The following is a 63,059-nucleotide window of genomic DNA, read 5'->3' on the forward strand; positions in this document are numbered from 1 at the left end:
CACAAGCGCGTTTTTTTGTAGACAGCGATTCTCGCGCCACTTTTCAAATTGACTCATTTACATTGATCGAGTCTCTTCATCGACTGTTTAATTCGTAACTAACTCGGCAACAAAAATGTTAACTGTCGTCTTTGTCGTATTAGATGCTAGATTGTTGCTTATTCCATCGATCGGTTTGTCGATAATATCCTTACACGGCACAAGCGATCCAAAGAGAAAGTCTATGAAGAAAATCGATCAATGTAGATAGGACGTATTCAAAAGTGACGCGAGAATTTTGATGTTGAACGAACGACTGTGAGAAAAAAGGAAGGCTGCGAAAAGTTTTCCCCGTCTTAAATTTTCATTTATTTTGGAAAGATTTTCTCGAGAGTTTGAACGGTTTCTCTGGCAGTAAGATAAAGATTGCGTATTCGGTAAATCCGTCGAAGATAAATTTTCGGTGTCGAAAAGTTCGAAAATCGACTTTCGGAGTGAGAAAAATCATCAGTGAGACTAAAGAGGAAAGAAAAAGAAGGCCAAATTTTCGCTGCGCTGCTGCAGCACAGCGAGCAGTCTTCTTTGACGTTGTTTTTTTTTTCCCCTGTGCTGCTGCTTAGTGACGAACTCAAGTAAGCCAATGAGTATTGGATTGTGAAAGACGACAAACAAAGTGAAAACCTTTCTACGTTTTGTCTGAAATTTTGTGATTGAAAAAATAGAAGCATTAGAAAAATAAGCTGATTATTCCGTGACGGTAGTGTATAAAGGCCAAGGCAACAAAAGAATTAAAGATGGATTCCGACGATGAAAGTTTCGATGAGCACGATTCCGGAAATGTTTCCAGTGGGGACGATGATTTTGCAATGGACGTGGATATCAACAATCCACGGGACCGCGGCCAGCAAGAAGACGACTATCCGTTTGAGGTTTTGACGACAGAGGAAATTGTCCAGCATATGGTCGATTGTATCAAGGACGTCAACACCGTAGTCGAGGTGATTCATGAAATTTGTGTTCTGTTTTTCTACTAATAAGCTTTGCCTGAGTCGATTTTCTCTATAGTGTGTAGAAATTATTGCCCGATACTTTTTATTTTGTTTTTGTTACCTTGTCTATCTCAGCAGGGCGATTGCACAGTGTATGTTGACACGTTCATTGGGCTTTTCCCGTGAGTGCTGTTGTACTGCGAACTGCTCTTCATGATAACTGATCCAATATTTACAAAATACATTGAATGTTAGATGATAGCAGGTCAATAATATTCGATACAATGTTTGGTCTGCAAAGCTATGGTACATCTACAATGAAAATTACATTTAATGAGCTTGCTAAAATTGTTAAAATTATCCTAGTTTGTTGATCCATCAATATTATGACGTCATAGTTATTTATTAGTGCGAAATAACTTGCACGCACGACGCCACTTTTGTGACGACGTAATAATCATGTAGGCATATCATCCGTAATGGACCAATGGCTGTGGCTACAAATTCTGGTGGTCATATGATAGAGAAAGACTTTCACACGTTAGAATCCTTGTGCGAAGTTTATTTTTAACAAAAATTCCAAAATAGATTTCATAAAATACATTGTAAGATTTCGTTTTATGATTCTGAAGGGCTCTCTTCATATTTGATTGATTGGTTAATTTAGTTTTTCAACTAGTTTACTTTATTCCTCTTTTGCGGCATATTTCGATTGAATTTAATAATTTGATAAACTAATTGCGAATTCGTTTATTATCGGGGTTGGAACTAGTGCGAAACCGAACTTTTTGTCAGTGCAAACCTCAACCTGAGCTGGGTTTAACGTTTGTCAGAAAACAAGCAGACCCAATCTTGATACCCGATCCAGGTTGGAACTGAATAATAAACGGATTCGCTATAAATGTAGGCAATCTCCTTCAAAATCGTAAGAAGTTAAGAAGACCGATATCCTCTAATTTCTTGGCAATGGAAACTATTTTTTTCGCAATATTTTGTATACTTCGGCTTCAGCGACACAGAAAAACATTCTCTTGCATCAGTCGTTGCAGCCTTATAATCGTTTGTGTGAATGATGGTATTGTAAGCTATGGAACGCCAGTAAAATAATATTGAATTTTTTGCAATTAAATATACTTTGTTGAGAAAAGCTAATCAAAACAAACATTAGAGTCCCTTGATGAAATTCTATCTTGATAATTCATAAGTCAAAACAATTAAATTCCTAAGTAAGCTTATCAAACTTCAAAAAGTATTATACAATGGAGCAACAATTAGCCCCCATATTATGCTATCTTCACCACAAGCTCAAATCTTATCCCGAACAGATTACGAATGACCTAAAAATGGATAAAAAGACAGGACTGTTACAGCTAGCGGAGATTTTGTGTTTTGCGTGGAATTTGCCTTTGACGTGGATTGTGGTGTGTTTTTTAGTTCTATATGACACGAATTTTATGGAAAACTTATCAACGAATTTGAAACCATATTTATAATAGTGTATTTCAATTATCAATTGATTTTTCGTTCAGCTTTTTCTTCTTCCACTGTTCGGGTCATCATCACTGCGACCAATACATATTGATCTTTTAGCTGTGTATTAGTACCTCATTACTATGGCATTTATTAAGTTATCGTTAAATTAGTTGTTTATACGTTAATGTTTTTTTTTTTTTTTTTTTTTTTTTTTTTTTTTTTTTTTTTTTTTTTTTTTTTTACAAAACCCCACTCTCCTGACCTACTTGAGGGATGTCTGACATAAATTTAAAAAATTATTTGCATCAGCCTAATTGGCAAATCAAAGTTGGCACTCGTGGAGAATAGAAGAACTATGAAAGTGATGATGGTTTCAAAATTTTACACGGTGAGGTATACGGGTGCAATCTTAAAATGCTTGTATTTGGCAAATGGAGCATTTTATTTAAATCTGGTAAGTGGTACGTTAGTAGAAAACTTAAGGACTACTCAATAGACATATAATATAGAAAAAAATAATTTCTTTTCCGATTTGTATGTGTATACATAGATTTCAGCTTTTCTACAACTGTAGCAGCAACCAGATTTAAATAAAACGCTCCATTTGCGAAATAAAAGCATTTTAAGATTGCACTCGTATACCTCCCCGTGGAAAATATTGAAACCATCATCATTCTCATAGTTCTTCTATTCTCCACGAGTGCCAACTTTGATTTGCCAATTTGTTGTGTAATTTTGGAATATTACATAAACACATGCTATTTCAAGCATAACTTTTCAAAAGGACGTATGTAACATTGAATAGGAAATTAGAAACATTGGATAGCAATGTCTATATGAGATTATTAAATGCTATTAAAAAGTTAATGCTATTTTTTTAAATCTGTTTGTGCTATTAGTTGGATAAAGGGATAGCGTTTAAGAGAATTGTGAAAAATGTCGAGTTTTGCAAACACGGACAAGACTTTTGATAAAACAAAATCATGCACCATTTACTTGTGTACTACTCACATACACCCTGATTGATTCGTCGTTATCACACCTTGATTGTTACATACACCCTGCATGATTCGTCTATTTGACAGAAGGGTTTTCACATACGTCAAGTCAGATACACCGGTTTTTGTTTTGCAGTGAAGATACGTCGGCAGCTCGAAAAGCATTGAATAGTTGTCAGTTGGTTGGTTTATGTACATAACTACCCAGAGTTGTGAAATAATCGATGTTGAAAGCGGAGATGAGAGGGTCACCGCATTATCTGCTGTCAGATGTTATACGTTTAGTGTTTTTCGTATTAAGAAAGCGCTGGTTAGATTGGTATGTGAAGTTCAATATTAAAGTCAAGATTCAAGTGCAATTTTATTAGAATACTTATGAAATAATAAACATGTTGCTCCCGGAAATACAAAAACAAACATACAAACTTGACGCATTTGCTGATTGATAGTGATTGCTTTGTTTTTTCACATACGACTCTTCACTGTGAGCGTATCTGCAGTTTTTGTGTTATCATCAAATTTAAACAGTTAAGTCATGTTGACAATAAAAGGGTGTATATACAACATTTTAAAAACAATGATAGAAGGTCACATAGGGCGTTCACTAAATATATTTTCCATAATGCATTACAATTTCAAACCTTGTTTTTCATTAACTCGTAGGAAAAGCATGTATTCTAACTATTCGATTAGATGCAAAATATCGATTTGTTTATTTTTGCGACTTACGTCCTTTTGAAAAGTTATGCTTGATTTATTCTAGAAAATTCGAAAATTGTCAACTTGACCCACTTGAATAATAAACGCATACTTGTCCCACTGCACTGAAAACCGTCACTTTTACTCTTTCATATGGAGAAATTTCTGAAAGCGTAGGTCACTCAGCGCATTAGTAACCTACGCTTTTAGAACTCACTTTCTGAGTAGATTAGTTTCCAGTGTGGAACAATTTAAATAAGAAACTCGATGAAGAGAAACCGATCATCGCAGAGAGGCTGAAAACTTAATTTATAAAACGTATTTTTTTTTCATGTTTTTATATTAAATTTGTCTTGGAATTTGTAGAATATATTTGGCCGTATTCAGCAAACAAACAGTGAATATTTATCAAAAATTGTAAAATCTCACTTTTATTTTGAATTAAGTACTACAATGTGGCAACAATCATATAGGACGTTTTGACTAGTCAAGTTGTACTTCGGACATGTTACATTGGACGATTTATCTCAATGTCATAATTAATTGGACGTTGGACGTTTAATTATACATGATACTAGATTCCCTTTCACAGATTTCAGAATAGAGTACCTAACACCATAAAAATGACTGGTACTCTTACTTATAACCTTAGATTGGTTTTCGATGCCCCGCCTTTAGAAAATGAGCGGCAATCATGCTAGGCAGACAAAATATACGAAGTAACAATCTAGCACCTACATTCTAAACTGTACATTGACATTTTTTTACCTATGATTATGTTAAATAAAATAATTTAAATGTAAATGGGTGTTTTTGTAGAACATACTTACTTAGGACATTTTGAAAAAGTACTCGAGAATAAGCGAGCAATGTTAGATGTGTAAGGAAAATAAGTCATTGTAGTAACAATTTTAGATGGGGCTACATTAATCCTTGGGAGGCTGTTTGCCCCCTAGTCTCACCGTATTTACGCCAATGATTGATTATCCGTAAATAATACCGCAGGTTCGGTAAAATAAAAATAAATTTTACAAACACAATTACAAATCGATTTGTAAAAATTTACCCAACGGGTAATTGGGATAACATGTCTTAGATAATTAAATATTTTTCCGGTAATTTCCAAAGCACGACCGCATTGTTGTCGTACACACTTAGTTTTTTTCTATCGAGATCGGCTGTGCAAATCTCGGCAACAAAAGTTTTACTGAGATCTCAGCAAACATTTCATTTGTTTGCTGAGATTCAGCTAAGCATTATCCGAGACTCAGTAATTAAATGTCACTTTTGCTGAGATCTCAGTGAAACTTATTTTTATCGAGATTTGCACAGCCGAGCTCGGTAGAAAAAACTAAGTGTGTAGGACAACGAGATTAGGTTTGCTTGCCCATTCATGAATATAGTAATAACAAATTCATAATTCATAATGAAATTGAGCGGTTATTGAATTAATCCTAAAATTAAGGGGCAACCGGCGTAGTGGTTAAAATTCAAACCTCTCACGCCAAAATCACGAGTTCAAATCTCACCCCGGACAAGTCACGAATTTGCCGCCCAAGAATAAAGTGACTATAATACAAGGAAAAAATCCAAAAATTAAGTTTCTATTTCTATTAAATCAGTTCCTTTTTATTCATAAATAGGTTCCAAACATGTTCACCCAATTTTCGGAAACTTACTAATGTTAGTCATGGCAAAACAACTTAAAAAATCAAAGTGCACCTGACAACACAAATCTTTATGTTTCAGAACTATGACAAACAAGAGACTTTCAACTGAAAGTTATTTAAGCTAACTTTATTCAATGTGGTCAATTAAAAATCTATAAAATAGCAAACGTTGTAATTGAATAAATGAAATGTCAATTTGATTGTTTCATTGTAGTATATTAATCTCCCAATATAATGGATCAAACCCCATTTATACAACAAATAGTTCTTGTTATATTTATAGTTTTCAAGTTGTCATAACTTTCATTTTTCCTTTTGTCTTCGAGAAATATTGCCACGTAAATTGCATATATCGTGAGATATTGACAACAAAAAATATTTGTGTTTGTGTGGTCACCATTTCTCAAGTAAGGGAAATTAAATGAAAGTTAAAGACATAATTCCAGTTGTTACGTAACAATAAAATTCGGAACTTGTTTTATTCATCTGAACAATTTTTTTTCCAAAGACAGCAACCTTCTATGTAGCATAGCAGTCAAGTTAAAGCAAGCAACCAGAAGTAAAATGGCACATAAGCGTCAACAGATATGAGAATTCTGATCTGAGCATACAATAGGTCTTATCCATCCAAATAACTTTACTAAAGACTGCAACCCCAAGTCAAAATGTAGGCTGCTTAAGCAAGCCTTTATAATCAAAAAATGACACTTTTGCTGCATACAAAGTGAATTCTGCACTGAGAGGCCAATCATGTGATAAGTCTTGTTCATCCGAATAACTTCACTGATAACAGAAACCAATTCAGTAATTATTCACTCAATAATTATATTCATTTGAACAACTTTTCCAATGACACCATCAATTTAATCAAGAAGTCAATCTAAACAAGTAATTTAATCTCAAATTTCACACTAGTGCCACCTAGTGTGGAATCATCGAAAATTCCACTTTGTTTTTGATTAATTCCAAATTCTGTGCCTGAGGCCAATTCCATATAAGCAAGTGTTATATTAATACATTCCTACCCTTTCCTTTCTTGACCTGTTTTCGGACATGGCCGGCACTGAGATTACCAGTTTTACGCATTGAGTATGAATGCTAGTCCCAAGCAGTGTCTATTGGTCCTATGTGTAATTACAGGCAATAACGGAATAGCATGCTCATGCTAATTAATTGTAGATTTTGTACCTGTATTCCAATGTTTCGACAATCCACCATTAGAGGAATGTACACACTTAGTTTATATTGCAGTCTCAGCAAAAAAAACATGTCGAGATTCAGCTGATAAACGATAGTATTGCTGAGATCTAAGTAAACCTAAGTTTCGGTGTCAATCACGGCAATACAATCTAACAGTGGCGTTCCGTAACCTCACTTTTTACCTGTGCACCAACTTTCGTGAAATTCGTGACTAGCGCTAGCAAATCCGCACAGATGTAAACACCCCATAAGGAAACGCCACTGCAATCTAAGGGTGTACGGCGTTTAAATTTTGTGTACTTTTAACGGACAAAACGGAAGAATGGTATATTATGAGTTGTGACAATATTGCATGAAACCGAAGAATTATCCATCGGGGTCAATTTGCAAAAGACCACAATCTTCTATCTACTAGGAGATTAAAAGTTGGTGCTAGTAGAGAAAGCGAGAAATTTTGACATGATGATAGTTTCAAAATTCCTTCACGGGAGGTACCTATGGGAGAGTATTTCTTAAAATGCATGTGTAAGAGCTACTCGATGGACTCATAAAACTAATATTTTTATTCTTATTTCTCAATGTTTGCATAGATTGATTGATTTTAACGTTTTTAATCCCGTAGTGCAAACCTCATTTAATTAAAATATCCCAATAATCTATTTTGATTTGAGTTTGATTTTGATTTTGCGAGACAGAAGGGGTCTTATGAAGGTCAAGTCTCAAGTTTTAGACACAGGCCACATTCCAGAACGTGAGTGGATCATGGCGATCACGTCAAACTAGAATGTCTAAAATGAACCGCATGCCCCACACAACCCCTAGAACGGATACAATATACTCTCCATGCTGAATCGTGAGTCCCCCGTTTTCCCATATCATTGCATGCAAAATAATAACCCAATGCAGGTCAATTGAATATGCTTAAATGAATTAGTTGCAATGATAGTATAAACAGTGATGACAGTATAATATACTAATTGAATAAAATGAATATTTACCTGTTAATAATGATCGAGACTGGTGAAAAGTAAAGGAAGTTGCTAGTTGATTTGACCATCGCAGAGGTTTGACAGTAGCGCGATAGTATATTATTATGATGCTGATTAGACGAATCCTAGGAAAGCATCATCCTCGTCGTTAGAGAGACCTTTGAAATTCTGGATGTTCAGTTGAACATCGCTACTTGAATCAATGAGATTCCGAGTCTTCGTATTCTGATTCCACCATTTCAGTGAACAATTTTGTCGTGGCTGTTTTAAACTCGCTTCAATTATAAGCCATCTCTTGCCAATAATCCGCCGATCGACCGCTTCCTGCTACATCGTGCCTTGCGCTGGTTTTTCAATTTTCTTCTTCGGGATCCCATAATAAAGGGCTTTTTCTGATAATCAGTTATGATGGTTCTGCTTTTATGAAAATAAAATGATGTTCTCTCCCTCTATCATGGCTATATGTTGATCCAGAGGCAGGAATTAATATCGTTGTCTTCTTCAAAACTTCATCGTCTTGATCTAAAGAAAAGAAAATCGCCACTCGATCAAGCCAAATTCAAAGGTAGTACCTGTGTGATGTCGCATTCCAAAAGTTTTGAAACAAATGAAAAAAATGCAGCCATTAAACTTAAGTATTCAGAAAAACCATTCATAATTAAAATCATAATTCTAAACTACGCAAGCAGTTAAACAGACTTTTGGTCGACTACATCACAACTGACATCACTAGTGTGCATCAAGGCCCTGGGACCTGGTTGCAGTTAAGTAATCCCGTCAAGGTTATGCAAGCATTTAAAAACTTCTCTCCCATACCTCACGGTCAAGAAATTTTGAAACCATCTATCATCATGTTTTTAGTTCTTATATTCGCCGTGGGGGTCAACTTTGGATCGCAAATGGAGATGTTCATTGAAATCTTAAATCCAATCTTAATAAAACGGCGTATTTAAAATTAAAATTCATTCGACAATTACCATGTTATAAACGTTTAAAACCTGACGCTATTTCGTCACACAATTTTTTGATTTGCACCCCCAATATAATCCACAAAGACGTGCTACGTTAAAAATCATCGATCTAATTATCGAGCGTAAAAAAATCTAGGTATTGTGATTGTGATTATGATATGTTTTTAAATTCATATATTGCCATACACTAGTGAATAATACCACTAATACCTTATCTACATACTCAATTCATAATATGGGCCCATGCATTAATTATGTCACGCTAAATCGAGCTAAAAATTACCCCCTCCATCCTATCGTGACGTTTTTCATATACCTAATGCATTGTTTGTCACAAAATCTTAGACCACCCCCCCCCTCCCCCTTAGAGCGTGACATAATATATGCATCAACCCTATCAACCTTACACATTATTTTTGGATTTTTTTCAAAAATGCGCGACATTAGAACTTAGTTTACGGTACTAGTTACTAGTTCACCTAATTTAGGTTTTAGATCAACTAATTTTCTTGACGTTCATTCAAAAAGTGGTAGCTAAGAACATGTCACTTAAGTACAGATATGTAGGTAGCAAGTTTACCTGTAAGCAGTGGCGTTTCCTTAACCTCAATCTACCTGTGCACCAACTCTCAAAACATGAACAATTTATCAAAATATTGCTTGCAATGGATAGATATCGAGTAAACTAGAAGCATAGACAAACAGACATAACACATTGAATATATCTCATTGTAAAACATCGTCGCTAAAACATTACCGCCATCTGTTGAGTACACTGTGGTGAGTAGTAAGCTGAACAGATGGCGGTAGTGTGTGAACGGCAAACGCAAGGGAATTGACTATGTGCGCCACAGGTGGCAGTACTACCAACTGAGATACTTTCAAATTGATCGTTAAATGCTTGGTCGATGAACAACTTGTGAGAGTTATGTCTGTTTGTCTGTGCTAGAAGATTAAGTGTATTTTTGAATCGGTTCGGTAGCATTAAACCTGGTTTTTAAAGTTGGTGCACAGGTAAAAAGTGAGGTTACGGGACACCACTGCCTGTAGGCATTATGACAAAATAAAGGGTGTCCACGATGGAATTGCCACACACAATATTGATTCGCAAAATTCGAGTTTTCATTGGATTGCCATCAAATTTCAGGGATTGAGAAATAACTATTAAACTTCATTTTACCATGTTACTCGTATTTTATTTACAGTCCATACGCAAATGCCCGCACCTTGGCCTTAACCCCGGCCATAAGATTCTGCACAACCTGTGAATCAACCGTTTTTTGCATGTAAACCCATACTTTCTTCAGTTCCTTGACTGTCTTCACTACCTTAGGTCGTTTAAGAAGGTGCTGCTTCATAATCGCCCAGTACTTCTCGATGGGGCGGAGCTCCGGAGTGTTGGGAGGGTTGAACATTTTCGGCACGAAATTGACCTTATTGTCCGCATACCACTTCAGCACGTCCTTGGAGTAGTGGCATGAGGCCAAATCCGGCCAGAAGATTGTTGGGACGTTGTGGGCCTTCAGGAGAGGAAGCAGCCGCTTCTGGAGGCACTCTTTTATGTACACCTGTCCGTTCATCGTGTCCTGGGTCACGAAAGGTGCACTCCGCTTCCCGCACGTGCAGATGGCTTGCCAAACCAGGAATTTCTTCGCAAATTTGGACATCTTCTGAGTGCGGACATGCTCCGGAACGCTGAACTTATCCTTGGCCGTGAAAAACAGGTTTCCGGGGATCTGTTTGAAGTCGGCCTTCACATATGTTTCGTCGTCCATGATGCAGCATTCAACTTTCGTCAGCATGTTGAGGTACAACTTCCTGGCACGGGTTATGGCGGACTTGTTCTGCTTCTCGTCGCGATTAGGGGCATTTTGTACCTTGAACGTTCGAAACCCAGCCTTAGTTTTGGCCTTCTGGACAAAACTTCGGCTTAGGTGCAGCTTCTTAGCCACATCCCTAACGGAGGCGTTCGGATTTCGGTTGAAGGCCCCAACTACGCGGTTGTGATTTTTGGTGTTGTACGGAATACTTTTTCCATCACTTCTGGGCTTCCGATCGGTGGTCAACCGTTCCTCGAACCGCTTAATCACTCGCGACACCGTGGAATTCGCGATTCCCAACGTTTTAGCGATGGAACGATGCGAGAGATCCTTGTTCTCGTGATGAATGCGCAAGATTTTATCACGCACGAGCTGTTCTTTCGACTCCATTTCCGCGAGTTTTGATCACAGGACTTCAAAACTTGCAGGATGTAAATAATGACTAAATCCACCCAAATTTTCATTAAATTCTACCCAACGGTTAAAAAGTTAGAGCAATTTCATAGTGTGGCAATTTCATCGTGGACACTCTTTACTAAAACGATGAGAACAAAAAAATCACAAAGTGGTACAAGATCGCAACAAAATGATTTAGATGTTCATAGAATGATTTATTTGGACCGGATTTGAAATCGATTGAACTGGGTTGAGCAAAATCGACATTTTGAAGAACCATTCTGTGTGCTACGAAAACCAACAAACCATAGGCCTTTTTAATAGAAACTAAACGATCGCTTCAACTTCTGGTGGTGAATAGGAGAACGTCAAAAAGAGTGTTGTGAGCATAAATTTTTGTCTTGAGACATAGGAAGCGGAACACTTTTTTACTTTTCCTGATAAATTGATTCATCTGAGATGTTGCAAAACTTATTTTACAGTTGAAAAATTTAATTCTGTATTTTGTTGAGAAAAATGGAAAATTAGAAAAGTGCCTTAGTGGTTATGATCTTCCGGATTTCTTGTGTGTGAATAGTTAAGGTGCAAATCAGTTCAGATTTGTAGAAAATCGTACAATAAGACAATTACCGATGGAAATTGGCAAGATTTTGAATGAAAAATGCTGTTATTTGCGTTGGGGAAAATACTTATTCTGATGTAAACAAACGGTTTGGTTGACGTTTCTTCTCGAACTCGCGTGGCGCATTCTACATTGGTGGTGCATTAAAAAGGCGTATCGGGAGAGGGAGAATTTTCTTTATCCGATGGTTTTGTTGGTTTACATAGGCGATCTTCGGTTCGCGCGAAAAGGGCATTACAAGTTGATAGGCCCTTTTATATGTTTGGTCGAGAGTTTTCGATCGTTGGATGTTGTCAGTGCACGGCGAATGAGAACGACCCAAATTTGAGTTTAGTTCACTCATAATCGCCAAAAGTGCAGGTGGGGGAGAGGTAGCTCATCGATTCTTAGCTCATCGATTCTTCCGGTTCACCTCCTAGCATCGTGCTATAAGGTACCAGGCGATAACCAGGGTAGTTGATCGATAGCTCGATGACGTCGTTTCTTTGGCGTCTGCAATTGGAAATTCTCATAGCAGGTGTTGACGATGGGACGTTATCGAGTTGTTGAATAGCAACTATCGTGGTAACTCACCGATTACCTGTCGATCTGCCAAATTTGGAAAGACGTCTGCATTGAATTGTCTCATATAATAATATTCCGCCCACTATATTACAAGAAATTACGAGTAGCTGAGTGAAATGGAGATAAGTTAAGCATTGGGTACAGGACCAAGTCTCCCCTGGATGGTGCCAGAAGATGAGCGCAATAGAATCATCAAGTTGCCATAAGGCACGAAATGAGACTATTGCATGGCTGGGTAGTCAAAGTCTTCCATTCGTTAGTCATTTCAGGTGGATTAGAACAGGTTTAGGTTTAGGGTGGGCGTTGGCCAGATTTGGATTTTTCAGATGTCATCCTGGATAGGACCCTGTCATTGAACGTCGCGTGAAAGTGGAACTTAATGAAGGCCTAAGTACTTTTTCGCAGTTTTTAGTTTTCGGATTTGAAAGATCGTCGGTAACCGTGGCCTGTGGCCTGCTTACTTAGCAGAAAAACGCGGTCCCAGGTCCTTACATATCAAAGAGATTTATGGTAAAATCGCTTGTGTATCGTGTATCGAAACTCGTTGTTGTCGTTGGTTCCGGGTTTGAATGGATACAAAAATTTGAGCAACGGTATTATGTGATATGAGGGGCTCGGTGGCCTTAGAGCAACCGTTTTTGCTTCATGAGTCTAAACTCAGGCCCATTCACATTAAAGATTCGTCAATCGTTTTATTTGTTAATATGACTACATGGTAATAACAGCAATTCGGTGATCAAAAAGGTGCTCGTCTGCCTAGTTGCAAACGTTTTTGCTCACTGAGCAGAAGACCGTGAGTTTAGTCCCAAGCTCCTTCGCGTTATATGATCGTTAGGACATCAATTCAGTTTACCAAAACGAACCCTGCTGCAAACCCAACCCTCTTATCCAGCATCCCAGTGATTCCTCGTGGAAGTGCAGAGGTGTTCTCGGCTTCCATCAAAGCGAGTGTCATGACCAGGCATGGAAAATCATTTGCATTCATTGCGTGCATTCATTTACATTCATTTGCCTCTAACTTTTTTCATCAACAGCATTCCGCAAAATGGTGTGTAGAGCTTTTGTAGGTTTTGTTATTACCTACAACTTTTGATAAAAAGTCAAATCCGTATCTCTTATGCATGGCGAACCAGAGCGAACAGAAGCCACTACTGTTTGTCAGTGAATGTATTTTACATTTACTAAAAAACAGTAACAAGTTCTGTCAGCTCTAGTTCGTGATGCATAAGAGATACGGATTTGACTTTTTATCAAAAGTTGTAGCTAATAACAAAACCTACAAAAGCTCTATACCTCATTTTGCGGAATGCTGTTGATGAAAAAAGTTAGAGGCAAATGAATGTAAATGAATGTATGAAATGAATGCAAATGATTTTCCATGCCTGGTCATGACAACACAATCCTTCCCATTCCTTTCTTGACCTGTGTTCGGGCGCGGCCGGCGCTGGTATTGCCTAATTTAAGATCACCAGTTTTTACACATTGAGGATGATTGCTAGTCCCAAGCATCGTCTATTGGTTCTCTGTGTAATTACAGCTGATCTGGCAGTAACAGAGTAGCAACCGTGGGCGGTCAATCAAGCTCAAGCTCATAATCGCCAAAAGTGCAGGAACTCAGCGATGAGTAAATTTGTCTCATGGTTTGTTTCCTGTGGAATACCTAAAAAATCTGCCGGAAAATGTGGAAATTGCCGAAAGTTTTATTCAATCTCGGAGTAGTACCAATAGACTGAGTGAATTCAATCTTAACTTTTCTCAAATTCGGGAATTTTTCACAGGAAAATATTGGAAAAACCTAGGAAAACATGAGACAAATTTTACTCATCACTGAGTTCCTGCACTTTTGGCGATTATGAGTGAACTAAACTCAAATTTGGGTCGTTCTCATTCGCCGTGTGAGTAATCGCAAATTGTAGGTATTGACAACTATAGTTGCACAAGGTGTTAAGTTTTGTGATTGTCTAAGGGTTTAAATATGCCAAACAAAATATCTTTTCGTTTAAATTTTAAAATCATTTTTTAGGACAAGATTGCCCGGATTTCAGTACTAAATTCTTTCATAGTATCGGTTTTTTAAAGTAGTTTTTAATAATTTTCATTTTTTTTCTAGATACCCGCCACTACTACACGAATTTTACTAAATCACTTCAAATGGGACAAAGAAAAGCTGATGGAACGTTTCTACGATGGCGATCAAGAAAAACTATTTAAAGATGCTCATGTCATCAATCCGTTTCGAAAGCCCAGCACAGTCAATAAGCCAAAGGTTTGCTCCTTAAGACACCACAAACGACCAAATTTCACACGATTCTATGTTTTTTCTAGATAAAAAAATCTGGAACGGAAGATTGCGATATATGCTATTCGTCATTTCCTCCTAGCGTAAGTACCTATCGATGGTTGTGCTGTTTTACATACTTTTTACATGTACATACCTATATCCCATTTTTATACCACACACTCCTCGACAGTCCTGTCTACGGTTTCTATTTTCGGTGTGCAGTGTTTTTGTTTTGCATTTTTTTTTTATCATCGTCATTGCCCTTCGATTGGTGGTAGAGGCACACGATCGAGGTTAAAATAAAGCACAATTTCTTCACTTTCATTTGACTCTCGAAATAAAACGGACGAAACCCGCGCACAAACCACCACAGGAAGTTTAATGTAACGTGCGGTGGGTCAATCACCTGCTCTATTTCACCAATGAGATTGAAACTTTTCTAATCAATTAAACGTGTGGTTTCTTGCTTTTGCGAACTCTGAGATGTCATGTTCATAATAAATGTCGTGGTGTGTGTGCCATCGATACATTGTAAAGTGAAATGTCAGTACAACAGTAAACAGAACATGTGCCAAAATCTAACTCAAGGTCAATCAATTGCAGACGGAGTGTTACAGTTTATACATGTCTACATCCAACTGATTCTTGACCTAAGAACCGTGTATATGTGTGTTATGTAGCCGTCGTGTATATTTTGCAAACGGCACGTGTATCCTAATAGGGGCCTCAGATAGCCTAGTCAATAAAGGCACGGTATTATCAAGTCGGAGGCGGCGGGCTCAATTCTCGGTATGGTCGAGGAAATCTTTCGGTTTGGAAATTTTCTCGACTTCCCTCGACATAGAGTATCATTGTGATTGCCACACAATATACAAATTCATGCAATAGTTGGCATATAAAGCTTAACTATTCTATTAAATTTTTCATTTATTTAGCTGCAAGCGTTTTCTATGCAGACGATACGAAAATCTACAAAATTATTAAAAGCCTCTCGGACTGCTGGGATCTCCAGAATATGTTAGGAATTTTTGCTGACTGGTGCTCAAGAAATTTGATGAGTCTAAGCATAGAAAAATGTAACATTATTTCCTATCACCGAAAAATCGAACCAATCATGTTTGAATATGTTCTCTACGGACGCTGTCTTGCTCGTGTAGAGCACATAAAGGATCTCAGCGTTACCTTGGACTGCAGACTTACTTTCAGAGTCCACTACAATGACATCATCTTCAGAGCTTAGCGACAATTGGGCTTTATTTTCAAAATTGGCGACGAGTTTCGTGACCCGCTATGCCTCAGGTCACTTTACTGCTCGCTTGTGCGATCCTTATTGGAATCAAGTTCAGTTGTGTGGTGCCCTTTCCATGCTAGCTGGATCACTAGAATTGAATTGAATCCGTTCAACGCAAGTTTGTGAGATATATGCTCTTCGTTTCCTCAACTGGCGTGACCCAACGAACTTGCCACCGTACGAGGAGCGTTGCCGTCTCCTGGGAATCGAGCCATTAGAGGTGAGACGGAAGGTCGCTCAAGCTATGTTCGTTGGAAAACTGCTTACGGGTGACATTGACTTTCCAACACTGCTGTCACAGCTAAATAGGGACCCGTACAGAAGGCCGAAAATTGAAAAGGTCGAAAATTTATCAAAAACCGAATTTGTTGAAAACCGCATCCAAACAATTTGTTAGCCTTTTTGCTCGCACAACTGACTCGGCTCGTTAAATGGTTTTCATTCACAAAAAAAGAAGCCAAGATGAAATTAGATATAGAGGTGTTCTCACTTGCTGACTTTTTGGGACAAACCAGTAAGTGGTAAGTGGTAAGAGAACGGTAAGGAAATGAGAGATGCGATAGAGGTGAACGGTTTATTTACGCAACATTCTGTTTGGGTAGCAAGTTGCACAAGCAGTTGAATGTGTGTGTGTGTTCAGCAAAACAGACCAAGAGAACTATCGCTGCTAATGACGATTTTCGATTTGAGAATACCTCCCATATTGAATTTCATCTTGAACGAAGCCATCATCGTCATTGCATACGGAAAAGTAAAGCTAACTAATCACTTTCTCTCCCATTTAGCATTTCTGCTCTTACAACTTGTCCGCATTCACACAAAACGAAGCCATCTTGTCATTATATCGTCGTTAAACACTCAAACAAACAAAACTAAAGCTACCCAAATTTTAAGTTTTTTTTTTCATTATGGAAATCGAATGGCTATTAAGTAGCTTCTTTTACATTTTATGAAGATGCAGAATAATAATTATTGTTACTTTTATTGTAATAATGTAATTTGATTTATTAAAAACAAATTAACAAAAGCCCGAATCGGGAAAGCGACAAAGTGGACCGGTGCGGTGGAGCGTGCGCGAACGCACCGGTCCACTTTGTCACTTTCCCGAGCTTTTTCGGCCTTTTGTGATTCGGCGTTTCGTGATTCGGCCTTATGTGATTCGGCCTTATGTGATTCGGCCTTATGTGATTCGGCCTTATGTGATTCGGCCTTTTGTGTATTTCGGCCTTATGTGATTCGGCCTTTTGTGTATTTCGGCCTTTTGTGTTTTCAGGCTTTTGTGATTCGGCATTCTGTGATTCGGCCTTTCGTAGTACTCCCGCTAAATATTTATGCCCCTGAGAGGTCTCTTTGTCAACGCGACTTCCTGAAATCCATGTGAATTTCACATAGCTTTCCTGTGATCACATAGCTGCAAATCACAGTACAAAATCACATCTCAAAAGGGCGAAAATTTCTCAAAATATGCGATAAGTGAATTTTAACCTACGAGTATCTCGAAAATAACAACTTTGGGCAATTTAAGCATTATGAGCTTTTTTGTTGAAAATTTAATGTGTTTTAATATTAACACTATTTCAAAGATATTCGATAACTACTGGTAGTATTTTGGAAAACACTTATTTTTTCAATAATTCATAACTTTTTTATTTATGATGCACAGTGTCAGTAGGTATCCCTTTACCTAAACTACAAAATAAATATAAAAAAATAATTTAAAAAAATATGGAATCTGAATAATTTTATTTTTTTTTAATTTTGATTTTTTTTGTATCTCAATCAAACAAATCGTTCGCAAGATATATGTTTTTCTATTTCAAGACCAACAATTGAAATCTAGAGTAACATTTGAAATGGGCCTATGTCCAAAACGTAAACAAACCAGAAAATGAATTTTAAATTTTTGCCGCCTCTATTCAATTCATATTTAAGAAAATTGAAGTATTTTAGGCATTTATATTGTTCACAATAACAATAGTAACTGTATCTCAGTATACAACATCCAAAATATGCGAAAACCTTTCAAAAATATATGAAAATCGATAACAATATAATTTCATACATTAATAAGCCTTTTTTGTGAATCTTTCAATGGATTGGCCCTTTTTGTTAAGCCGTTGTGCTTGTCATCAGAAATGGTAGGCCCTTTGCTAAGCCTTTTCGCTACGTCAAATAAATTCAAAACAAATCATCGGCCCTGCCTCAAGCAGTAGGGCCTAGCTTTGGTTTGAAATTTTTCAATCATCGGCCCTTCTACGTCACTAGGCTTAACAATGAAATGAAATAAATGAATGGTTGGCCGTTTTAGCGTGCGGGCCTATAAATGAATCGAAAAATTTCGTTGATCGGCCGTTTCGAAAATCGAGTTATTTTTAATGATTTTTCTCGATTATGCGGAACTTTCTTACACGATTAGTAGCTATCAAGCGGTGCTAAAGAATGGTATCAAAACCCGATTTGTTTACGTTTTGGACATAGGCCCATTTCAAATGTTACTCTAGAAATGGCCTTAACTCCATTTTGTAAATAAACCTTGTAAAGCCATTTTCTCGCGAACCGAAGTCCGCAAAGGCAAACCAACATAATGAACAGGTAGAGGAAATTCTCCTCTACCCGATTGTGGTTTAGGTTTGCGAATGAAGGTTTCGGTTCGCGAGAAAATGGCCTTTCAAGGTTTGTTTACAAAATGGAGTTAAGGCCATTTCAATTGTTGGTCTTGGGAAAACAAATATGTAAAATGGCATGTTGGACAACAACAAACACCTGTGCAAAGTTTCAACATAATCGTAGAAGGTCGATCAAAAAATTAAAAAAAAAATCGTCATTTGAAATGGAACTGCTGGAATCTTTCAATGAATAGGCCCTTTTTATTAAGCCGTTGTGCTTGTCATCAGAAATGGTACGCCCTTTGCTAAGCCTTTTCGCAGCGTCAAATAAATTCAAAAAAAATCATCGGCCCTGCCTCAAGGAATAGGGTTAGGTCTAGCTTTGTTTTGAAAATTTGCAATCATCGGCCCTTCTACGTCACTAGGCTTATCAATGAAATGAAATAAATAAATGGTTGGCCGTTTTAGCGGGTGGGCCTACAAATTAATCGAAAAATTTCGTTGATCGGCCGTTTCGAAAATCGTTTTATTTTTAATGATTTTTTCTCGATTATGCGGAATTTTCCTACACGATTAGAAGCTATCAAGCGGTGCTAAAGAATGGTATCAAAACCCGATTTGTTTACGTTTTGGACATAGGCCCATTTCAAATGTTACTCGAGAGCTGTTCTTTCGAGTTACATTGCTGCAGTAATTATTGGCGCTTTTTCACTGCTCCTTATGTATCGTCCAACATATGAAACGAAAATACATTATTTTAAAGGTCCGATACATCCTTCTTAACCATAGTTTTTAAGCTTCCGTTATTAAACCAAATTATCATTTGTTAATTTTTTAACGTTTCAATTGTTTTATAGCTAATAACCTTCATGTCAAACGGGGTAGCTCTTCAGCAATCTATATGTAATCATTGTCCAATGTACAATAAGATAGACAAGTTGGATAACTGCAATTACCGCGTAATATCATTGCTGCCGCCTACAAGGTTATCTCCCAAATTCTATGCATTTGCAATACCAGGCGGGATTCATGCACGACCAGAATTTTCGTGATTCGGCAGGTTCTGCAGAAATGCGGCGAATACAACGTGCACTTAGGGTAGTTCAAATGTATGAAGGATCGCAACCACTGCTCTTTCGATCTGTATTGAGCTCACCAGTCCCGAGTTTGCTACGATCTGGATTTGCGGGAGATCTTTAATGTTCGTATGAGAAAATGTATGGGAAACGGAACAAAAGTACTAATTTGCTAGCCAAAAATTCAAAGATTGCTACATTTTTACCAAACCAGGAATTGTGATTAGGAAGACTACCTATGCAAAACAACTTGTCACGCGCATACCTTCAATTATATATTATATGCCTGATGAATTCACTTGACTTAAAGTAAAAATAATAGCATAGAAGTCGAATCGATTTTTGGTATTCTACAAAGTTGTTCTACATAGTTTTATGAATCTAAGTCCCAGGTTTGGTACCATTTAGATTTTTTTGGCAAGAAAATGAAAAGTTTTGCGCCATACAAACTTTAAAGTTCTCTCGTAAATTATGATCGTAACCAAATTCGATTAAATTTGACACAGTTGTTGAGAACCTCAATGCAGATCGATAGTAGCAGCCCAAAACTAAATGGTAACCAACTTTTTGTGGAGAAGTCGAATCGATTGGTGGTAGTGGCGTGTTTTGCTAAATTCGTCGTCGTCGTTGGTGCCGGGTTTGAATGGTTTGTAACTTACAAACAACAACTCGATAATAAGTGGTGGAATGTGATATGAGGGACTCGGTGGCCTTTACCTTCGTTTTTGCTCACGAAGCGGAACATCATTGGATTAATTTAAGGCCTCTTCACATTCGTTGGTCGCTTTCGCTCTTAACTGAACACATCTCTTCAATTCAGCGTACCATTTGCCAAAATAAACCCTGCTGCAAACCCAACCCGCTCATCCATCATCCCAGTGATTTCTCGTGGATGTGCAGAGGATTTCTCGGCTTCCAACAAAGCGAGTATCACGTCAACACATTCTTACTCAATCTGCATTCCATATCTGGTTTTGCCTATTATAAAATTTGAATTTTGCCATCATTGTATTATACCCGAGATTATACCTACTATTGTGATACTTTCTAAATTTATATTTTTCCCGTACTACATTTTCAGCTCAATTCGAAATATCCACGTTACACATTATCTAGGATTTTTTTTCTTCAAAATTGCGTAGAATTATGGATGGAATTTAACGGTAGTAACCGCGGGAGGACAATTAAAAAAATGTGTTCTGTACAGTTTGTCCACCTTAATTCTCCGGTATGGACAAATATTGAGCAAGTTTTTTGATTTTTTCATGTGATGAATGTGAACCAGTATAAAGAAAAAGAGAAGGATTATTAATTTCCATTTAATTCCACTATCTTATTTGCTCATCCTTGACGCTTATTTCGTCTACAGTGTCTTTTACTAATACTCGTCTATATAGGCGAACTAATATTTTCTTTCCGTTTCCCATACTAAGTTAAACATTCTCCCACAAATCCAAATAGCAAACATCTTTGTTCAAATTTGGCACAGTTGTTGGGGACTATAATAAAAACTGAAATAAAGGGTGTCCACGATGAAATTGCCACACACAAAATTGATTCGCAAAATTCGAGTTTTCATTGGATTGCCATCAAATTTCAGGGATTGAGAAATAACTATTAAACTTCATTTTACCATGTTACTCGTATTTTATTTACAGTCCATACGCAAATGCCCGCACCTTGGCCTTAACCCCGGCCATAAGATTCTGCACAACCTGTGAATCAACCGTTTTTTGCATGTAAACCCATACTTTCTTCAGTTTTTCGACTGTCTTCACTACCTTAGGTCGTTTAAGCAGGTGCTGCTTCATAATCGCCCAGTACTTCTCGATGGGGCGGAGCTCCGGAGTGTTGGGAGGGTTGAACATTTTCGGCACGAAATTGACCTTATTGTCCGCATACCACTTCAGCACGTCCTTGGAGTAATGGCATGAGGCCAAATCCGGCCAGAAGATTGTTGGGACGTTGTGGGCCTTCAGAAGAGGAAGCAGCCGCTTCTGGAGGCACTCTTTTATGTACACCTGTCCGTTCATCGTGTCCTGGGTCACGAAAGGTGCACTCCGCTTCCCGCACGTGCAGATGGCTTGCCAAACCAGGAATTTCTTCGCAAATTTGGACATCTTCTGAGTGCGGACATGCTCCGGAACGCTGAACTTATCCTTGGCCGTGAAAAACAGGTTGCCGGGGATCTGTTTGAAGTCGGCCTTCACATATGTTTCGTCGTCCATGATGCAGCATTCAACTTTCGTCAGCATGTTGAGGTACAACTTCCTGGCACGGGTTATGGCGGACTTGTTCTGCTTCTCGTCGCGATTAGGGGCATTTTGTACCTTGAACATTCGAAACCCAGCCTTAGTTTTGGCCTTCTGGACAAAACTTCGGCTTAGGTGCAGCTTCTTAGCCACATCCCTAACGGAGGCGTTCGGATTTCGGTTGAAGGCCCCAACTACGCGGTTGTGATTTTTGGTGTTGTACGGAATACTTTTTCCTCCACTTCTGGGCTTCCGATCGGTGGTCAACCGTTCCTCGAACCGCTTAATCACTCGCGACACCGTGGAATTCGCGATTCCCAACGTTTTAGCGATGGAACGATGCGAGAGATCCTTGTTCTCGTGATGAATGCGCAAGATTTTATCACGCACGAGCTGTTCTTTCGACTCCATTTCCGCGAGTTTTGATCACAGGACTTTAAAACTTGCAGGATGTAAATAATGCACTATGAACTAAATCCACCCAAATTTTCATTAAATTCTACCCAACGGTTAAAAAGTTAGAGCAATTTCATAGTGTGGCAATTTCATCGTGGACACCCTTTAGCAGTGGGGAACAAGTATTCCGTCATACTAATGACCTACCCTAGCCTTTATACTTACTGGATACATGAATCCGGAAAGCATGGATTCCGGAAATATAATCCAGGGTGAACGCAATCTGGACAGTGATCGATAGAGTTAACAAGTCGGTGAAAAAATGGAGGGGAAATCGTTATTGCTTCGTGCGCCGTGATAACGATAAACGTAGACGTCTAGAATGCATTCAATAGTGCCAGCTGGGAATCCATAGCCGTCACGTTGCATAGCATTAGGGTTCCTGCCTACCTGTGTAGAATTCTAGAGAGTTACTTCCAACACCGGAACTACTGGTCTACGAGACAGATAAGGGACAGAGTTCGATTATGATCATTCCAGGAGTTCCACAAGACTCCACCTGGTCTAACGTTCTGGAGTGGGATGTACAACGGTGTGCATGCGTTTAAACTGCCAACAAATGTCGAGATCGTTAGCTTGGCTGATGAAACGTGATTACCGTGCAAGCATCATAAGTCGAACAGTGCCTGTACCCGAATTATTCTTTGAATCAGCAGCTACGATCATGATTATCTGCTAGATAAGCTAAGCTCAAATATACAGTTTTATCTGACAATGTTTTATAAACATCAAACTCAAGACCAACAATTGAAATGGCCTTAACTCCATTTTGTAAATAAACCTTGTAAGGCGATTTTCTCGCGAACCGAAACCTTCATTCGCAAACCTAAACCACAATCGGGTAGAGGAGAATTTCCCCTACCTGTCTATTATGTTGATTTGCCTTTGCGGACTTCGGTTCGCGAGAAAATGGCCTTACAAGGTTTGTCTACAAAATGGAGTTAAGGCTATTTCAATTGTTGGTCTTGAACTTTCCAACTTTAGGCACTGTTTAACTTAAGGTGCTTGCACGGTATGTCGTCTGAAGAAATAGGAATGCTAATTCTATAACATTGTCCAGAATGACACTTGACCGAACTTTACTGGGAGTACTACGAAAGGCCGAATCACAAAAGGCCGAATCACAGAATGCCGAATCACAAAAGGCCGAAAACACAAAAGGCCGAAATACACAAAAGGCCGAATCACGAAACGCCGAATCACAAAAGGCCGAAAACACGAAAGGTCGAAAAAGCTCGGGAAAGTGACAAAGTCCACTTTGTCGCTTTCCCGATTCGGGCTTTTGTTAATTTGTTTTTAATAAATCAAATTACATAATTAAAGAAAAGTTACAATAATTATTATTCTGCATCTTCATAAAATGTAATAGAAGCTACTTAATAGCCATTCGATTTCCGTAATAAAAAAAAAAAACTTAAAATTTGGGTAACTTTAGTTTTATGTTTATTTGAGTGTTTAACGACGATTTAATGACAATATGGCTTCGTTTTGTGTGAATGCGGACAATTCAACGAGGTGACTTAGTTGTATGAGCAGAAATGCTTCAGATGCTAAATGGGAGAGAAAGTGATAGTTAGCTTTACTTTTCCAGATGTATGAGTATGCAATGACGATGATGGCTTCGTTCAAGATGAAATTCAATATGGGAGGTATTCTCAAATCGAAAATCGTCATTAGCAGCGATAGTTACACACATTCAACTGCTTGCTACCCAATCAGAATGTTGCGTAAATAAACCGTTCGCCTCTATCGCATCTCTCATTTCCTTGCCGTTCTCTTACCCGCAGCTTACCACTTACTGGTTTTTCCCAAAAAGAAAGAAACGCGTCCCGATAGCAGGTTGTACCCAGCTTCAAAGCTGTAATATATTAAATACGTAAATTATAATGTTGATCGAGTTCAAATAAATTCTTCTTACGATTTCGTGTTCTCCTCTAATCTAACTCGAAACTATCTTCCAAATTTGGAAATTATTTAATTCCGTACAAGTACTTGCTGTGATAATAGTTTAAATAGATAGTTAAGCATTTTAAATTCACATTATATCGTATGTACTTACTATTAAGTTTCTAATTTTAGGCAAAACGTCACCCAGTGCAAAGCTGAAGTAATTGCCACCTATATCAAATTTAGAATAAGTATTTTTTATAGAAAGTAAGATGAACAATAATTTACCTAGTCACTTTGCATTTACTAGATCATAATTTTATCTAATTAGCCTGATTAGAAAATAATTAAGCGTTACCTTTAAGAATTTAACTTTAATTTGCCTTGTTTTTATTCGTTGTTTCACGTTTGTGTTTCTTCTGTGTCAACGATTTTTATGCTGCCTGTTTGAGAGCCACGTCACCCGTTGTACTCTCCCTGACGTTTTCGCTGACAGGTCTTGGGTGATACGGATCTCACCCAGCTACCAAACGAGACCCTGTGGTTCCGTTACAACCTCTATATCTAATTTCACCTTGGCTTCTTTTTTTTTTTGTGAATGCAAACCATTTAACGAGCCGAGTCAGTTGTGCGAGCAGAAAGGCTAACAAATTGTTTGGATGCGGTTTTCAACAAATTCGGTTTTTGATAAATTTTCGGCCTTTCTGGTTTTCGGCCTTTTCGATTTTCGGCCTTTTGAGTTTCGGCCTTTTGTGGGTCCCACTTTACTAGTCCGAATGCCGCTAGCCAGAATCGTTTGAAAATAATCCGATTTTGAGCCCAGTATTTGTAACATTTTAGAAAACGTATACAATTTCTGAACTGTCTGATATTCTGATATTAGATTCTGATTTCCCATGAAGGATTTCTTAAAACATGAGCAGTTCTTTGGTGTTGTATTGTACTGCAAATGAAGTTTTAATTTAAGATTTAAAACATAGACTTTGGGAAAATTTGTGCAATCTAGGATTTGAAAGTCAGTCAGTCTGAATTAAATATTTTAGAGAAGATTCTTCCTTCTTGTAAACATCAGCAGTTTTTTCGCGAACTTTAAAATATTTCTGAATACTAGTAGGTACATATTTGAATGTCTCTCGCAAAATCAAAACCAAAAAAACAATGTATATCAATGAATATTTGAATGCTGGATGAGAAATCAGAATCTAATATTAGACATTTCAGAAATTTAGTGAGTTTTCTACAAAGTTACAAATACAGGGCTCAAAATCAGACTATTTTCAAGCGATTCGGGATTGTGTTACATTCGGGCTAATGTTACATTTGGGCTAATGACGTTCGGGCAAATGTTATAGAATCAAAACTTCATACGCAGTGCAGTAAAACCCTAAGGAACTGTTGATGTTTGAAAGAAGGAAAAATTTCAGATTACTGACATTAGGAAACAGGCATGGCAAGTAATAAAGTTTTTGGGGGTTAAAATAATGCCATTCACGATGCCTCAAAGCTCTACAGCTTTTTGAAAATTTCCTCCTTACTCGGTGGCGTCCCGTACCCTCACTTGTTACCTGTGCACCAACTTTCAAAACCAAATTCAATGCCATAATCATACACGAATCGGTTGAAAAATACACTTAATTTTCTAGTTTACTCGATATCTATCCATTGTAAGAAATATTTTGATAATTGCTTATGTTTTGAGTGCTGGTGCACAGGTAGATTGAGGTTAAGGAGACGCCACTGTCCTTACTATAAAGAAAAATAAACATGCACACTTGATTCAAAATTTCGATTTTGAGAGGTTTCAGCCTTTTGGTACTAAATAGAAAGACAAAAAAATGTCCTTAAGCTGCCTACAAGGCCATCTCTTCAAACGATGTATTATATACATCTCACGCGTCATGGACCTTAAATAACAATCTTCCTACACTCCACAGATGATGACTGGGTTGGAATGTGGTCATCGTTTTTGTACACAATGCTGGCAAGAGTACCTGACCACCAAAATCGTTGAAGAAGGCTTAGGTCAATCGATTGCTTGTGCAGCGCACGGATGTGACATTTTGGTGGACGATGTGACTGTCATGCGGTTGGTGTCGGATCCACGTGTTAAACTGAAGTATCAGCACCTGATAACCAACAGCTTCGTTGAAGTAAGTTTTAAGCATTAGTTAGATTGGTTCTAGTTTCTTATGGTGTTCGATTTTTTTGTGTTATACAGTGCAACCGATTGCTCCGCTGGTGTACGTCGGCCGATTGTAACTTTGCATTAAAAGTGCAGTATGTAGATGCTCGTCCGGTCATTTGCAAATGTAATCACGTTTTCTGCTTCGAATGTGGCGAGAACTGGCACGATCCGGTTCAGTGCCGTCTGCTGAGGAAGTGGATCAAAAAGTGTGACGACGACTCGGAGACATCCAACTGGATCGCGGCTAATACTAAGGAGTGTCCGAAGTGTAACGTAACGATCGAAAAGGATGGTGGTTGCAATCACATGGTAGGTATTTTTGTGTTGTGTTTAAGAAACAAGCTCTGAGATTTATATTCGCTTCGATAGGTTTGCAAAAATCAAAACTGCAAGTACGATTTCTGTTGGGTTTGCCTAGGATCATGGGAACCTCATGGTTCTTCATGGTATAACTGCAATCGTTACGATGAGGATGAGGCTCGTGCTGCTCGTGATGCCCAGGAAAAATTCAGATCATCATTGGCAAGGTATATAGCTGATTTCGATACATATTTCATTCAACGTTGTCCGACGTGTTTTATACTTCGCAGATACTTGCATTATTACAACCGATACATGAATCACATGCAATCGTTGAAATTTGAGCATAAGCTGTATGCGTCGGTTAAAGCAAAGATGGAAGAGATGCAGCAACATAACATGTCGTGGATTGAGGTTTGGTTGACTAATAGTTATTGTTACAGAATAAATTCTAACTTGTGCATATATTTCCAAAAAAAACAGGTCCAATTCCTGAAAAAAGCCGTCGATATCCTCTGCCAGTGTCGTCAAACGCTTATGTGCACCTATGTTTTTGCGTACTACCTGCGGAAGAATAATCAGTCGCTTATTTTTGAGGATAATCAGAAAGATCTGGAAACAGCCACGGAGAAACTGTCCGAGTACTTGGAGCGTGATATTACGTCGGAAAATCTTGCCGACATCAAACAGAAAGTTCAAGATAAATATCGGTAAGTAATTCTACTTTAAACTAATTGAGCCTTCTTCTGATACAATGCTTTCTTATTGTAGGTATTGCGAAAAACGCCGAAAGGTATTGCTAGACCACGTTCACGAAGGCTACGAGAAGGATTGGTGGGACTACACCGATTGATAAAATTTATCTTTAGATATTAGTGGGAGTTTCTTCTGCGTAGGACTCTCGATGTCCGTTGAAATAGGCATAACCAAAATCAGCAAACGAAAGCGAAAGCCAGCAGAAGTCTTAGAAAAATCTAGTAGAAGAAATATTTTGCCGACGAAAAACAGAATAACAAAGATTACCGAGATAAAACTAAACAGTAAAAGAAACAACTGTAAGTATTCTAACTGTGAAGATGTGCTTTTCTTTGCGAATATTCAACTTCAGATGGTATATCAGAAAGAAAAAAAAACGAGATACTAAATATTAGTAAATTCTGAGCAGAATCGTTGTTCTTTACCGTTCTTTTTCATTAATTTTGTTTTTTATGTGTAAATTAAAATCGCTCTGAATTAGTAGCTGAACAGCACACGAGAACCACTTAAAATATTGATTTAATGTCATCAAAACGTAAATGTAGGTATTCTCACTTCTCTAGTTGGACAGGGCAGCTTGAATCGGATGGCAAATTGTGTAGTTTTGAATAGGATCGGAGACGAAAAAGCTCTTTATTTCAATTGAAATTGTTGCCTTCGATTGCACGCGGAAAGTTAAAAATGTATAGTTTAGTATCGCAAGCCAACCAAAATAAGCGATAAGCGTGTGTATGGATCATGTAAGGTATCTTGTGTCTTCGACAGATTTAGCAGTACCTATTCCTGGCAGAAGCGGCAAATGCTCTTAGCTGGCATTTTCGGCAATTTTCTTAAGCAATTTACCACTACCAACACTACTGTGAACATAATTTGATGAAGATGTACGATACCTACACTATTAACCTTTTATAAAAATTAATATTACAATGGATATTGGTTCAAATGTAGTTAATTTTTCTCTTGTTACTGGCGACATGACCGGAGTTGAACAAAGATCTCTGGAATCCTTCTTTACTGTTGAAATGGTATAATTTGAAAGAGCTTTGAATAACTGTCCGTTTTTCTATAAATTCTTGTGGAACATTAGACATTTATGTGTTTAATAGCAGCTATTCGCCAATCAATCAGGGCCACATTATGGAACCAAGTCAAAACGACTTTTTTCATACAAGTATTCATACGAAAAACGATTCCCAATGAAGCCCCACACTTATTCTGCGTGGCGAATGACGTGAGGTGACTCTCTGTCACTAGTGAAGTAAAGTCGTGTGATGTGAGTCTCCGTGCAAATCAAATAGAGAGCCACACCAGGTGACTATTATCAATTCATTAGTGATAAAGATTCGCCTCACTTCACTCGCCCTGTTGAATACGTCCGAATAACTTACAGCAACTATCATGAGTATTCAACCTTCAATGGCACAATGCTTAGAAAAACTGTGTCATTTGTGCCAATTAACAACCTTTCCATGTTATTATAGGTACTTCCTGACTAAGTATTAGGTGACAATCTTCAGTTTCATACCTTCGCTCTTCCTCTCGATTGTCGACTATGGGCTGAAAATCAAAAGTGGCTATGTCCAATGTATTGAGCATAGCCTGTTTTGTTGGCTAGTTTTATCTACTTACTCTATATAAATCCGCTTTCAAGCGTCTTGTATTACTTGCGTTTCAACAACGACTTCAACTTAATGTTGAAAATACATACCAAAAAATTTAACCCGGAAATTAAATTTGTGTAACGGAAGGTTCAATGCGTTGATCGTTCCTATTCATCAACATTCTTTCGGTCACTACAAGGAATAATATAATTTCAATCATTTTTCCTCACCATGATTGTTTTGATCTTGCAATGTAAATGAAGATTATACTTCGTCGGTGATTTGATTATACTACCGGCGGACGCATAATTGTGTCATGTGCTGTGATGTTTCATAAACACATGGGACAATTATGTGTCCACCAACAGTATAACGTATGTTATCATCAGCTTTTTATTCCTATGTGACTGATTTGCTATTGCTACTTTTGTTTTCAATTGGTCTTTTTAACCATCTAAAAACAACAAACTGTGGTAAGCACCAGTTTATTCATCGAGCGTGTTTCAATTGCATTGAGTTGAATAATTTTAGAGCATACGACAATGTTGAAAAAAAAAACAATAGAAGCATAGTAGGATTCTATAGACCACCAACAATGCGCCGAAGGTCATTAGCCCTAATGAACAGAGAGACCGAATGTCACCCTACCCGAATACCTTTTCCCTGACAGTGGTATTGCATTCTTATGACTGCTCTGCTTTTTGCAGATATTCGGGGTAATCCTACACATGCGGGATAATGACGTTCGAGGTAGTATCAACCGGGCTAGGACTAGTACAAACCATATTAGCTAGAACACAATTTGTAGTTTGAATTTTACTCTATCGCTGTGTTTGTGTTATGCTTTTCGAGTAGTTCTCTAGCGCTGCATAATTGTTTCTATATTCTCAATTATTACCTTCCACTATAAAGTCGTTCAATAGGTTTCGTATTTAGTCATCTATAAAATATTGAGCATTTTGCACTAAATTAGACTAAATTAATGTGCTATTTTTTTCGTGCCGTTCATAAAACATATAGGGAACTTTTCTTTTATTGGAGATGATACCGCTTTAAGAAAAGTCAAGAATGGCCAATTCTTATTTTTTCTTAAATGCGTGGAAACATTCTGAGCACTTTTTTTAACACAGGAACTAATACGGTGCAAAATGCGCAATAGATACTACGCTATAACATCTGGCAAATGTCTCTACGATTTGATACTGAATGGCATTTGTTTCCTACACATGCTTTTTTAAACGCTTAAAACGGATTACAGTCGAACAAAATCAATAAAAATCATTGAAAAAGTGATAAAACATTTTAACGAGAAGAACTCTATAAAGATATATATAAAAGTGATGTGAAAGAAGTATATAATAAAAAATGAGTATATAAGAAGCAGTAACCAATTATGTACGGATTATGAAAAGAATATGTTAGCAAGGGTCATTTCTCATTTTTGTTGACTTACAGAGGTTAATAAAAACATTACAAACAAGGTAAATTGCAATGTAAATTCGATCGGATCAATGAGCAGAATAAATAAGAGCTAAATTAAAATGGTTTCTTAGGTCGATACTGTTTTAGCATCATTCCGAAAATTCCTAGAACATGCAGCTTGCGTCAAGATTAGATGGATAAGAAAGATAAGACGGGAAGATATTCGAACCTATTCCCATCTTCGAACGAATCGGATTCCTACGTCATAATTTTTATTTTGTATTACCGTGCGGTACCGAAATCCGTACACCTAAGCACGAGAGAATCATTAACGGTCAATACTAAATAATGCTATCACATTATGCTCTGTATCACATCTTTTTCCTATACATTTATCTTTATTTTCCCATTATTTGCAAACACCAGGTCTTAAAATTACCTTTAATTATTAGAAAAAAGTATTTAAATTACACATATCATGAATCAAAATCCGTACAGCGTTCTACGATTGAATCAAAATCCGTACAATTTTGAATCGAAATTCGTACACTGTGTTGAGGATGAATCAATATCCGTTCATGAATGTGAATCGATCCAAATCAATGAAAAAAAACCCGAATTTATCCACCTATGGTGTGATCAGACCCTTCTTACTTATTCAAGTTTATTTATTTTATTGTCATTATCAGTGACCAAGCCCCCCACCCCCGTGTCATCCAGTGACGCTACGCCACTGCCTGGGGGTACCCGGAATATATCCGGGTGTAGTCTATTTGGTGAGGCTACCAATCACCTTATCATCGTATTTTAATGTGATTTAATGGGTTTTAATTCAATTCATATTCAAGCAACTTCCCCGGGGTACCCGGAACATGTCCAAGTGTGTCCAATGTGGTCTGGAACACTTAACACGACTTGCATTGATCTTATTTTTGAATTCTGTAGTAATTTGATGTGTCGCATGATGGTTTTAATACGTTTTCCGTTAAATCCAGCGTAAAGGCCCATATTCACTGGATCTTATTCCGGCCATATCTCCGGAACCGGTTCACCGATTCCAAAACCGTTCAATAGCGTTCAATGGGACCCCAAGACCTATCATTTGAGGCCGAGTTTGCCCAAATCGGTTGAGCGGTTGCTGAGAAACGTGAGCGCATTCATTTCGTTACATACACACACACACACACAGACATGTTCCGATCTCGTCGAGCTGAGTCGAATGGTATATGACACTCGGCCCTCCGGGCCTCGGATCGATAGTCGGTTTTTCAAGTGATATCTATACCCTTCTTTGTAAGAAGGGTAAAAAACATGTTGCTATCTTAAATAAAGTATTTTTTTAGAAGTTGCTTGGCTAGGAGTCCAAAACAGCTATACTCGTTTAAATACACTAGTTTACAGCATATTTGCACTTTGTACGCTGATGGTCATTTCCCATGTAAAATCGTACGCTGAATCCAAAAATGCAGCCCAAAAAAAAATCTCAGTTGGATAGTTTTGGAGATATAGCTAAAAAATGAAATCTCACTTTAAAAAAAACGTGTTTACTAAAACACAAATATCCCCGGCTGTATTGATGTAATATTAATTATTTTAACGCCAAATTAAACGTGATAAAATTTGATTTCGATCGTTGTCACACTATTTTTCAGTGAGAGTAATGGTAGAACCACTATAAACATTTTTATTTACGTTGCTTAAAAACTTAGCAGAAATTCATTTTTTCTTAGGAAAACTTAAAAAAAAACAAACTAGGTATTAACTAACAACAATACCACAAATCTCACTGACAATTGATGTTCAATTGATCAAATGAAAAATTTCTTACCTCTAATTTAGCGTTAACATAGTTTTCATTACAACCGGAGATATTTATTTTATAGTAAACAAATTTTTTAAAGTGAATTTTAATTTTTTAGCTGGATCTCGAAAACTATCCTACTTAGTTTTTTTTTGACTACGTTGTTGGATTCAGTTCAAGTTCATTTTTTTACTTTTATTTTTTTTAACTAGTGATATCAGCGTTAGAGTAATTGATGCTCCAATCGATTCAAAGGAAAGGTAACTGATTTCTTTTTATTTAAGAAGGTGACTGTTCTGGATTTTTATGCTAACTAATATCATGTTTAAGGATTCATTTCCTCCAAATTTTATTCTATACCAGTGCTTTGGGTTAAATATTCTTACTAGAGTTTACCTCCGATCACAATTTCGAGGTCTCTGAAATTTGACATGTGATAACGTGCAAGATGCGACATACTTTGGAACTTGGGGGTACTCTAGCTCAACGCTACAACACATTATTAACCGGGACTAAACTGGGCGGTGTAGCTTGAACAATGTTGTCGAATCAATAACAACAAACTGAAGAGAAGACTGCCGAAACATCTTTAATATACCGATAATGGAAACGCTCCACCAACCCGCTGGCATCAAGCGATAGAATGAGCGGTTCCTAAGATAGTAGCCCTATAATGGCGGATAAGTGAAAAAAAAAATACAACCATCTTAGAAACCAACAAAAAATACAATCTAGGATTAGTTTTCCGTTTTGTGCATGAAAAATAAAATTGGTAAGTTACCGACTATAACTTAATATAATTTCAAACGTCAAGAGAGTAATAATCATAAAAATGCAGATATTTCATTACTTCTTTTCCGTAGCTTTCTTCTGCTTCTTCTCCATTGCTGCCATTGACTTTTCAAGTTATAATGCTTTCTTGCTTCCAACTTTCTTTCCACTTCTTCCTCCTCTTCCTCTCTCGCTCAACCTTTTTCTTTTGTCGTTCCTTAATCTTTTGTTTCTTAGCGTTCTCTTTATCAATTTTCACCCGCTCTACTTTCATGTATATTTCTGGCCATTCCTCGCTTGTGGCTACTGCTGGGAATGCTCTCTTGCCCATTTCTCTCTGATCTCTGTAATTTGTATATGCGTGTTGGTGATATCCTGTAGGGGAGCTGCGTTGTTTTCCTTTTCGGCTGGTTCTTGACGCTCTTGATTAAAAGATATTAATAATATAACATTTACAATACGAATAAAATAAGAGAGTAGCGATTCAATACGGCATCTCTTATGGTGGTGAATGGAACGGCAAAATCCTTGGATGCTTCTCGGTAAGATTTCCCTGCACGTATCATTGCCACAGTCTTCTCCAAATCCTCCGGCGTGTATTTAGCTTCCATGATCTGCTGAAAAACATTGGATAAAGTAGAATTGTCATTGTTAATGCGCAAGTGTACAGATTTAGAATCAGCTGTTATATATGGATCGAAATCCGTACAGTACTATTTTGATAAATAAATACCATATGAATGATCCATTGCTTAGAATTGAGATATAAAACGATAAACACTTACCTTTCCGATCAACCTTCAGGAAACTGCTTGCAAAAATCACTTAAATACGCTTAACAACTGGAAGTTATTCCGAGAGATTTTCTTAGAAAATCGTTAAGAACTCAACCGATTGACAGAAATGCCCGACATGTGATAAGGTTTTTATTTTTCTTATTTTAATTGCATGACATACTGCTTAATTGTTGACGTAAACATCAAGCTAATGCATGAATGAACATGAATATGTATTCATGTATAATATTTACATTGTTATGATGCATATAAATAAACAAATTCAACAGGGTGTACGAATTTCGGTGTTGTACGGATTTCGGTCCCGCACGGTACATCGAATTCATTCAAAACCGGGAATAAGGGCGATTGTAATTGTTCAATGCAAAAGCAAAATTTCATTATGTCGAAACTAACATTCGTACCGATCCGAGAAAAATAAAGTTTTGGTTTGATGAAAAGTTATTCCTATTTCCAATTAAACACATCTCATAGTGATGGCAATGTTTAACATATTAAGCAGGTTTTAATCATACAAAACAGATCGCTAGCTTTCATGCTAAAAAATACTGGTTTTTTGAGTCAAAAGTTATTATACGTCGTGATAGCAGGAGCATCGATTGACACTGATAGCTCGACTTTGTTTACCTTTGTTACTTTTGACGTAATGAAAATTTGCTCCTGAATGCATATCCTATCCCAATCATCCCAATACACCAAGTCTATACATCAATTGTATGACATTCCCTGGAAGGCTTTCCCCAGAATGCACCATTCCCCAGAAAGAAAGAAAATCTCCGTAATGCACCATTCCCTAGAAATTTTCGGATAAATATTTGTTATCCGTTTATATTGATTTTTGCATAATATTATGGCTTTGTGGGCTCAGAAAACTTTGAAAATTGTGGATGCTTATAGTACGTTCAGACTACAGTTTTAAACGCTGGCCAGACTGAGCAGTTATAACATGTTATAACGGTTGTCAAATAATTGCAACACAGAAACCACCATCAAGATAGCGCTATAACATGTTATAACTCTGTAGTCTGAACGTTCTATGAACGTACTATTACGCATGTCAATCATACAAGGTCTACATTCAAAAAATTGATCACATATCTAATGAATGAAATCCATGTGAATTTCACTTAGCTTTCCTGTGATCACATAGCAGCAAATCCCATCACAAAATCACATGAGACCGATGAAATCCATATGAAAAATCGCATAAGGGCATAAACGCGATGATCGATTCTCTGTCAACACCAATTCGTTAGCTATTCAAGCTCTTTGATTAGATTTTTAAGTCATACTCTTTATTCTCAACATAGGTCGTCAAAAAGTGACTTTAGTGACTAAATTTATCATGTCCGGTTCCGCTACGCAAGAGCGAATGCATACCGAGTATGGTCGGGTCCTGTTTGGCGTCTAACAACGTTGTCTTCTCGGTCGCGGATGACTGTGGCTTTGGTTAGAAGCACGGACTGTAGAAATCTGTAGCAACAAACGCGAGTCGAGTCATTGACAGCTCAACATCGTTTACTTGTAAGCAAATGTTAACCCGATGTGTTCACCCCTAATCATTTTGGCCTATGGTTTTCATTATACAAAAGAAGTGCAGATAACAACGAAAACGACATAATCAGGCATAACATTTGATAACGGCACAAAAGCATTTGTAAACAAACTTTCTAAGGCCCTTTACACGCGAACCAAAGTACGCCCACGCAAACCAATACCACTTCCGGAAAGGTGATAGTTACTCCTAACCGATAATGTTGTTGGTTTGCGTCAGTGTACTTTGGTTCGCGTGTAAAGGGCCTTAGAAAGTTTGTTTACAAAAGCTTTTGTGCCGTTATCAAATGTTATGCCTGTAATGACATGTTGTTTAACAATAGGCTCGCCCTTTCAATTTTCTTTAGAGACAAAGAGAACATGGGTACCCCAATAGCATCAACTACTTTATAGCTGGGTACTGCAGAGTCGACCAATTTTATTTTGCAAGCCAATGGAAAACTGCTTGAAAATTTTCTCACGGTTAAAACTGGTTTGCTCTTTCTCAGGTGATTCCCGCCAAAAGCTCTGAGCCAGGAGTGCTCGAGCCCCCATGACTCTATCAAAGTTTGTTTACATACATGTTTCGCAAAGGATTGTTTTACTGTAATTGAAAACTCAGCTGCCTCATAAAAATTATGCTGGTTTTCCTACTTTCATCACTGAGCCTGTTAGTTTTTATCTTTGAGATTAAAATGAAGAATGCTTGACGGTAGATAAGAACAGTAACTGCATTTGCTGTTTCTGAATGTTTGGCTCCCGCTTGACAGTTTACACTGGCTCCCAAGTGACAAGAACCTTGAGTGAGTCCGCAGTACTTAGCTTTATAGAGATTAGTGACATTTAATGCACGCACACTAGCGGGTGCACCGCCGTGTAAAGTTGTTTATTATTTTCCTCTGGCTAACCTAAAAAATGTATGAAATTACATCTGCCAAAATGAGTTTGACAGCGATTCTTTATGTATTTTCCTCGGATTTTAACTAACACGTTCTCACATATCGCACCAATACAACCGGACGTGAAAATCTCTATAGTAAGTTCAGACTACAGAGCTATAACAACAATCAATTCGAAACTAACGATTTTAACTTGGCTCACTACTTGACTAGCCTATTGGTCCCAAGCAAATCGATTAACATAACCCATTCTAGTCGAAAGTCTAGTACTACACTATGTTTGTTTTGATTCGCTATGACAGTTTGACAGATAAAATGAGGGGTTCGTGGATTTTCCTATGTTTCGAGGGGTGAATCGATTAACTTGGGACCGAAGATAGTACCAGAGCCGAGCCAAAAAGTTGAGCACGTTTCTTCGGGACCTACTAGTCTTAGAGTTACCTCTATGGTTATATATCTTGATGGTGGTTATTTGACAACCGTTGGTTCCAAACGTAAACAAACGCTGTAGGTTTCTTATGGCTTGTCTACGTTTGGAACCAGTTATGCGAGGTAGGCGACGATTGTAGGTATTTGACAGCCACCTCCCCCCCCCCCCCTTGGTTATAACTGCTCAGTCTGAACAGCGCTTTAAGCTAGTACATATGAGAAGATACCGTGAGCTACACGCGAAAATTTCAAATGTAAGTGCGTCAGATCAAATTTCGAGCCGCTCCGTCAGTCACTTCGTTTGTTCATTTTAGTTTGGTACTGTACTTTGATAGCTTGTTTTGCAAATGTTGGAAGCAAAGGCAATCAATTATCACAAAAAATGCGTCGTCTACGGTGACCGCTTACACCACTGCACTCAACAGATGTCGGAATGTTTTAGCGACGATGTTTTACAGTGAAAAATATTCAATGTGTTATATCTGTTTGTCTGTGGTATACCGGTAATATGTATCGTCGTTAAAGAAGATAGGTAATCGATGAAGAGAATCGACTAATGCCTGTTTTGATGAAAACTCTAGGAATATTTTTTTTTTCACTACATTTTACCAGGAGTATATAAATTACCTTGGAATAGAGATAATGAATTTTTGATTGCTTCTTTGAATCAATGACGACTGACTGATTTCCTGTTATGGAAAGCTAACCAAAATGTTCCAATGTACAAAAGAAACTCATTAAATTGAGCAGTCACGTGGAACAACGTAATAGTGAAAACAACATGGAACGAGCCTGAATAATAGAGGAAATTGGTATGCACAACAAAAATAAATTTATATGGTGTTATTGTATGTCTGTTCATACTCATATTTCCGTCTGAAGTAGAATTAATAGTATTAAGCACTGATTAATAAGTCGACGACCCTTATGAAATCCTATATATGGACTGTTCACTTTATAAAACGGACACCGAAAAAAGCCCGTAACTTTTTCATTTTACGTTGTATCGGTATGGTTTATTCTCGCTATGTGAAGATTATGATACAAACAAAATTATGTGCTGCTTAAATTATTGATTGTCAAACTCATAACTTTTTAATGAACAATCAAAGTAAGTTGTTACAAAAACGCATTAACAAAAAAAAAAAAAAATCTATGTTATGTCTTTATGTTTTCTTACGTATACAAGTGAATATTTTTTTTAACATGGGACATGGGACAGTCATTATACACATTTATTGGAACATTTGAGCTAAAGGCCTTATCCTTTGAACTTGCAGATCACTAAATTACAAATAACACCATAAACGAACGATAACCTAAATGATTGAACTATTCAACAAATGATTTGGATGATACCCTGAACACGTCGTAAAGCAAATTAACCATCCAATTTTTATTAGGGTTGTCATACGTGTTACCAATTTACATATTCAATTCAAATTGAGTGAAACTGCGAGAGAATTGCTTAACGTTACAAGATAAGAAAGAATAATAATTATTAAAACTTAATTGATAGTTTTATGAAGGTGTAAACATGTGACGAAAAATGTTGAAAAATCGTATGCATACTATGTTCTACAAAACTAATATATTTTTTAGTTTGTGTGTATCCTAGGGGCATGCAATAACCTTTAACTCCGACGCAGGCAACGGCTGTAATTAAATTAATTCCATTAACTACTTCTTTAATTACATTAATTACACAGTGTATACTATTTACTACTTTTTGAGTTCATTTTAAGTAATTTAAGTACCGTAAACCGGGGTAACATTGATAGCATTTTTAAGTATGTTCTAAATATTTTTTACATCAATCATTTTTTTTAAACAATTATTCAGGATCCTTAGTAATATGTTTAACGAAAATTATTGTATTTGCATTATTTTTTTTAGTCTTGTGACCGAACATCAGTATTTTGATTTGGGGTTACTTTGATAATGCTCGATGAAGGTAGACAAACATGCGTGAATCTCAAACAATTTAGTTCAAGAAATATGAAACTTTGAATGAGTAGGGTATACGTCCCTAACCTCGGTCTAATATGCAGCCATCGATTACGTTTTTAATCATAACTCATCAATGAATTTACCTGCAAACGATATTCTACTGCTAAATGGTATGCTTAGATATGCTTATCATGTCGTTTGCTATCAGAAACCACGAAAAGTTGAAAAACTTACTTTTTTTAAGACAATAACTCACGAGGGAAATGTATGTAATATGGGTCTATTGTCCCCAAATTGGGTCTATTTATGGATGCAACTTCGTCCTATCTTGTTTGATCCTCAAAAAAACGCTCTTGGTAACGTTTTCTGATGTATTTTTTTTTATCACTATCACTGTTAACTTAATGCTCTTCATTCCTCAAAACATTTCTTAGAGAAAATTTTACGAAAACTACATTAAATCACTCAATTTAAAAATTAAAAATTAAAAATTTCGCTTATCGTCTTTTGACCGCAGAATATCTAAATCAGAACATTGTGATGTTCATTATACAGGTTTGGCAGAAAAAATCTCCCTTCCTGTTCGTTCCTTATCATCCAAATGCAAAACAACATTGTTGACGTTACTCTTATTGCTATATGCTGTCAAATGAATTTCATGGGCCATAGTTAGGAACATAGAAAAGAAATGTGTCCCTAAAGTTGGGTCCATGTTTTACTTGTGAAAACGTTGTTAAACAATTAAAATAAACATAAAATATTCAAACAGCAACTGTAAGTTTTACGTCTAGTGTGTATTATCAGGTAATTCCAATCAATAAATGCCATAATCAGGCCATTTGATGATCGTCAGTCAACCTTCCCATCTTAACCTTATAAGTCATGGCGGCTAAAAACTCCGAACATTGTGATATTCTCAACCAGTTTTATTACTTACGAGAGCTGAAAATGTATTGAAATGTTGTGATATAAATTGATTTGTGTGTGGTACACATTTATCAACCATCAGTGATCAATATTTTCCTTATTTTTTGTGTAATATTCCTTAATTAATTATTTATTTGCGTGATAGGCCGAATGAAAGGACTAGACCCACATTACATACCGTAACCCTATATAATCAGAAACACCATACGCAATAATAAGACAACATTGAATGTGTGAAACACATTTCATAAGTGATGGTGGTTGGTGGTTGAGTGCTTTTTTCAAACAGGCAAAAAGCAAGAAAATTGTTTTTCAATATGTTTGGCAAACATGTAACACAAACTATATAAAAACTATATCCGATATCAAGGGAAATGCCCTAAGCTACAATATGGAACCAATGTTTCTACTTCGGAAAAAAGGCAGAGAGTAAATTAAATCATTATATTTTACTATCAAAGTTACCCGCATTATCAACGATACCTCGTTTTACGGTACATTAATAACATTTTCAATACTTTTAATTACATTAAGTACGGACAGTTAATTTTAATTACCGTCAGTACTACTTCAAAATGCATTAACGACTGTAAGTACTTTTGATTGCATTTTAACTTCAACGCACCGTTTTTTTGCATTACGTGCCCCTCGTGTGAGAACTAAAAGAATAAAAATAATTTGGCTTGACGCAAATTAAACATTTACCCAGGTGTTCCAGCTATATCTATATGAAACGATAAACGATATGAACGAAAAATGATGTTAATGGCATTTTAGAGCAAACGTAATATAAAATATTGTAAAAGTTTCGTGCTTCTTTAAATGTATTGTTCATAAATGTTGCTATGTTGCTTACAAATAGAGCTTCATACTTGCCGATGAAAACACCCAGCTAAGTAGGCAAACAAAAACGTTGTGACCCTAAAGTGTGCATCCGTTTTATAAAGTGAAAAGTCCTCGATGCAACAATGGGCACAAAGTCGGTCGATCAAAATGATATCGACGTGACCAGACTAAATCGGGGCGGAAATCGGAAGGATTTTTATGGGGATGTAATTGGAAAATCATTATTCGTAATCACATATCTGGGCCCGCATGGATTGATATGTGATTACGTTTTTATGCTGGCTATGAAAAGAATGCGGCGTGTCAGGCCCTTGCATGGGAACTAGTCCGATAGCTGTGGGCTCTCCTCACTGTTGAACTTGATCGAGCTTAATAACCTCTGATTGTCATCAGCAAATCGCTGTATGAAGGGCCAAAATCGAATGGATGGATTCATAGCCAATTCGCCTATTCATTTACTTGGGACAGTTAAGAATCTCCTTCCAACAACTTGATCAGCCAAACAGGAAGATGCCCCAATGAATGGGGAGAAGAGCCTACCCTTTATCCACGAAATATTGGGTGCGATGGTCCACCCTCATCCAGAATTTTTGATGTATAGGAATATGTAATATAATAAGCATAACGTCTACAAAAATATGCGAGGCGATTGAAATCTGCCGAAAATAAATGAGCGTAGATGCATAGGTGAAGGATAAGAGAAAGGAGAGTCAAAGGTATTGAGAATGCGCATTATTAGTATAGCTGTAGTATACGTCTAGTCCCACCATCGAATGGCATTTGCTAGATAAGATGAGGTTGTGACATAATTAAACAAATAAGCTCTGCAAACAACGCTCTTTTAAAACAATTTAATGAATATGTTACTGGAAAAAATGCAAGGATTAAAAAGGAGGACATTTTCGGGTAAAAGGAGGATGTAGAAAAATTATTGAAAAAGGAGAACATGTCCTCCTTTAGGATATCATATGGTAACCCTACCAATACCTATTGTTGAAAAAATAGTGAAGCCCAGATTTTCTTGGACGGCTGTATTGATCCCAAACAAGCGATTTTAATGTAATGCCTTTTTAAGACTATAGAATTATAACATGTAACAAGGGTGTTGCAATAATTATCGACAAGAACAACGTAATCTTGTAACATGTGCGAACAATGTATAAAGAAACAACATAACTGTCGGCGCCGGTGGTGTAGTGGTAAGCGTGATTACCTCTCACCCCAGCAGGCCTGGGTTCAATCCCAGTCGGCGCCGCCGGGATGTTCTGAGGCATAACATCTCTGATCACGCCTTCCTTCGGATGGGAAGTAAAGCCGTTGGTCCCCGGTTCATGAATTGATGGGTCGATAGGTAGGGTCCAGGTGTGGGAGCTGCCTTCCTGGCGTCGGTAGCATTGGTGCTCAGCACGGAAAACAAGATCGACGGAAAACAAACCAAAGGGAAAAAAAAAACATAACTATGGGTTACATTTTGATTTACGGTTTAGCGACTTTGCAGTCAATTTAATTGTTTATGAGAAAGTTTGAACATACTGAGAGGTAAGCACATATCATCGGTAAGAGACGTGTGTGAGAGAAAATTTGCGAAAAAATCTAAGGGCACCGGTGGGGTTACATTATGTAAGACAATCTAAACAGCATTTCATCTGACTTCGATAATGAGGCAGGTGATTCAACCGTTAAAACATTGAAAATATGAGGAAAACGTAGATAACATCTGTAATGGTATGGAGCATTTTCAGCAGGTGTCGAATTTGGCAGATATAGGGTATACGTCCCTAACCTCGGTCTAATATGCAGCCATCGATTACGTTTTTAATCATAACTCATCAATGAATTTACCTGCAAACGATATTCTACTGCTAAATGGTATGCTTAGATATGCTTATCATGTCGTTTGCTATCAGAAACCACGAAAAGTTGAAAAACTTACTTTTTTTAAGACAATAACTCACGAGGGAAATGTATGTAATATGGGTCTATTGTCCCCAAATTGGGTCTATTTATGGATGCAACTTCGTCCTATCTTGTTTGATCCTCAAAAAAACGCTCTTGGTAACGTTTTCTGATGTATTTTTTTTTATCACTATCACTGTTAACTTAATGCTCTTCATTCCTCAAAACATTTCTTAGAGAAAATTTTACGAAAACTACATTAAATCACTCAATTTAAAAATTAAAAATTAAAAATTTCGCTTATCGTCTTTTGACCGCAGAATATCTAAATCAGAACATTGTGATGTTCATTATACAGGTTTGGCAGAAAAAATCTCCCTTCCTGTTCGTTCCTTATCATCCAAATGCAAAACAACATTGTTGACGTTACTCTTATTGCTATATGCTGTCAAATGAATTTCATGGGCCATAGTTAGGAACATAGAAAAGAAATGTGTCCCTAAAGTTGGGTCCATGTTTTACTTGTGAAAACGTTGTTAAACAATTAAAATAAACATAAAATATTCAAACAGCAACTGTAAGTTTTACGTCTAGTGTGTATTATCAGGTAATTCCAATCAATAAATGCCATAATCAGGCCATTTGATGATCGTCAGTCAACCTTCCCATCTTAACCTTATAAGTCATGGCGGCTAAAAACTCCGAACATTGTGATATTCTCAACCAGTTTTATTACTTACGAGAGCTGAAAATGTATTGAAATGTTGTGATATAAATTGATTTGTGTGTGGTACACATTTATCAACCATCAGTGATCAATATTTTCCTTATTTTTTGTGTAATATTCCTTAATTAATTATTTATTTGCGTGATAGGCCGAATGAAAGGACTAGACCCACATTACATACCGTAACCCTACATAATTTTTATTAATGTTCGACAGAAAAAGGATGCGAACTTTTGGCTGGTAGAGCACTTCGCCTTCTGCTTCTCAAGTGTACATTCGCATCGCACTTCACGCCTAGCTTCGGCATAGTTGGGTTCACACATAATTTGTTTGTATTTGGAAGTGTGTATACAGTACTGTTATCCATTTGATAACGGTAATGCAAACACGTGGAGCTTATTGTATGTGAAAGTAACATAACATGCATTTTTAAATAGGTTACTGGATCTGCAAAGTAATAGGTCACCTTCTAGCTTACGTACTAAAGCTGATTCCAAATACCACAACATATGGGGACGGCCTGGCGTAAAGGCTAACATTAACAATGAGAATAACTATGGGAAAAGTTAACTTTTTTTTCTCAATATTCTTGACCTTCGCTGTAGTGATTTACTTAAGATTTTAAGGCAAGGTTATTAGTTATTTGATTTTGAAGCCAATAACTAACTATCTGATACAACACTGCATCTTGCACTTATGACATAGTAGCCTGGATTTGTTGCCCTATTCTTCGCGACAAGTACACCAATGTTGTCTGCTGAGCAGATAATGGAGCTTGTCACAAGAACGTCATCTTCCTACTTAATTATTAGGGGAATTTGCGTATTCTCTCGTCAATCTAAGCAGCGTCCGCACTTCTATTAGCATCACGGACACAATATATTTACATTTATCTGCTTGTTATTCTATCCATTTCAATAGACACGGTTTGAAAACGTTTTACTATGCTCCAAACTTCTCAGGTGAGTGTGACTATATTCTCTACCACTTTTTCTTCTTCTTATTTCCTTCATCGGTCTCTGTTCCGCAATCTAGTGCCAATCACCGACGGACATCGATTGCCATCCATTGATGACATTCGAATGTACAAGGAAGGCAGCTTCCACACCTGCGTAGGATATCGCACCCATTCAACACACATGGGTCGGGACCAACGGCTTTACTTTCCTTCCGAAGGAAGACGTGACCAGAGATTCTTATGCTTCAGAAAAATCCCACCGACCAGCGGCGCCGGCTAGTTCTCTACCACCGTTAGTATTAGTGAGCAGTTTCACGCATACGTTTTACTGGTTGAAAATAAATAACAAGTCGCTGTCAACCCGGTCGTGTGTTAGCGTGACTGCTTTCTCACCCCAATGGGTCTGAGTTCAATCCAGTCAGTAGTTTTACAATTTTCAATCATATCGCCAATAAACGACGGCGTACTTAAGATAGTTATTTACAATATTGTCAAAAATTTCCAAAATAATAGACTTCGGAAATTTCGAATTATAAATGTGCTAATTAGTTGGCCATTTTCAATCAGCCCGTTAATTTCCGGCAAGCGCTTCCAATAATTTGATATTATACGTACACACAAAATTCAGCATATTTCATTTGTAGTTCTGTGTCAAAATTTCAGCTCAATTGAGCATGCAAATGCCAAAGTTGGCTAGTTTGTATGAAAATCGGCCTACTGTGCTAATTTAAAGGCCATCACTGTACAACATGTGATGATAAACGCCTGACACTAGCCGAACAAGCTATGCAGATTTTTTAGAAACGAACAATATGTATTAAGCGGTATGTTTACAGAATTTTTTTAGGACAATAATTCTTCGTTTCATCATCAAATGAGTGGACTACAACAATAAATAAATAAATAAAACACATATTAACTTATATACCTGTGCAATGTATTGGCCATAAATTACACCACAAGGCCGTTCTTTGTTGGGTACTTTAGCGTTGCAACCATTTTTTATGTATTGATAAAGCTTGAACTTACTTACTTTTCTTACTCCTTCTCATAAAGGGCTACCTATTTTTTTAATAATAAATAATTTATTCTGTCCTTATTCGTATGCAAAGTACTATCTTATCGAGACGTTACGGTATTTTTTTATGATCCATTTCTAAAAATATGTACTTCAAGCACCGACAAACCGACATGAATGACCATAGCAAAAACAATAAAATTCTGACCAAAGCACACTACTGACATCTGGCTCCGTGTTCGCGGGAAATATTTACCTAATCCATGAACCCGCATGCAAAAGTTATGAATTGGTTCGTGTCTGATCTAGTCTGGGCAAATTATTTTTATCTAGATAAAAAATCCTATGGTTTTGACAGTTCGGATCACTGCACATTTCGGCCGGGCATAAGTCAGAATTAAGTATCATGTCGGTTTGTCGGTGCTTCAAGCACTTATACATATGACAAATTATGTATACTATTGATCTTCTGCCATAAATTTCTATTTTTTGCCTATAAATAAAATTATTCAAATTCCAAAATAGATCCCACTTACCCCAGTGAATAAGGAAAGTGAGAACTATTGCGCTTTTTTAAATTTAATTTGGGTATCTGGGTTTTAGATGCCAACAGATAATTATTTGAAAAAAAAACTTTTAAGTAAGCTCCACTCAAATGGGATTTTCCTTGCTCCCAATAAAGAATAAAGAACTGTTGACAAAAAACTAAATTGAAGCAGTATTTTAATTTTTTTTTCTTTGATTTGTTTTCCGTCGATCTTATTTTCCGTGCTGAGCACCAATGCTACCGACGCCAGGGAGGCAGCTCCCACACCAGAACCCTACCTATCGAGCCATCAACTCATGAACCGGGGACCAACGGCTTTACTTCCCATCCGAAGGAAGGCGTGATCAGAGATGTTATGCCTCAGAACATCCCGGCGGCGCCGACTGGGATTGAACCCAGGCCTGCTGGGGTGAGAGATAATCACGCTTACCACTACACCACCGGCGCCGCTGAGTATTTTAATTCTATTCGTAAGTTTAACACATGAAAATAGTACATCATACACATTTTATTATTGAGACAAAAATTGTGACAAATTGAAACAAACCATCTGATCATCTGATCGACGGCAATAAATAAACATCACTTTTCTTGAGTTTTAAGGTCATATTGGCCTTAGAATATTTGCATATTATTGAATTGGAGGGTCTCGAGTTCATGGAATGTCTCAAAGTAAGTTGCTATCAACGAAAGTGTTAGATTCTCTGGTTTAAGAAGACTGTCAATTATGTGCCCGAGAAAATGCAATATAAGGAAACAAATAGTATATGAGAAATGTTTCCGAGAACCATGTTCTAGAATGAGCAAGCACAATTTTAACTTTGTTCCCAGAAAATTCCACAAAACTCACTCCTCTCAAGGAGCTTTAACTGGAGTAACCGGACTGGGAATCGAACCCAGTATTGTTTGCTTTACGCTTGCAACTAATCGAGGGTTGCAGTTACTGAAATTGCTTGCGCGTTGAGAACTACTCCAAGCATTCACAGAAATGTAAAAACCGCTTTCAATTGTCCCTATCGTCCAGCAAGTACAAAGGTCTTGAACAAAAGAGAATTCAAAGTATATAGAACACGCTATATATCCTGATATTCAGACGATCACTCGTAAATCCGTAATAAGAGGTTGATCAATCCTTAACCACAGTTTCTTACCATTCAAAACGGTCGTTCTTGTATACCGAAGCATACGTTTCGCCTGTGAATAAGTACAACTTTAATAATCGTTGAAAGGCGCTGCTACTTCCTTCACACATGTAATTTACCTGATAAAAAAAGTACATGATGATGGTAATACTGAAATACGATTTTTTTTTGAAGGATTTCTATTGCCATTGTATGGGAGCTGTCCATTTGTACAACGGCGATCATTGTCACCGTCAATCTGAATGAAAACGTTACGGTAGTTGATCTGGAGGAGGGAAATAAAGGGAGGAAAGCTCCGACGGCGAGTACGGTAATCATTATCGTTACCTATGTGGATCATCACTCGAGTGTTGTATCACTTGGCGGATTAGTTCATGAAACGATTCGGCGTGGTCAAGTCGATGGCTACTCTGATCTTCTTTGAAACTACCGGTAAATTGCGATACCCCTCGTGGCATACTACGATCTGCAACCTGATACTCAATCGAAGTCAGCTGACCAAACATTGGGTATTTCGTAAGCTGCTGATTGCTCAACTGCTGTTTTTTGATAATTTTCCTCATGTTTCGATCTGAATGAATATGTTTATTGAAGTTTATTGCAATAACAATCAGTATTTGAATCATATTACGTGCGTTTCAGTTGAAATAGTTGTGCCTCCATTTCGCGGCAACCGTCTGCAATAAGTTTATCGGAAACACGTTTCGTATGCTCCCAGCTATAAGTAACAAAGAAGTCGACGCGTTTCAGTTGGCGAAAATTTGTGACACCATTACTACTGCTACTGGTGCTTCCTTTGAGTGTTATAAAATAATCGTGACGGGCTTAAAAAAGCACCCGGAAATTATAGAAATTTATTTACAATTTGTGGGTGCATATTTATTTGATGAATAGTGTTGAATGTCTGCATGGTAGAATATTACTTAATTATAATAAGTGAAAATAATGCTTTAATATCAAATGTGCAAGTTAGTGAAATTGAAGATAAGTGATTATTTGTTGTTGGTTCGATCTTAAGCATTACCATTTTGGATTGGTATTAAACGCCAAAGAACAAATATCTATCTATGAATACAGTCGTCAGGATTTATATGGTGTGCTAGCAGAATCCAACTGAATCGTGTAAGGTTAGTCAAAACTGTTGGTTATAGGTATTGGTATATAGAGGGTAGATTTCTAAGAAATTAGATTTCTTACATCGTGTCACACAAGAAGTGAAAATACATCACCCATTTGAAATTAAATTCGAATGATTAGTAAAACAGCAACATCCAGTTTAGTCCACCCCCGGTTTTGACAACCGAAACACCCATGTTTGGCACAATTTTTTTTTCTGGTTTTTAATAATTCTAATTTAATCCAACACCAAAACCCATCAAGCCCTGTGCAACACTTGCGCCATCTTTCTTACACTTTCATCCACTCTTTCTTCAAATCCTTGTCGTTTTTGAGGACCTTCTCTGTTTTCCGGAGCTTGTCCTTCATAATCATAATTGGGTGAAGTTTTGGCGTGTTTGGCGGATTTGCCTCCTTCGGCACAAAAACAACATCGTTGGTTTAGTACCACTCCATCACTGGTTTCGCGTAATGGCACTATGCCAAATCCGGCCAAAACAGAGTGTCACCTTCGTGGAACCGGAGGAAGGACAGCAGGCGCTTCTGCAGGCATTCTTCTTTATATATTTGACCGTTGATGGTGCCGGTCGTTATGTACGGCTTGCTGAATTTGCCGCACCCACAGATCGCCTGCCACACTAAGTACTTCTAGGGAAATTTGTCGACCTTCTTCTTCCGGAACATCCAGGCGGGACTTGCCGAAGAAAAACTCCAGGCCGGGGATGTTTATTGGATCGGTTAGGCGCCTTCCGTACCTAGAGCCTAAGACATGAAGTCCGGTCCGCTTCATTGTCTGCTTGGCCACGTCCCGAATCGAAAGGTTTGAGTTGCGCTGGAAGTAATCCCTCACCTTCCTTGCGTTCACGGAGTCGGTCGTATTTGCTTTTCTTTCGCTGCCACCTCGCCGCTGGGTTGTCTGGGTCTCCTTGAACGATTTTACCACACGTGACACGTCGAATTGTCGATTACAAACTGTTTCGCGTTCCACTTGTGGGACTGGCCTGGATTTTCCACGACCGCCATATTTTTTTGTCGAAGCACTTCTTGCTTGGAAGCCATCTCGATAACCACTTGACAGATTGTGACGAGATTTTGCACATGTAAACATTACACTCTAAACTAGTTTTACTCAAAATTTCATCAATTTTTACCGATACATTAAAAAGTTATACACAAAAGAAAGTGTTGCATTTTTTTTAGGAAAAAAGAAACAAAAAACAAAACAAAACCGCAAAGCAGAGTCTAAAAGCTAAAATTTCCTTTCCTTCACTGGCCCACTGCGCTCAGATACTGGGTTGATACACTAAGTTTCACTAAAGAAGGAAAATTATCAGCAAGTGGAGGCCATTGCGCTCGTAAAAGACCGTCTTGTCTGACTTAATAATGAATGGAGCAAGGACGACGAATGCCACTCCCCACAGGTTCCATGTAGATTTAAGATAAAACCAACAATCAATACGAAACTAACGATTTTAAATTGGCTCACCACTTTAGTAGCCTATTGGTCCCAAGCAAACGATTAACGTACCCTATTCTAGTTGAAATTCTATTACTACACTATGTTTGTTTTGATTCGCTATGAAAGTTTGACAGATAACATCAGGAGTGTGTGGATTCATGCAGAACATGCAGGGGTGAGTGAAATAGCTTGGGACTGCTTGGGACCGTTGTTCTGGTACTGAGTGAGCCAAAAATAATAATGATTTTCTTCGGGACCCAGTAGTCTTAGAGTTACCTCTATGATAAAACTATTGATAAATTTACGTTAGGTCGTCCAGCAGATGGAAATGATGTTAAAATGATAATGACGTTTTGCTACCTGTCAAATCGTATGGAATATTTTTTAGTACATCATCACTTTTGTGGTTTTAGATGTCAAACCTAGGTGTCGCATGCACTGGTGCAGTTTCGCGTAGATTCATCAATTGTTTAATTTGCGTTTATCATCTTCATTAGGGTACCTTTTATTTTATTCCGTACAGTTTGGGACACTAACTTCACCAATTTAACAATTTTTCACTCAAATAGCTGCATATTTCTCAGCTACTACAATGCTGAAATAAACATGGCACACATGATGATTTTTCATCTAAAATTAAGCGCAAATGCAACACTTGATTTTGGATAATTTCGTAGCGTGGGAAACAAATCAACTCAATATCGAGATAAAAAATAAATAAAGAACTCTCTCAAAACTACTGTTTGAGTACATTTAACGAAAAGTAAGTGATCTGGTTTACTGGCACTAGCTCTTGTGCTAGCCCTATATGCTCAGAGCAGAAGTGGAAGTATGAACGAATCAAAAAGTTGGAGAAAACTTGTGTTCACCAAGCGATGCTTGTGGATGCGATTCACACTGGTTTTCTATGGGCACTCACACCATCAAAGCTTGCCTTCTACCGCTAGGTGCGCTAGTGTTCACAAAAATAATATGGAGCCACCACTTTTGGATCTGATTGGATAGATCCATTTCTGTGCTGTGCCTATATGGCTTACGGTTATAGCGCCATTACTCGCTTTCTGAAAAGATAAAAATGGAAGAAAATGACGTATGAGAAGGGAAAAGGAGGAAGGAACCCTAGTTCTATCCTCACTTGCATGAAAACTGAGAAAAGTGGGCTTCTATAATTGAAGAATCAAAGTGATGATTGACTCACAGATGGCGAGTGGGTGAAAATGGTAATGACGTCATGATATCTGTCAAATTGCGTACATCATCATTTTTGTAATTGCGGATCTTAAAACTAGGTGTCGTATAATCAGTTTTAACTTTGCTTTGATTCGCCAATCAATCTATTGGAAAAGTTAGCGAAAACTCACAATGACTCGAAGAGGTGAGAACTAGATTTCAGTAGATAGAAATAGAACGGAAATACATTATAATTTTTTTTCCTTGATTTGTTTTCCGTCGATCTTGTTTTCCGTGCTGAGCACCAATGCTATCGACGCCAGGGAGGCAGCTCCCACACCTGGACCCTACCTATCGACCCATCAACTCATGAACCGGGGACCAACGGCTTCACTTCCCTTCCGAAGGAAGGCGTAATCAGAGATGTTATGCCTCAGAACATCCCGGCGACGCCGACTGGCATTGAACCCAGGCCTGGGGTGAGAGGTTATCACGCTCACCACTACACCACCGGCGCCACTGTACATTATATATATAACAAATGAAAATAAGGGACAGATCTCATCCTACTGTCCTGTTGTACTCTTGAAACAAGACTGTTCCGGGTTATTTCCAAACTTTCAAAAACTCTTCATGATTACTCTGGCCAAAGCCATTCGAGCAGCGCCTATCTTGATTGCATTGGCAGTGTTGCTAGAAACCAACTTGGCATAAGTTGCCAAGGCAGCTTGTTTTGAATCCTCTCCTCTTTTATACTAGACCCTCTCTAGTCCTAACCATTCCCCATAATGGTTTAAGGATAAACTTTATATCTGTACTTATTGGAAATTTTCTTAGCCACAACTTTGGGAAATACCACTTTAAAATTTAACGTAAGGTTAATTAGTTATTTTGATTATTGTTCGAAACAAACGAAATTTTTGAATTCAATAATAATATTAAAAAGAAAGCGTGAAGTTCAGGATACATTCAAAAGAAGTCGTGAAAAACCGGAAAATAACCGGGAATTTGGTTGCAATCTCAAAATATATAATTTGACCGAATTCTATTAAGGTGATACGGCACGTCATTCAACAATGGCTGTCCCTACAATCATTAAATAAACTTGTTTTGGTATGCGTACGAAAGACATCTTCCTACAAAACAGTAAATTACTAATTACATACCTTAAAAAATGGGCCTGAATTGTATGAATAAGATCTGGATACATATTTTGATACTTTTCCACCAAAATATTGCCAATTCCTTCACGCATTGGTAATATTTGCATTAAAATGTACGATCAGTCGATTTTGTTCTGCCCAGGGCATCAAATTTCAATAACTGTTTTCACTAGTTTTCACTTCTCAGAACCACACTTAAAACAATTACGACACGTGCTTCTACAAGCACTTTCAAGTTAATTAACTTTTAAAGACGATATTTATTAATAATATCATTTGCATCGTTAAAAACGCGAGCCGCGAATAATTTTACAAGCTGAAACTGTTTTGTTTACCTTTTTTCTACACACCGCATTGCGAAGGTGTGTGTACGAATCATCTATCATCGTATCCAGTGTTGTCGATTTAATTGAATCAAATTGTGTAAAAACAATGCTTTTATTGCTTTTTAATGTGCTTAAAATGTGTTCAATTTAGAAACAATCACTAATAAATGTTTAAAACAATTTCTAATTTTGTTTCTCAAGACAAAAAATGAAAGTAAATAAATCTAGAAATCTTCTATAGAAAACATATGTGTCGTTCTGAGTGCACTGCTCGAAGCAATCAGCTGATATGCAAAAGGCGGCAAAAGGATGATTCTAAAACAAAAACATACACGATAAGAAAAAATATCCAACGGCCAGTTCATTTTTGCCTACTTTTGACTTTGAGTATAATCATATACACCTACTTTTGGGTACAACTAACTATTTTTGGGTAGAAGAGAATTGTCAATTCCATACTACACAGAAAAAAAAGTTGTTGAATATTACATCCAAACTGCTGCAACCAGGTCAATCCATCGGTTATGTAATATAACGTTGTACGATGTACATCGATTTTGCGAACAAAATTACATCCATTGATGTAATATTGTATCTGCTTTTTGCTATTACATCATTATTTCATACATCAGCTTGAATTACATTGATCGATATTACATTTTTTTTGCTGTGTAATTGAACACAAGTAAATGAAAACTCTTCACCCACATTACCTACTTTTGGCTTCCTGCAATATAGTGCCGAGATTTGTGAAAATGAGTCACTTTAGGATCTTTTTTCTTACCGTGTACCCGCAGGTTTGAGCTCTGGAATCACTTTTGGACAGGTCGTATGTAACAAAAGTGTACAAAGTGTGATGTTGAATCAATTAACTACTATGATGACTTGACATGTTGGTCTTAGTGGCTAGGCGCATAATTATTTTCTTTATAGGAAGGGGAAGTGGTAGGTCGATAATATTGGCCATTCTTTACCTTTCTATTTTTTTAATTAACATTTACACATTCGACCTGATAATAATGAACTCTAGAAGCTATGTTTACGGTAGTTGCGGTAGTGCATGATGTACACTCACACCACTACAGCATCAATGATAATCAATTCACTGACACATAGAAAGGAGAGAAAAAAAAGCAAAAAAAGCGTGACGTATCGTATCACCTTAACTATGAGCACTTTTTGACGTAGGACTACGTCTTTAATTTCTACACAGCAAAAAAAATGTAATATCGATCAATATTGAATTACTGAATTATGAAATAATGATGTAATAGCAAAAAGCAGATATGTAATTTTGTTCGCAAAATCGATGTACATAGTACAATCAATCTAAATACAATTGCACAACCGATGGATTGACCTGGTTGCAGCAGTTTGGATGTAATATTCAACAATTTTTTTTTCTGTGTATACTGGGGGTCACATTAAAAAAATCAAAATTCAGACATGTAACGAAATCCCAAACACGGACGCAACGATAGAGTGCAAATCGAACACACGACACATAGCGCATGCTCACATGAGCGAGCTCAAAGCTCGGTTGACCGCTCATCTTTTCACCAATGAAAGAAAGGGAGGAGAAAAGCAGCTATAGTAAAAATGCTTGCCATAGCGGTTTCTTCGTCATTTGCTTTCGAGCAACGGACGGATAAGCGTCGGACATGACGTATGAGTGGAACAGCACGCATCGCACCAAAACGAAAACGACGACGACGACGAAAACACCCACATCGACCGGAGCAAAGGCTTCCCGCAATAGACTAGGCCGCCGTCATCGGGTCGGCATCAACTTGCACTGGTGTGACCACCATTTGAAAAACAACCGGCCCTTTTCAGGGCCACCAATTCAAAACGGAAAGAGTTAAGAACTAAATGATCAACATATTTGTTCCGTCCACTAGCGGTCCTACCCTAGGCACAGATCCTTATACTTTTTTCTCTGCTTTATGTACTTAGCTCTACTTGTGTATGCAAACTGAATTTTAATTTTTAGATGTAAAACACTTAACTTAACGACGTATTTTTTCATGGTCCGGGATAGAAAATCATATGAAAGACTTATAATTTATTCGAAGTCCTGAGATGGTTTTACAAATCAGACTTATAATGGCGTCCGACTCGTGCCATGCAATAGAGACTTTCCTTCTAGGAGAGTTTTCGAAGACCGTGTTCATAATTATTTTGAAAGCATGAAATCTTAGCAACTGTTTGAAGTTTCAGAATTTTTAAAGCTATTTACCAAATACTGTACCTTAAAATTCTGTTCCTCAAATTATTAATTTCTGAGTTAACTATATAGATGGGAGCTTACCATCAATCATACTGTCATTGGTCGAAAGGTACAGTAGCAGCACTTCCCCTACCCATGTCTCCTTGATGTCGTAAGTTGACAGACAGTGGTAGAGGAAAACAATAGCTGCAATTTGAAAACCATCGATTAGATGCTTCCGTCAGATGGCGACTTGAGTGTGCAATCAATAGAACCGTTTCCGCACATCGGATGTATAGGAGTGAATCGACGACCATTTATTTTGCCAGTGGTTGGTGTGTTGTTTGTCTTTATTAAGCAGATTTTCAGCTAGACACTGGTTCATCTCCGGTTTGCCAGTGGTGGCGAGGGGACACACCCCTCACCGCCCCTAATCAACGGATGAGTTTGGTATAGGGAATGCTCGATCAGATTCGTACCTTGCTCAAAACTGTCCTTTGCTTGATTTCTTTGCCGTACTATAACGAAACTATCTATTCTATAATTTCATGTCCTCATCTATCGTATAAAATGGAAACCTAAGGATTTTTTTTCCAATAATTTCGTTAGAATCATTCCAAGATGTCTTCAATGTTTTCTTCGGGATTCACCTGAATGATCTTATGATTCTCTCTGGCGTTCCCTTAATTTGTTTCCACATAACAGCCTTATAAATTCTCTGCATACCACTTTAGGAATCCCCTCTATGAATCTCTTAGAACTGACACTACAGTTTTCAAAATAGTTCTCGCGAGAATTCCCTCAAATTAGTTACCATAAATCTATTTTAAAAGTTACCGTTAGGAAATATATCATTTTTCAGAACTATTTAAAAAATTTCCGGATTTTTTTCAGTAAAATCCCTTGAACTTCAGCTTAGAATTCTCAAATCATCCTTTCGGATTTCCCTTTAAATTCTGTTAATGTTTTGTTTTCATTTTTTAGAAGAGTCTCCATGCAATTTCCTTGCATTTCTCTTTTGAATTATTGTGTAAACAATTTATTTTGATCTCACAACAACAGACTGCATTCCAATTGGTCAAAAAAAGTTATCCGAAATAATAATCGATGTTGGGACAATTTAGGTTTTATTATGCTCTTGTAGACCATGATTAAGGTTTGGATAATTCTTTAAAACATAGATATTTAAAACTTGTGATGTAACTTGGGGTATTTTTCCACACGTTATTATAAAAAGTCGATGGGTTTAAAATGTATACGTTTCATCTGAATACTACTGTGAAGTTAGGACGAAAAAAACTCTATTTATTTATTTGTTTATTTATTTATTCGGTAATACTATTAACATACCGCACAGGGCTCTAATGATAAAAATAATTTAGCCTAAATTACACAAATCGTCACAAATTTATTCTTCAACGTTTCACGGGAAAAACAGAAATCAAAAATACAGGTTACTCTATTATAAACTCGCAGAAGGTCACGAATTCCACAGTTGGTACGACGAAAAGGCAATCTTGTTAATGAGTTATTTCTCAAACTACGCACTTGAGTTAGATGTGCCAGTAGAGTGGGACAGTACAGAGCAGCGTTGGAAAAGGTCGCGATATTTCACGAAGTTCACCAAGGGGAAAAGTTCGCAAGTCATAGTGAGTTTTGGTGAACTTTTCTAACATAGCACATCAGAAACACAGAGAGCACTGGATAAATTTCTTCTGACGCTGAGAGTGTCCAGACCTATCAGCTGACACCGGCAGCTCAAAGCGATTGCGCCATGGAAGGAGACGCAGGGCCCAGCGAACGCTTTCTATGATGTCGGATCCATTTTGGTTGGAACGGATTCCAAATTGCTGATCCATATTCCAGTACCGATCGAACGAGTGCACATTATAGTGATTTCAAACAGTACACGTCTTTGAAATCTTTGGCTACGCTGAAAATCAGTTCTAGGTTTCTCGAAGCTTTATCCGTTATATAAGAGACGTGTCTACCGAATGTCAGTTTGGAATCCAAGATCATCCCAAGATCTTTCACCATGCTCTCTGTACTAATACGAACACCCAACAAAGAATAGTCTGGCTTCTTGTGAATGAAATTACAGCGCACTTATTCGGTTTTAGCACCATCCTGTATTTTCCAAAATATTTTGCATATGATAGGTAAACGAGGTCGTTGTAGTAAAATGTTGATGTCATACAGGTACAATAGTAAAATTAACGGGCCCAGATGGCTGCCTTGAGGAACTCCTGAAGAGGCAGAGAGGCGTTAGCGAGGCAGTCTCCAATCATGACGTTAAGACGCCGACCGGTTAACTAAGATTGGAACCAATCAAGAAGACAGCCGGTGAAACCAAACCTGGCGAGTTTAGCAACAGCAATTTCGTGGTTGATTTCGTCGAAAGTGGATGACAAATCTGTGTAGATACTAAATCAACGTTTTTTTTTTGTGGACTAGGAACATATAAGCTGTATTCCATAGGGATGGAAAGGTGTCGGTACGTAGTGAGAGTTGAAAGATGTGACGTAGAGTTTTGAGTAAATTATCGATGCACTTCTTCACCAGAATAGCAGGAATTCCATCGGGTCCAAGTGAAGTCGAAGATTTCAATTTAGAAGCAGCTTCGAGAATCATGGAGTAATCAACATCTAAGGAGTATATGGCTACATCTCTTGCTGAAACGTTTGAAGCAGCTCCGGTAATCTGTTGTGGCTGCAGCGACTCGTTTGAAAAAAAACTCCTGCGATTTTTGTAGATAACAGTTGGCAGATTTCCGGTTCACTTGAAGCTTCATTCTCTACAAGTATATGAAATTTAATAAATTGTTGCATATGTAATTTACATTCTTGATTCAAATAAAATATAAGTTTAACTGCAATACGGCCACCTCTTGGTTACCAAAATAAACCCATTCCGAAAAAAGTATTCATTTAGCTTTCATTGAAAACGCACTTGATTTTTATGCATTATAAAAAAATAATTAAATTACACTGAATTTCACATAAAATTTATGCGATCAAATGAATGTTGCATGATTTTTCATATAAATTTAATCGACCTCACCATTTTCATGTGATTTTGTCGCGGGATTTGCAGCTATGTGGTTACAGGAATTAATCACATGTGATGAATTTTTAGATTGTAAATTAAAGAGAAAATCAATTTGATTTAACCGGCTATAAATTACTACGTGTGCAGTTACAATCTCTTTAAAACAAATAAATATCATCACTACCACTTCTATTTTTGTTTTATCCGTAAGTCACTTTTTCGCTGTTTTTGTCACTTTCCGGTTGACCAGTCACCAGTCTTATAATTAGGAAGATGATATTCTTCTGACATGCTCCATGAACTGCTCAGCCGACAACATTGGTGTACCTGGCGTGAAGAATTGGGATAAATAATCTAGGCTACTATGTCACAATAATCATATCAGAAAGCTATCGACTTCAGGTTTGAAATTACAAGGTTTTATGTATCTAACACATATTTTACAAGCAAAAAATATCATTATAACATCTAATGGATTCATAATACCGAAAAACATTTTTTAACGCGAAGTGAGGGTAAGTAACCCTACTTGCCACACAATAATACTATACAAAATGCTGCTCTCAATTAACAACTGTAGAAGTGTTAAAAGAACACTATGTTGAGAGCAGTCGAAAACTCTTAGTGGGGTCGTAATAAAGCCAATCAAGAAGAAGATATGGCAAAATATATGATCTTACTTTTTAGTGCAATAAATTTTGAAAGGAATGAAAAAAAAAATATATATCTACATCTGAACAAAAATTATGAGAAACCTCAGTAATAAAATACACCCCCGCTGATCAACTTGACCGCTTTTTACGGTAGCTAATTTTGAATTGGGAGAAATGTGGATAAATTGAGCAACTCTAATAGATTATCTTCAAAAAGTTTCCCGTCCATCTAGCCGTAAGATGACCATCCTACACTTGTAACATACTTCCTACGACGCACAAACATCCCAGAAAATTGTTTGCTATTTTTGTGATATCTGATAAGTGGATTTACTTTTTGTCAGCAGATGCCATAGTAAATAATCCACCACGCTTAACGTGATAAAATAAGATCACATGTAGTCCGCCTTGACAATTAATGTAAACCAAAATTATCAAACGGCATAGAGGAAATGGCTCTTATGTTGGCCTATGGATATTCTTTATTTATTCAAAGAACAATGCGTCATCTTGACTATATACAAATGGTTATTTATTGGTTGCCAACAAAATGCATTATTTTGGAATATTAGGCACATTTAGGCCGACATTACGGATACCTACCCTATTACAATTTATCCTAATTTAAAAGATGAGTAAAATGTTGGCAAGGAAAACAAGTGTTACCATAAACATCTGACTCATACGTTTTGGCAACTCACGTCACTGATCGTGAAAGTGTTAATAGAATATTAAAGACCGCCCACTTATTAATAAATTAAACAAACAGACTTCTTTTTGCGTAAATTTTGTATGCTATTTGTCATAATCGTTGTATGTTTCTGTGTTTGAAAAAGCCACAAAAATTAATCTATTTGAACATCCAGTAAGCAACCGGTAGCTGATATGCCAAGCAATTTCTCACCTCTTTTCAAACGACGACAGCTGAGACGCAAAACGTGATCGCTCGAGAATCGTAACGTCCACTTGCTTTAACACAAATTCAGTTTTATATTGTGACGTATGTTTGACGATCTGGATGAATAGCGGATCTTCAATAATGAAAAAGCAGCTACCCTTACATCAATTGGTCTAAATTGAATTAGATGTTGTCTGACAAATTTAGTTGGGCGTATGTATATTTGATTTGATTATAGAGATTTATGAATGTCTTGGACCACACGTTTCATCGGTACGTTTTTATCTCAAGTGAGGCGCAAACTATAGAAAATGGAATGGTTTACATCAGCGCTGCGTGGTCTCTGGATCTCAGCAATTATATAATTTTAGTCCAATTTTATCCATCGTTATGAATTTTTGTCTAGAAATAAACAAAAAGGAGCATGTCATCAAACATAGATACAGCCATTTTAAAATGCATGTTTGGGCAGACCTAGCGTACATGAATCTTTTTATTATGATGGAGACGGATGGTAGATCTCAGAGTCAACAACGATAGTACAAGGTTGAACAAATTTGGAAAGACTTTTGTTGTTAAACGACTCGACGATCTTTTGAATTTTATAGTCGACTGTAAATCATCGCCATACCTATACACTCAAACAGGATTTCGGTATTTGATATTTATTACCATTGACTCTGGTCTGTAAAGCATTCGAAACCGGCTATGTATCGCAATTTAATTACTAACTATCGGTGCCTGTTGATGCCTTGGACTCTCAATATTTATTAACACCTAGATTGTTGCAAACTCATGATTTAATTTTTCTTCTTCTTGTTTTTCAATGACCCAGAGTGCGATAACCCAAAATCTAAGGATTCTGCTGACACTGAATGATTTTTAAACCTCAGAATCTTTAACATTTCAAAGCCCCAAACACATAAAGGTTCACTCTTCATTTATTTTCAAAGTCCGGCATCTCAATTATCTTAATTTATCTCAGAATCCTAAAAACTAAAATAGATCATGCAAATTTTATTCTATGTTCGGCATTGTTGGCAAAAATTCGGCCTGAACGGCAAATCACGAGAAGTAGTAATGTTTGTTGGCCTATTGTCCTGACAAACTGACAAAATGACAAAGCTATTCTTTATCGTCGTTTAAATTACCCAAAAACATAATTATTGGCATTTTGGGATCCCCCCAATTTTTTAATATATTTTTTCCGAACAATGCTTTTGCATAACATTGATGTTTTTTAAATGATGATCACAAAACGATTTCATTTCTTGGTGAAATCAGCTCTATCAATATGTATAGAAGAGCATCAAATATATAATAGTCATTGAAACAACTCGTTAGCGTTTAAAACATCTGCCGAAAATTTTCAACACACTATTAAAAATCAAAAATGACCATGCTGAAAGTAACAACAGCAGCTAGTTTTAGTCTGATCACTCCCGTCAAAGATTCAACACATGCAGTGTATGAGGGTTGTGCTACATTACTCCGAATGTCGTTTCCCCAAATGTAATATCCCCGAATGAGATTCTGCCTTATTTTTATTGCTCGCCGTTCTTTTCATATTCGGGGTGATAGCGTTCGGGGAAGTGACATTCCGAATAACGGCATTCGAGGTAATGTAGTACAATCCAGTATGACATATCTTTACTCTACTAATACAAGAACTCTTATTCAACGACTATAGACCATTTTAAGAGACGGTTTTGATCACCTGATTGTTGTATTTACTTTGACTATATGTTTTAGTATTACTTCTACGTGAAGTCAACGATTTACATAGTTGAAGATGCTAATTTCAAATAACAGACTGTAGTGGTAATTTTTATACGATAGATGGAGTAGATGAAAGCATAGAGTTGATAGTTCCGTTAGAGTACGGCAGTGTGAAGATTGCATATAGATCTTAGAATAGCGAGCTACGACAACTTTTAAGGTAGGTACAAAACCGGTCGGCCGACAGCACAGGGATTTTCGAACATAGAGAATAACTTTCGAAATGTCACTTTTAACCACGAGTTAAATTTAACTCGGCAAATGGTTCACAGCCTAAGTCATCGATTGAAAATCTACACGGTAACTCGCAACAACTCAAAATTGAGTCGAACATGCTCATTTCAGTGGAAAGTATGGCTACTCAAAAATGAGTAGGCGCACTTTTACTCACTTTTGAGTAAACGACGTGCTCGCGCAAAGTGAGTCAAACCCACTCTGTGATATTTACAGCCGGGAGGTTCTGTTTTTGTTTTGTTTTGATGAAAAATGGAAATTACCTGATCCAGATTCATTTAACTAGAGCTAAAGACGACTGAAAACCGTCTCCGCATGCAATTACTACTTACCTTAATACATTTCGGCCAGTGTTAAACAATAATTTCGTCGTTACTTTGAGTGTTTGCTCTGACACGTTTGACATTTTTTTCAAAGTCCTGGATTTGGCTGACTGAGTCAGTTTGATATTTCTCGTTCACTCAGATTTTGACAACCTAATGCATCAGACGAAATTGAGTACGATCGACTCACCCGGTGAGTAAGCTGAAGTAAGCGTATATAATATTAAAATTATTAAAATAACTCTAACGAATTTTGAAAAGAGGCAGTTTCCTATCAAAAGAATAATTAAGGCAAAAGTTCACCAACTTAATGGCAGTTATTAAATGCCCAATCATGATGTGAAGCACCTAAAGAAACAAATGCTTATGCTAACACTGAAGCAAGACTTCGCGTAATTTGTTGCTGCTAGGGTGGGGTACCTAGGGGGCTACCAGGACAAACACCTCGGCGGGCTTGGCTAAGCAACGGCCTACCAATGAGGGTGGGTCATTCAACAACCTCTTTTGATGGCTAGCTCGATCTGGAGGGCAATTCTTAGCCTCAAGGTCGGCTGGAGTGATTTACCGGGCTAATCAGGACTCGGATATAGTGTGATTGAATGGAAAAAGCTACTGAATTACACTTTAGAGGTTTATTTCCCTACCAATTACATTCTATGTGTGTGTGTGTGGCGTGTATAGTGGCCGGCGACTGCTGGATCTTTTGTGCGGTGATGCTGCACGTGGTGGTGGTTGATACGGCGGTGGTGATGCTGTACAGGCTGGTGGTGGATTCGGCGTTGTTAACGTCCGTAGTGGCGGCGATTCTGGCGGTGACGCTGGCCGTGGTTACACCGGAGACTACGGTGGTGGTGATGGTGACGGTGGTTGCTTAAGGGCGTTTGGTGGCGCCAGTAGGTATGCCCAGTCGACTGTGGAGAGGTGTCTTCTTCGGTGGGAGGTTATGTCCCGGCACCTTACACGAGGTACTGGCGGGTCCCTCTCAGGATTCTGTGGCTCTGCGGGAACGATCGGAGTATGAATTCGGTTGGAACTCGTTCGGAACAGAAAGGTCCAAAGTGGTCCTATCCTCCGGGCCGTCGAACGGAACTGGCTCTCCAGCGGTCAATCGCTCACGGAAGGCCTGTCGGCGTGATCTGGCCGAACACCTCGATCGAGCGTTCTTAATAGGAAAACTTAACGGGTCCTATATTTCACAAAACAAACGGTCTTAGGCCCGATTGTGACATGTGACCTTTTCAATCCCTGTACCATACCTGACTCTCTCACTCCACGCCTGCTACTACGACACTCTTACTTTTCTTTTAACGGTTTTTTTTTTAGATTGTTCAACTGCTCTCGTTTAAGGTTACTTGGCAAGTGGCGGAAGAAGTTTCCGTGCTACTCGCCGTTCCCTTTCTCTGTAATTCTCGTACCCATTCTCTAATGTTCCACTGAACTCAAATTGTTGGCTCATCACCTATTCCAGCAGTTGGTAGTGTAAACTGTGGTACTGTATAATGTACTAAAACAAGGGTTGTCAAATTGGCAATTATTATTTAAATTCAAATGGACATGCAGAATACGATAAACATGTGGGCCTAAAAACATAGAGAACAGACTTCCAACTGCTGTCAGAAACTTGCGTAAAAATAGGTGAGAGCATCACCGTTACGTGGCGCTAGCATCTCCTGATTTCCTCTATAAATTTTCCACCTTTGACCAATTTGGTGCTAGTGCCGATACTTTAAGCGCTACCGGCACTTAGTGTCTAGTGTAAGTTGTGCAACACCAGCGCCATCATGTTGTCAAAGAGGGTTTTTAAATGGGAAAGTAGGTGTTGGTAGTGCTTAAGTCGAGTAAGAATCTTTACTTTAATTTTTACAGAAATTTTGTTCGAGTCTCAGTCTGTTCTCAGTGATACAAATGACAATATCTCAAAATAGGTCAGAAAGAGAGCGGCGCCGATGGTGCAGTG

General features: G+C 37.5%; 1 protein-coding gene across 1 annotated transcript; it reads left to right on the forward strand.

Annotated features, from left to right (window-relative positions):
- Positions 1–275: 275 nt before the first annotated feature.
- On the forward strand, positions 276–30,603 carry ari-1 (E3 ubiquitin-protein ligase ariadne-1). The gene is made up of 9 exons (XM_065222525.1): positions 276–977; positions 14,481–14,636; positions 14,696–14,752; positions 26,154–26,369; positions 26,438–26,713; positions 26,774–26,931; positions 26,995–27,118; positions 27,188–27,414; positions 27,476–30,603. The coding sequence occupies exons 1-9, from the start codon at positions 774–776 to the stop codon at positions 27,555–27,557; spliced, it is 1,500 nt and encodes a 499-aa protein (XP_065078597.1). The 5' UTR covers positions 276–773; the 3' UTR covers positions 27,558–30,603.
- The last annotated feature ends 32,456 nt before the right edge of the window (positions 30,604–63,059 follow it).

The sequence above is a fragment of the Ochlerotatus camptorhynchus genome, unplaced genomic scaffold (assembly GCF_037179485.1).
Source record: "Ochlerotatus camptorhynchus isolate MF236.1 unplaced genomic scaffold, CSIRO-AGI_Acam_v1.1 ptg000171l, whole genome shotgun sequence".
NCBI lineage: Eukaryota > Metazoa > Arthropoda > Insecta > Diptera > Culicidae > Ochlerotatus > Ochlerotatus camptorhynchus.

Bases quoted from the DNA above. Each gene is read 5' to 3' on its own strand.
- ari-1 (XM_065222525.1), top strand. From the start codon at position 774: ATGGATTCCGACGATGAAAGTTTCGATGAGCACGATTCCGGAAATGTT. The intron at 26,714-26,773 runs GTAGGTATTTTT...TCGCTTCGATAG, and splicing joins ATGGTGGTTGCAATCACATG to GTTTGCAAAAATCAAAACTG. The intron at 26,932-26,994 runs GTATATAGCTGA...TATACTTCGCAG, and splicing joins TTCAGATCATCATTGGCAAG to ATACTTGCATTATTACAACC.